Below are 72,089 nucleotides of genomic sequence, written 5' to 3'. Positions count from 1 at the left end.
ATAACCTCATTTAGAAAGTGTTTGATAATATGATTTATCATTTAAAATTAAATTAATTAGTGATAATCAATTAAGTCCGTTTGCTAATTATAATTGCTACCACTTAAAAATTTAAGTACCTTTTAAAATATAGTCTAAATTTTTTTAAAAATTTAAGTCATATAAAATACTAAACATAAGTATTAATACACATTAGACCATATTTTATAAACACTAAACATAAGTATTAATATACATTATTATAAACTCACCACCACCGCCGCCAATACAACAACCACCGCCACCATGCCACCGCTACTATTACCACCACCATTACCATTACTGCTACCACCATGCCATACTTTTACCAACACCACCAATATTACCGCTACTGTTACTACCACCATGCTACCGCCACCATTACCACTACTGTCGCCGCCACTACTAACATCACCTTCATTACCATTATCATTGTTGCGATAAACACCATCATATTTACTACTACTACCATCGCTATCATCATTACCATGCCACTACTACTATCATTACCACTACCACTACCATCACCATCACCATCACCATCACCGCTATGACTACTACCACAACCACTACTATGACAATATATAAATAAAAGTATATAATTTAAAAATAATAAATTTTAAATTTGATTTTTATACATATCAAACAACTTATTTTTAATTTAAAAAATTTAATATTCAATTTTTAAGCTTCGTTTGAGAACATGCTATTTTAGTAACTTTTTGATATTTTAACTAAAATACGAGGTAAAAAAAACTAGTATGTTTTGAATAACTTTTTGTTTTTTTACGAAAAGATGTACTCCCTCCGTCCCAAAATAATGATCCCTTTTGGGGAATCCAACTTTTTTTGGTAGTACAATTATTGCATTTGAAAAAAGTTGATTTTCCAAAATTATCCTCTTGATAGTACATTTTTTGAGAATATCAATGTCATAATTGTACTTTTTGTATTGTTTATTAATTTAAAAGAAGGGCAAAATAGAAAATTTATATTATTTTTATACTTGATTTTTGAAGAGGGACTAATATTTTGGGACAATGAAAAATGGAATAAGAGACTAATATTTTGGGACGGAAGGAGTATAAAAAGTAGAGAAAAAAAAGAATCTTTGACTTTTTAGTATAGATTCTAGGTTTTTTTGATTTTTTTAGTAATTTTTTGACTTTTAAACTAAAATAAGCACATATCAAATGAGACCTTAACACTTAATTTGTAAATTTTAATTTTAAATTTTCAACTTTATCAAATAACAACTTTAACAAAAGCATAATTGGACTAAGTTTGCCATTGCAATGGCAAAACGGTGATACTACATACATTAATTAGTATACTAACTAATGTACTAGCATTAATTATGACATTATTATTAATCTCACTCATTATATAAATTATAAATACAAAAAATATCTTAAATTATGCAATATCATCAATTAGTACATTAATTAATATACTAATAGTACGTGCATCATTTAGTATACTAACTAGTTTACTAATATTAGTTATGACCTTATTATTGACCTCACTTATTATATAGATTATAAATATAAAAAATATCTGAAATTATGTCACATCATCAATTTAGAGACTCAAAATTTTTTACTAAATATCTCACATAAATATAAGACCCATATTATGGCTTCATTTGGAAAGATGGTTTGGGTGAGTTTGGGGCTAAAATAGTCACAAAAAATAAAATAATTTTTTTAGTTTAATAAGACAAAATATCACATCCAACCCATAATCATTACATTATTTCTCTCAAAAAAAAATTAAAAAAACCAATTCACTTTCCAAACAAAGCATTTTAACCCCAAAATTAAAATAGTTTAAAAAATTAAAAAATTAAAAAATCATTTTATTTTAAACGAAACTTCACGTCCATATACCACATTATAAAATTTTTAAAATCATTAAACGACAAAATGGCATAGGATTCGAAATTTCAAAATTTCAAACCGTTGGTAGATAACGTCGCAATCAAATTGCACACCCACCCACCCCAATTTCAAACCGTTGGAAATTACTACCAGGCCAAAAAAAAAAAAAAAAAGACAAACATTGCGCACCTGGCGCACACTATACATTTCTTCGATCAACTCTACTCATCACGATCACCCATTCTCTCTCATTGACGCTCTGTCACTCTGCGTTGATTACGAGTCCACTCTTCTTGTCTCTTTCTCTCTCTAAATCTCTCTCTCTCTCTCTCTCTCTCTCTCTCTCTCTGTGTGCTTCATCTTCTTCTAAGCTCTTCGTGTTGAAGTTTCTAGGGTTTTGAACTGAGATCTGTTAGGGTTTTGAGAAGATGGCTACCATGGAGAGCTTGATCGGTTTGGTGAATCGCATCCAGAGGGCTTGTACTGCTCTCGGAGACCACGGTGGTGGCGACACCTCGTTCTCTTCTCTCTGGGACGCTCTTCCCTCTGTCGCCGTCGTTGGTGGCCAGGTATACCTTTTGCACTATCGATTCAGTTCTTTTAGATGATAGAGAAAGAGGATTTTGTTTTAGGGTTTTGACTCGATTGAAGCTGAATTTAAGCTTCTCATAATTATTATTCTACTGGCTGAGATTTTTTAGAGAAAGATTGGTAGTTTTAGGGAGAGATAGAGAAGCACGGAGAAAAATGATAGATTTATAACGAATTGAGAGATAAAGAGAGAGATTACAATTGGATTATTGGATTTGTTAGTTGAGTGATGGATTATGCTTAGGCTATCTGCAATCCTTATTTGTACTTTTACTAAAATTGAGTAGAAGTTTGGGTAAAAAGCTTCATTTGAGTAAAATTGCCAATTGTTAAGTTTTGAGTGGATGCTAGGAGTTGGGAGTAAAGGAGAATTTGGGTAAATGAAATGGGTCTCCCTCCATTTGTCTAATTTTGAGTAATGGTTGAAAATAGATTATTTCCTTATCTGAATTTTTTTGTTTTGATTTGTTTTGAGCTGAGATCAGAGTTCTGGAAAATCTTCAGTATTGGAGAGCATAGTTGGAAGAGATTTCCTTCCTCGAGGATCTGGTTAGGATTTCTTTGCTTTTGTTATAAATTTTGTGTTCTTCAGTCATATAATTATTCTACTTAATTAACTTGATATTTTTTTATTTGTGATCTCATATTTTTTAATAAAAGTTGTTTTTGGGTGTTTTCAGGGATTGTCACAAGGCGGCCATTGGTGTTGCAACTGTACAAGATAGATGACGGACAGCAGGATTATGCTGAGTTTTCTCATCTTCCTCGAAGGAAATTCAGTGATTTTGGTATGTAACTTCTGCTGCAAATGATTTTTACTGTTTATTATTTCATTTTCACTAAAAAGAGGGAGGCAAAAAACCAATATATGTTGGACACGATAGTTTTAAAAATTGGATGAATTGTAAAAGGTGAATTGAATCGTGAATTGATTGTGAATCATCCAATGCACCATAGATTCACTTTGAAAATAGGTTCATCCATAGTTCGTATTGATTTTGCATAATTTGCGAATTGAATTGCAAATTGTAAGATTCTGATAACAAATACAAGTAATGGGGTTATGAGATTAAACAAGTTGGACTTGAGTTCAGGAGTGTAATGAATTTCAATTGTATTGAAATTTTTTAGTTATATAAATTATGAGGGCCACATCTTTGTGGGGTTATCAAACTCCATACAAGTTTTCCTTGGCCCTTGGGGAGCAAAACAGTATAATTTACATGGGATTTTGGATCTTTGTAGGGGCCATCGCCAACCCTTCTCCTGTCCGCTAATGGTTGACATTGTTTTTATTCTTGTTTTCCTTGGCAACTATAGTTTATACTGATGCACTGTGACTGATCTTTTGCAATCTGATTCTCTTCTGCAGCCATGGTTCGCAAGGAAATTCAGGATGAAACTGATAGGGTGACAGGAAAGTCGAAACAGATTTCTCCTGTTCCGATTCATCTTAGTATATACTCTCCAAATGGTGGGTTACTCTTTAACTGTAATTGCTGGTTGGCATGGTAAAACAAATACATTACGAGGCTCGTTGAAAACCACCTCCTTTTTGTCCGCTTGTTATTGGTCCTTTGACACATCATGTGATTCTACATTTTTTTTTTTTTTGCTTCCATTTTTTCTTTCTTTAAGAGTTCCACAAACATTTGGTTTATATTTCAAGTTGCTTTAAACAAATTTCTTTGTTACTGAATTGAAAAAATGATACTACTTGGTTATCTTGGGATATGTTCTAAATAAAGATGCAAAGAAGAATCTTGAATTGGGTAGTCATTACCTGCGTGAAATGCCTGCATCCCCTTGTTAATATAAAAGTGACATGAGCACTCTGAATGGTACATGTGAAGCCATAATTCTAAGCTTTTGAAAAGTTCAAGTAATTGAGTCCAGTACATGTTTGACTGAGTACTATATGCCATTGAAGTTTGAAAATATTTTGGTTTTGAAGTTTGTAAATGTAAATGAACCATGTTTACTTGTTTGAACTAATTGGATAGTTTTTGTGGGAGAGAATTTTATCTAGAAATAAACTATTTCAAATGAGCATACCAAGCTGAAATTACTTTTTGTTCTTTTTTATTTGTACTTTGGATGAGTCACAATCTTGATCAACATTAGTATGCCTTAATATGGGATTGCAATGTGTAGTCCCATTTCACCTCATGATGCAGATGATACCCTCGTTCCATCTGTCCAATGCGAATTTTGACTTCACCTTGAACAAAGATGGTCTCATGTTGTTTTGTCGTTGTTGGCAGTGCATAGTATGTTATTATTATTAGTATCCTAAATTCCTAATAAATATTGCTGCAAACCGTTACTTGGATGAATTGGGTTTCTGTTTCTTCATTATATTTTAGGGATGAATGCTGTATTGAAACTTCTTGTAGATCATCTTTTTATGTTTTGTGGTAGATACATATAAGTGAGTATATTTTATTTGTTTCTTTTTAATTACATGTTACATTGAGGTTTAAGTTTTGATTGGTTCTTTTGCACTCAATAAACACAATGGAGATGTGAACATGCTGATGGTTTTCATTTAGTTAAGTATTTGGACATGTATTTGGCAGTTGTAAGAATTTGTGATCTTGGTTTGAGATAGTCAATTTCACCTTGTGGTTTCTCTTTCGTGCACTTGAACTCCTTGGAAGCCTTATACTGCTTTGTTGTTGTAAAAGTTTGCTTTTTTTATATGATTAACTTTTAGCATTATGATTCTAAAATGAGAAATAATCTTTATATTAAATATCTCACTTTTCTCATGTTGTTCTCTCTCTGTAACATATATAGGTCTATTCCTATTGTGTTTTTTTCTACTATATGACAATGCCCTCTCTTGTTTTCTCCGTATTTATATATCTATGCATCTACATAAATATTTTTATATGGGAGATTCTACAATGCTCACCCTCCAAAAGAGATGCAAGTTATGACATTTTGTAGTGTTGATACCACTTTGGGTCATAATCAAATTATATTCAGTCATAACCAAAGGGACCATAATGGATCCTAACCAAACACCACTTAAGGCATAACCAAAGACGTCTTCATTCATATCCAAATAACAAGCACAATAGGTCATAACTAAGTCAACCAACACTACAATGGGTCATAACCAAAGATGACATAAGGTCGTAACTAGGGTATATGTATTAAAGAATTTACCTTATATATATACACACAATATACTTCACTGACACCATTTTGTGGTTGCTTTTGTGTGGCAGTTGTCAACTTGACCTTAATTGATTTGCCTGGTCTGACAAAAGTTGCTGTTGGTATGTTCTACATAATTTCTATTTTCGTGTAGAACTTTGAATTGATATAAATGTCCTCCCAGTCATGAATAAAGAGGTTTGTTCTTTGCAGAGGGACAGCCTGAAAGCATTGTTCAAGACATTGAAAACATGGTGCGATCTTATGTTGAAAAGGTAATGATGAATATCTATTATTTTTTAAATAGAATGCACTTACCCTTGGGATTGTTATGGTTAACTTCATTGTCCTTATTCACTATCTTAGTGAATGAACCAATCATGATTTTAAGACTAATTAAGTTTTAATGAGTACTAATTGAGCTATAAAAAGGGTGGAAATTAAAAGAAAAGAAAGGGAAAAAAATTAGCTGAAATTTATATAAAGAATAGATCTACGAAGGTCTCATGACTGCTATGGGAAATAAGAGACCTCCAAAGTGATCAGTGTGTCAAATGTTGTTATCTTTTCACCAATGTTGTTATCTTATCACGATTCACAACTATAATCAATGAGTCTACTTATGTTCGAAGTCTTCTAGACAAATCCAATGAAGCATTCTGGTTTGTAGCATTTGTATTGTTTGGTTATTTGTTTGATTTTACCTGTTTGCTTTGCCATGAACAATTACACGTGTGGCATATGCATTGCTAGTTTCACCAATGTTGTTATCTTATCACGATTCACAACTATAATCAACAAGTCTACTTATGTGTGAAGTCTTCCAGACAAATCCAATGAAGCATTCTGGTTTGTAGCATTGGTATCGTTTGGTTATTTGTTTGATTTTACCTGTTTGCTTTGCCATGAACAATTACATGTGTGGCATATGCATTGCTAGTTTCAATTGAAACGGCCTCGGTTGCAGATTATTGTGGCACTAATTAATTAATGTATGGTTTCTGCAGCCTAACTCCATCATATTGGCAATATCTCCGGCCAATCAAGACATAGCAACATCGGATGCTATCAAACTTGCAAGGGAGGTGGATCCCTCTGGTATATTCTGCTTACTGTTGATTACAGTTAAATTATGAAATTTTTGCTTAATTTTAAATTGCTTGGATATTGTGTTATAAATTTGTTTTGCAACTTGCTCAGGTGATCGAACATTTGGTGTTTTGACAAAGTTAGATCTGATGGATAAAGGAACTAATGCATTAGAGGTAGGCTCTCTCTCTCTCTCTCTCTCTCTCTCTGTGCAATTATCTTAATAAGTTTTAGTGTTATATTGGCCCCGTGTTTATTGAGGTTTCTTTTATCTTTATGATGGTCAGGGCTATGATTGATTTTAATATTTATTTCATTTTAAGGGAAATAATTTCAAGAAATTAAGTCCATGATAAGTGATGGAATAAGACCTCATTACATGTTTCATTAAATTATCTTTTTATTATTTTCTCCTGTGCAATTTCTTTAAATGCAGACAAGGCATTATGAAAATACTTCTTGATCACCAGTTTTTTCTAGCTTCGTTCTGCTCTCTATATTTGTTGGACTGAATCAATGATATGGTTGAAGGTTCTTGAAGGGAGATCCTATCGTCTGCAACACCCCTGGGTGGGAATTGTGAATCGTTCCCAAGCTGATATAAATAAAAATATTGACATGGTTGTTGCAAGGCGGAAGGAGCGTGAATACTTTGCTACAAGTCCCGACTATGGACACTTGGCAAATAAAATGGGTTCAGAGTATCTTGCAAAACTTCTCTCCAAGGTAGGTATACATCGTGTAACCTATTCATATTTTCAGATTCCTTTGCGAATAAATATGTTATAATTTTGTTGAGACTTTTTAATTTCAGCACTTGGAGTCTGTAATTAGGGCAAGAATACCAAGTATCACATCATTGATTAACAAAAGCATTGATGAACTTGAATCTGAGTTGGACCACCTCGGTAGGCCTATTGCTGTTGATGCAGGGGTGAGTTGTTTTCACCTCGTCATTATTCCTGAATGAGACACTGTTTGTGTTGTCAATAACTGAAATATTATGTTCCAGGCTCAACTGTACACAATCTTGGAACTTTGCCGCGCTTTTGACCGTATATTTAAGGAGCATCTAGAAGGAGGGTAAACACTTTATCTTCTTCTTATTGGATATATGACCTCAAAGCTGCAATAGGGGGTGGGGAATGGTGCATAATTATTTTGTTTGAGGGGGGGGGGGGGGGGGGGGGGGGGGGAGGGGTCCACTGATTTATTTTGGGAAAAATGGAGATACTTGGTTTTTATCAATTTAAGGTGACCTAAGCCCAGCTCATTTCTAGGCCTTTAGATATAGCTGGTATAGTGTGTTTTGTGTATACCCTTTTCTTTTTAACATACTTCCATATAAAAAATAAATAAATAAAAAAAGAATAGCCCATTCATTGCCATCTAGTCCTTGGTTTCCAGGCTGAATTATTTCTTTAGTATGAACAAGCAGTAAGGCTGCAGGATATCAATGTCAAATATATGATTAGGGCCTATAACTATTTATGTGTTTTTTTTTTTTTTTCATTTTAGTCGACCTGGAGGTGATCGGATTTATGGAGTATTTGACAACCAGCTTCCCGCTGCTTTAAGGAAGCTTCCATTAGATCGGCATCTTTCTCTGCAAAATGTGAGGAAAATAGTTTCAGAGGCAGATGGTTACCAACCACACTTGATTGCACCTGAGCAAGGTTATCGACGACTGATTGATGGGGCATTAAATTATTTTAGGGGCCCTGCTGAAGCTTCAGTTGATGCTGTAAGTAGTAATGTCGCCTACTATTTTGGTGGACACAGGTTTTATTGTAACTGTATCCGCAGTTCATCCAAATATTGCCTCTGAATGCGTAACTGACCACGACTTCTCAAATGTAGGTTCACTTTGTCTTGAAGGAACTTGTTAGAAAGTCAATTGGAGAAACTAAGGTGAACCACTAGTGGAAGCTACATAGTTTTCTACTTAAAAGCAGCATTACTGCTCATTGTTGTCAATATAACTAAGCTGTATATGTGTTTTTAAAACCATGTATATCAATATAATTAATTGATCTCTTCTTTTATTTTGTGAAAACAATGTCACGTCATGCATTATGCAAACAGAACTAAATTGCAATTGAATTGTAAAATTCACTCAGTTTAAGATTCTACTGCGTGAATTGAATCGTTTTACTTGAAACTGATATCAAATTGTGAATCGTACTGCTAACTGACCTTGTTAATCAGAAAGTGTTTTTAACATTTTGTGTTTCTGATGGGATAGGAATTGAGGCGGTTTCCTACTCTGCAAGCTGAAATTGCTGCTGCTGCTGGTGAAGCCTTGGAAAGGTTCCGGGATGACAGTAAGAAGACCGTTATAAGGTTGGTGGATATGGAGTCTTCATACCTGACAGTAGATTTCTTCCGGAAACTACCTCAGGAGGTAGAGAAAGCAGGAAACCCAGCTGCTGCTGCCTCAACTGTGGATCGCTACGCTGAGGGTCACTTTAGGAGGATAGGGTCGACTGTGTCTTCTTATGTGGCCATGGTGTGTGAGACACTGAAGAACACCATTCCCAAGGCGGTTGTTTATTGTCAGGTTAAGGAGGCCAAGCAGTCATTGCTCAACCACTTCTACACGCAAATTGGCAAGAAAGAGGTACCGTCTGTGTCTCTGTTTGACTGGGTGTGTGTATATGTAGTTTGTTCAATCTTTTGGGGCACACAGCTAGTTTCACTTTTTAGTGTTTTCTCGACAGTTGTTTTTGAATTATAAAAAATTGTCTTTGCACAAAAATGATATTGAGATCAAAAGGGAAGGATGTTTCTGAACATTTTGTTGTTTCTCTATCCGAGAACAAGGAAAACGAAAACCAGTACAGAAAAAAACACAACCAAACATGAGAAATGTTTCTGGAAATTGTTTTTGGATGCAAATCCTTTTTTCCATGAAATGCTGTTGATGTTTGATAACGTCGTCATGTTTTGCTATGTTCAGGCTAAACAGCTTGCACAATTGTTAGATGAAGATCCAGCATTGATGGAGAGGAGGCAAGAATGTGCAAAAAGGCTTGAATTGTACAAGTCGGCAAGGGATGAGATTGATTCTGTATCATGGGCTCGATGAGATTGACTGTGAATATTCAGAGATGCTCTGTATCACGATATCAACTAATTCAAGAATTTTGTTGATTGTTGAATTATTGGACGGCTGAGATTCTTTTGTTTAATTTCTTCTTCATGCTGGTGGGGATTTTTGGATTGTGCTGTGGTTTGCTATGTTTTGTAAATCTGTAAAAATTTTTGCTTCCCATAATAGTACAAGTATGTTATGATTAGAGTTGAACTTGCGTTTGGATTGAAGGTTTGAGAAACAATTCTAATTACACATTTGATTTCTTTCTACATTCATGTGTAGGATACAAGATTTATAATACATGTAGTGGGTGTATGAAGAAATCAAGTGTTTAATTAGAAGTTCCCAACTTGGATGATTTTTTATAAAATGGAAGGAAATGCATAGTGGGGTTGTGAATCAGAAAATTGGAAGTTTTTATTTTTCCTATCACTGAATTTTTTTAATATTTTAAGTAATTTTTTAAAATTTTTAAATACACTTATCATAAATGTATTTAGAAAGTGTAATATTTGTAAAAAAAATTTACTAAATAAAATAAATATAAAAATTTAGTATATTTTTTGTATTCTTATATATTTATTGATTCTTAAAATTTTTTTTTTACAAATATTTTATTTTTAGAAAAATGTTTATAATTTTAAAAATATTCATTAAAAATAAAAAAAAATATGAAAAATAAAAAATTTAATTTTTAAAAAATTGATTTTAGAAAGTTGAAATAAAAAACAATGATATTTTTTTATCAAATTTTTATCGGAATTTTATTTTGTTTTGATTCCTTGTGTCGAAAATAAAATAATAGCCAACCCAATAAATAATCCGGACAATAACAATTGGACTTGCGACTTGCACTCATTGGGGTTGTTTCGTATAGTTATTATTATTAACTTTTAAAAAAAATTTAAACTATTTTTATCTCATCAAACATGAGTAGAGTTTTTTTAAAAAAAAATTTATTGGATAAATTACAATGGCTATTTCTAAAGTTTAAAAAAAAATACAGTAAATTTCATAATTTTAACATAATTATATAAATTTGTCTTTTAATAAAACTAAATCCATCGAAATTGATGTAACTTGTAAGTGTGAAAACACAAATATAAATATAATATAATATAATATAATATAATATAATCTATATACCAATCCTAATCTTAATATAATATATTAAGTAAAAATGAATTTTTAACCCCCAAGACCTATGAGAGATTTAATATACCAATCCTAATTTTTTAATTTTTTGTTTTTTTAAAAAAAAATTTACCTCAGTATTTATTAATTTTTCTCAACCCACAAGACTTTTTAACTTCTCTCATAATTACTGCAGTACCTTTTTCAAAACAAATAATTTGTATATTAAAAAAAATTTAAAATAAATATAAATATCTATATCTATATCTATCTATTTATTTATATCTATCTCTAACCCACAAATTTTGTGGGAGTTCCAATATCTAAACCTTAATTTCTTGATTTTTTTGATTTTTTTGAAAAAAAAAAACTTAACACTTATTAAATTCTTCCAAATCTTTTTAACTTTTCTAATAAATACACTCTTTTTAATTTTTCATGTACTTATTGCAAACAGTGAGTCTCCTTTTTATTTTCTCCTTCTTGACTTCTCACTTCTACACTTTTAACTTCAGTGACCACATATGCAAACAGTAAGTCTTCTTTTTGTTTTCTCCTTCTCACAGGCCTTGGGGGTTAAAAATCTCATTTTGCTTAATATATAGTATAGATATTGTAGTTAGATAGCGTATAAAAATATTTGTGATTTGTCTAGCGAATAAAAAATTATAATTTGATTTTTTAATATGATTGAAGTTAGATAAATATAAACCCTCACAAAAAGAAAAATGTAATTATAATTAGTTGAATGATTCTTTTTTTTTTTTAATGTGATTGTAGTTAGTTTAATAGTTCTTTTTTTAATTTATTTATTTTATTATGGGAAAAATGTGATGTGATTGTAGTTTGTTCAATGGTTCTTTTTTTAAATATGATTGTTGTAGTTAGTTTAATAGTTTTTTTTTAATGTTATTTAATCTTTTTATTTACTATTTTAATTTTATTTTTGATTTTTAAATATGATTGAAGTTAGATAAATATAAACCCTCACAAAGAGAAAAATGTGATTATAATTAGTTGAATGATTCTTTTTTTTTAATGTGATTGTAGTTAGTTTAATAGTTCTTTTTTTTCATTTATTTATTTTATTATGAGAAAAATGTGATGTGATTGTAATTTGTTCAATGGCTCTTTTTTTTTAATATGATTGTTGTAGTTAGTTCAATGGTTTTTTTTTTAATGTTATTTAATCTTTTTATTTACTATTTTAATTTTATTTTTAATATGATTGAAGTTAGATAAACATAAACACTCTTAAAGAAAAAAAATGTGATTGTAGTTATTTCAATGGTTCTTTTTTTTTTTTAATGTAGTTGTAGTTAGTCAATGGTTCTTTTTTTCATTTATTTATTTTTTTTATTATGGAAAAAATGTGATGTGATTGTAGTTTGTTCAATTGTTCTTTTTTTAATGTGATTTAATCTTTTATTTACAGTTTTAATGGTTTTTCTTTACAATTATTTATGAAAAAAATATTATTGTAGTTAGATAGCACAAAAATATTTGTGATTTGATTTGATTTTTTTCTGATTTGATTTTTAAAGTACCAATTATTTATAATGATTAGATTGTATTTTGAAAAAAAAAAATTGTAATTAATTTTTTTAACTCACTATGTTTTTTGAAAAAAATTTATTGTGTTTTTTTAACTATCAATTCACTTAATTTGTGATTTGATTTTTAACTCACTGTGTTTTTTAAAAACAAAATGGATTGTACTCATTAGGGTCACATAATGTACTAATTATTGATGATGATTAGATTGTATTTTGACCCCCAAAAAAAAATTGTAATTGATCTTTTTAACTGACTATATTTTTTGAAAAATAAATTATTGCGTTTTTTAATTATCAATTGACTTAATTTGTGATTATTTTTTAATTATTGATCATGATTAGATAGCATTAAAAAAATTGTGATTTGTATGATTGAAGTTATCTCATTTTGTTTATAATTTTATTTTTTTAATATAATTGAAGTTAGATAAACATAAAAACTCACAAAAAGAAAAATGTGATTGCAGTTTGTTCAATGGTTCTAAATAATCTTTTTTGTTTACTATTTTAATGGTTATTTTTTTCAATTATTTTTTTTATTATGAGAAAAATGTCATTGTAGTTAGATAGCATTAAAAAAATTGTGATTTGTATGATTGAAGTTATCTTCTTTTGTTTATAATTTGATTTTTTAATATGATTGAAATTAACTCACAAAAAAAAAATGTGATCGTAGTTTGTTCAACAACTCTAAATAATATTTTTATTTACTATTTTAATGGTTCTTTTTTTTTAATTAATTTTTTTTATTATGAGAAAAATATGATTGTAGTTAGATAGCATTAAAAAAATTGTGATTTGTATGGTTGAACTTATCTCCTTTTGTTTATAATTTGATTTTTTTAATATGACTGAAGTTAGATAAATATAAACACTCACAAAAAGAAAAATATGACTGTAGTTTGTTCAATGCTTCTAAATAATCTTTTTATTTACTATTTTAATGGTTCTTTTTTTTAATTATTATTTTTTATTATGAGAAAAATGTGATTGTAGTTAGACAGTATTAAAAAAAATGTGATTTGTATGATTGTAGTTATCTTCTTTTGTTTATAATTTGATTTTTTAATATGATTGAAATTAGATAAATATAAACACTCACAAAAAGAAAAATGTGATTGTAGTTTGTTCAATACTTCTAAATAATCTTTTTATTCACTATTTTAATGGTTCTTTTTTGGGAAAATTAGTCTAAGGTCTCTCTCCCACTTTTCGTAATGGAAGAGATCCACAAAATTATTTTTTGATGTCTAAGGTCCCTAAACATACATCAGAGAAATTTGACTCTTTCTCTCTCCTCTTCTACTGCAGAGCAGCACACACTCTCTCTCTCTCTCTCTGAAACCCTAGAGAGAAAAGATGGGCAAAGCAGCACAAGGAGCCGAGGCTGTAGAGTTGGATAGGCTCGTCTTCATAATCGAAAGCATATCAAAGACTCGGATTGTTCAACGACTTCGATCATCGGAGACGATGAGATGGGATCGAATGGTTTGAAGCAGCTCTGGCTAGTGGTTGCAAGGTCGACAGGAACAATTGCAGCCATAGCAGTCATATACTATCTACGTTGCGCGATGTGAAAGTGATTAGTGAACCTGAAGAGAGTTACAGGTTAGAAAAGTTTTGGTTTTCTAAGTATGGTTATGTTAATAATGATGAGAAGTACTTCACTTTCAGTGGTGTAAATGGAAGTTTATTGATGTGGATGTTGACTCCAAATGGAATGATTCATCATGGTGCTAATAGTCTTGCCATTGGACCTGTTGATTTTTGTTATGGGTATCATCAATCTGATAATGGGTATGTGGTTACAAAGTTGCCCGAGTGCCGAAGAAGAACTGGTCTCTTACTTCCTGGCTCAGCGATTATTTCCCGACTTCTGGGGCCTTCACAATGAATTGGGAACCCAGCAAAGAGTCAGGACAGTTGGTAATTTATCGGCGAGGAGAGCGTTACTGGACTAGTGGGGTTTTGAGAAATCAGACTCAAACTTTTGAATCTATACCTACACTGAGTGGTCCTCCGATTCGGTAAGCCTTTAAATCGATAATTACTAAGATTTGGAAGTTTTTGTGTTGTTGGCTAATGGGCTAGCTAGTAGTATTGAGGTGAACCTTTTGCTAGCAAGGTAATTGTTCTTTGATTCGGCTCACTGTTGCTTGGTAGAATATATATTTTCATGGTGCTACCTACTATAGCTACTTATTTGATGTAAAAAAAAAATGATGATAATGATGATGATGATGAAGGCTATCAAAGAATTTCTCTGGAGGAAGAATTTGAATTTGAACCCAGAGAAATTGGTCTAAGGTCCCTCTCATATTTTTGATAATGAAATAGATCCACAATATTTGAATTTGAATTTGAACACAAAGAAATTTGAATTTGAATCCAGAGAAAATTGGTTAAAATGATTTCATAAAATAATATTGTGATCCAGAGAAAATTGGTTAAAATGAATCCATATAAATTTGAATTTTCTCTGGTTTATAAATGAACCCAAAGAAATTTGAATTTGAATTTGAACCTAGAGAAATTCTTTGGGAAGTGCAAAATTTCTCTGGATGAAATTTCAGAATGATTTCACGATTCAGTACTAAATTTATTTTGTGTTTTGGATATCAAATTGGGCTTACTCCTGAAGAAGTTATTTCAAAAATTATGGCCAATCCCGAAGTCGCCATGGCATTTCAAAATCCAAGAGTTCAAGTAGCCATCATGGATGTATGCCCATGCCCTAATTAATTGATGTACTTGATTGATTCTAACTTTGCTCTCTCTTACACACTCATTTTTTTGCAGTGTTCCAGAATCCTTTGAGTTTTGCAAAATATCAGAATGACAAGGAGGTATGTATGCCTCAAAGTTTATATTTCATGTTTGGCCATCACCTCTGATTTTTTTTTTCTTTTTGGCCATGCAAAATTTCTCTGGAAAGTCCAGAGAAATTCTGAATTTCTCTAGACCAATTTTCTCTGTGACGTGAATTTTCTCTAGACCAATTTTCTCTGGATCAAGTTGAGGGACCTTAGATATTATGAAAATATTGGATGTCCTTTATGCTATAAAATCTTAATACGAGGGACCTTAAAAAAAATCCCTTCTTTTTTTCAATTATTTTTTTTATTATGAGAAAAATATGATTGTAATTAGATAGCATTAAAAAAATTGTGATTTGTATGATTGAAGTTATTATTATTTTTATTATGAGAAAAATATGATTGTAGTTAGATAGTATTAAAAAAATTGTGATTTGTTGATTGAAATTATCTCCTTTTTATAAAATCTTAAAAAACATAATTTATATATTAAAAAAAATCTAAAACAAATATAAATATTTATAATTATTCCATGCATAGCACGAGTGATAGGCTAGTATAATTATAATATAAAAGATATAAAGAGCTGATAGGTTTGGAATCAGTATCATTAATTGGCAATTTATCTATAGTAATCATGCCAAAGCCTTCTTCTATACGGAGCAATACAATAAAAGGGATGCTGGCATGGAATCCTATAAAATAGGCCTTCCGATTGCCTTAGTCCTCTTTCGTTGTTATTTGTTGAGTTGACTGGCTTTAGTTTAGACAGCTGAAACAGGATCGTAAACCGCTACCCTCTGCAAGGGTGGCGATTCAGACCAATGAGGGATGTATGAATTGCCTTTTACTGTCCGGCAGGTTGAAATAGCTTTCTCGGGAGCCTCTGGGAGGTTGGGGTATTTGATCCCAAGATACTTAATGAGTAATGCGTCAACAATATCATTTTTATCCATATGACTAATAAATTATTAATGAAAATGAGATTGCGTATGTACGAATTAAAACTTTAAAAAATTTAATATAACTATATTAAAACTATAAAAGTTAATCACTTTGCTTGGTTCTATTTTTCTAAAAATATCTTTTAGAAAATTCTACTTTTTTGTTTTCCGTGTTTTTTTTTTTTACTGAATTTTTTTTAAAATTTTAAGCAATTTTTTTTACTTTTTAAACATACCTAACATAAATATACCTAAAAAGTAAAAAATTTGTGAAAAAAATCTTTTAAAAATTCACTTGATACCAAAAATACATTAAAAAAAAATACGAGAATTCAGTACATTTTTTATATTTTTATGTATTTATTAATTTTTTAAAATATTTTTTCACAAATTTTTTACCTTTTAGATACATCTAAGCAAGGTTTATCTAAAAAAGTAAAAAAAAATGTTTAAAACTTTAAAAATATTCACTAAAAACAAAAAAACACGAAAACCAAAAAATTCAATTTTCAAAAAACTTAATCCAAAAAATTCAAACTAAACACACTGATTATATTTTCTCTAAATTTTAAAAAAGTCAGTCTAATTTATTCATGAAAAATTCCATTGTTACGTAAATTTATAATTTTTTTTTAATGAGAATGATATGACAATATGATTATTTATAAATAAATTTTAGGGGAATTTTTTTTAAGGTCTCTAATAATAGTAATTTAGAGGATAAAGGACACCAAAAAAGGGGTGATGCATCAGGTTCCTCAACTATTTCACGCACACTTTTAATTATTTCATGAACTAAAATACCCTTCACAAAATCAACAAAGAAACTAAACTGGATTTCGACGACTGAGTTTCATTCCAAACATCCAACTATCTTCACGAGCAAGAGAACAACAGAATTAAAGTTTCAATATCATCTTCACCATCGACATTAGAGTTTCATTATCTTCTACAAAAATCTTTTCCATTACTTCCTCACAAATTTCTCTGACCCCGTTTTCACTGTTCATCGTCATCTCAGTTCATCTTTATTACATTACATCTTCATCTCAAGGCATATCAGTTCATAATTAGCATTTCATCCTAACTATGGTAAGTTTTTTTACAATACAACGAGTTTTTCTATGGAAACACAGTTAATTGCATTTTATATTAACCTTCTATTAATTAGGGTTTCAATTTCGTAATAAAAAGCTACATGAATTTGAAAAAAATTATTTCTATGTATTTTGAACTTATTCTTGAACATGTTTGTGTGATTTTATCTGTAAATTTCTTTGGCATTTGAATTTCTCTGGTATTTTCTTAACGTATGTTTCTTCTTTGAATTTTCTCTGGTATGTTTATTTTGATAAAAGTTATTTCTCTGTGTTTTAATCTTATTCTTGAACATGTTTGTGTGGTTTTGTCTATAAATTTCTCTGTTCTGTAAATTTCTCCGGAATGTCTATTTTTCTCTAGAATGTGTAATTTTCTCAAGCATTTTTATTTTCTGTGCCTGTTAAATTTATGTTTCTTTTTTGAATTTTCTCTGGCTATTTTACATCTATATGTAATATTACTCTCTTGTCTGTATCTAAGTTTTTCTGGCATTTATAATTTTCTCTGGCCACATCACTTTTCTTCCTTGTGTGTCTCTATCATGTTTAATTTTCTCTGGTTGTGTATGTAAATTTCTCTGGCATTTTAATATTATGGACTAGAAATTTTCTCTGGAATGTATAATTTTCTTTGGTATTTTCATTTTCTGTGCTTCCTAGGTTTATGTTTCTTTCTTGAATTTTCTCTGACTATATTTTACATCCATATGTAATTTGTAGCAATTTTTAAAAATTTCTCTGTCATATTTATGTTGCTTTGGTTATTTTCTTTGGGAATGAAAATTAGTTGTGGCCACATGCATTCCACACGAAAACACCTATTATACTCTTATCAGTGTCTAAGGCTGTGTTTGGCACAGCTCATGAACTAACGTTCCAGAGCTTAATTAGAACACGGCGTTTGTTTACGCATTTCAAAACTTAATTCAACGCTTACTTTTGAAAACGCGGTCGAAAGCGGAAAATTCGGACTAACCGGTCGTCGCACCGGACGTCCGGCCAGTTGATCGGAACAGTGCAAATTTTTATTTTTATTTTTTTTGTTGCAATTGACATATATTAATTTTTATATATTTGAAAAAAATATTTTTCAAATTAAATTTTTTTTTATGTGTTTTAATAGAATTTTGAGTTGTATGTTTGGTTGTGAGTTATAAGTTTTGTATCAAATATCATATGTCACATCAAAAATTTTCCACTCAATTCAAAACTCTTTTACCAAACAAATTTTTCACGCTCAAATCATAATTTCAAAACTCACAAACTCAAAATACAACTCCTACTCTTAAATCATAGTTAGAAAGATCTACCAAATGCAACCTAAGTTTCTCTGGAATTTATAATTTTCTCTAGCCACATTAGTTTTCTCCCTTGTGTCTGTCTGCCATGTTCAATTTTCTCTGGTATATTTATTTTGTTCAATTCTTGCTTTCAATTACATTGCTTTGTTTATTTTATCTTGCTAATTGTGGAATGAAATTTTCTCTGGCTTGCCATGTTTACTTTTTTCTATCATATTCATTTTCTGTACTTGCTAGATATATGTTTCTTTTTTAAATTTTCTCTGGCTATATTTTACTTATATATGTAATTTTAACAATTATTGAAAATTTCTCTAGAATGTTTATGTTGCTTTATTGATTTTCTCCGGGAATAAAAATTTTCTGTGGCTAGATGTATTCCACAAGAAAACAAATAGTACTCTGACATTTAATTTTCAGTGTCTAATTTTCTTTAACATTTATAATTTTCCCTGGCCACCTTTGTTTTCTCCCTTATGTGTAATTTTTTCTGACATGTCCAATTTTCTCTGAGATTTAAAGTTGACATCTTTATGTTTTCATCATTGTCTAGAAATGGCAAAACGTAAAAGCAGCAAAACACTAGAAACATCGAACAAGAAACAAAAACTCTCTCAGTCTTCTTATGATCTAAGATCAAAAAGCAACAAAACACCACAAACTCCTTGCCAAAACACACAAGTCCAAGGTGATGAAGCAACTGGCATCAAAATGAATACCCCAACTTCAAAAGACTCAAGCTTAAGGGGGGAAAACCTGTTAAACTCCAAAGAAGAAGAGCTCATTACAGCATTCAATACCGATCCAACCTCTCGTCTGTTGTCTCATTTTTTCAAACACTTAAATTCAATTTAAACCAACTTGAAGAGCATCAAAAGACCCCATTTTGGTATTTGATCCAAACTCTAACCACTAGAAGGATGGATCCAAGGAAATCTAGGAAATCTAATGATGATGTAGTTGTAATAATCCAACGTTACAATGAAAAAATGAAAGCATTCACAGTTGGTAAAAAGAACTTGACCCTTACAACCAATGACATGACCTTGATTTTGGTTTGCAAGGAGGTAAAGGAGCCATGTCATTAAGATACTCTAAAAAGCCAAAATTTGCATTCCTAAGGAGAAGATTCCCAAAGGACACAAGGCTCAGTAGTCCTGTTCTTAAAATTGCATTGGTTAAAGCAATGAAAGGCAAAAAACCAACTGACTTCAAAGATATAACAATAATTGTTACCTTGTACTTGTGTCTCACCCTATTTTTTTACAACAAGTGGGAATTCAATAGGGTGAGTTTTTATAAAGTATGTAGAACCTTTTGAATCAATGAAGCAGTATGATTAGCTAGAAGCAATCACATCAACATTGATCGATTCTATCACAACATTGCACAAAACTCTAGAAAAAGTTACGATGTGTGTCATTGCATTGCTAGTAAGTATAATTTCCATTCAAATTTACAGTTATGATACTTACAAATTTGTGTGTTTAGTAAAATTTAATTACTTTAATTTCCATCACAGTATTGGCTATGTGAACATGCAAATATCATTGACTTGGAAGATAGTAACACAACTGACTTCCCAAGATGTGCCAAGTGGAACTTGCAAAGCTTGACCAAACAGCTACAAAAAACACCAGTCCACTCTCTTGCACCTCGATAGGTTAGATTTCTATCGCCACTGAAATCTCAGTGAAATTCCAAAATTTCTCTGACCACTGGTTTGTTTCCCTCCTTGGGCCTTGATTGATTAAGATCAATTTTCTTTGAACTTTCAATTTATGTTTCTTCTTTGATTATCACTGGTTTATTTCTGCCCTTGTAATGAATTTTCTCTGCAATCCAAATTTCTCTAACCACAATTGTAACACATTAACTTATATGCCCTGATTGATTTTCTTTGATAGCTGAATTATGTTGGTTATTTCATAATTTTCTCTGGCTCATAACTTATGTGCCTTAACTGATTGAGATCAATTTTCTCTGAAATTTCAATTTATGTTGCTTTTTTTGTTAACATTGTTTATTTTTACCCTTGTAATAAATTTTCTCTGAAATCCAAATTTCTCTGACCACAATTATGGTGACATTATTTTATCTGCCTTGATTGATTTTCTCTGATATCTAAATTATGTGCTTGTTTCATAATTTTCTCTAGCCCATAAAACTATTTGTCCTTGTGTGTAATTTTCTCTAGCCCATAAAATTTTCTCTGAAATTTGTATCCCATTAGTACGATTTAGATGAATTTTATCTGGCCCATAACTTATGTGCCTTGACTGATTGAGATCAATTTTCTTCGAAATTTCATTTTATGTTGCTTTTTGATTACTACTGTTTATTATTGCCCTTGCAATGAATTTTCTTTAGAATCCAAATTTCTCTAACACAATTACAGTAACATTAACTTATATGCCCTGATTGATTTTCTCTGATATCTAAATTATGTTGCTTGTTTCATAATTTTCTCTGACTCATAAAATTATCTCCTTGTCTGCACTTTTTTTTAGCCTATACAATTTTCTCTGAAGTTTGTTTCCTATTAGTATGTTTTAGATGAATTTTATCTACCTTAAAAGAGCCTCCTGTTATAGATAGATAACAATGAGCTAGTTAAAAACCCATCAGACGAATTTTGTCTTGGTAAAAAGAAGAAGAAAGAATAAAAAAAAGGCAATTGTCAAATTCAAGGAGACATTAGAAGATTCATCTGAAGAAGAATGAGAGAATGAAGAAGGAGAAGGCAACACAAAAGAATAAGAAGCAAGCAATGGAGAAGAAGATTAAGCAAGCAGTGCAGAAGCAGAAGCCAGAGAAGAAAGTGAAGAAGTAGAAGTAGAAGACAAAGAAGAAAATGAACAGAAAGAAGAAGAAAATGAAGAAGAATATGAAGGCACTGAATCTAAAGAGGAAGGAGAAAACAATGAGGAAAGTGATGAAGAAGAACTTAATGAGTCAATGGACCAACATCATGATAGCATTTGTGGCTCAACAATGCATCACCCTTAAGAATCTGAGGAATCAAAGGATGCTCAAATTGCTAATCTACATCAAAGACTAAAGGCACTTTCTAAATCCAAAATAAAATAAGAAAAAAATTTGAATGAATTACTTGCAGAAAAAGACATTGCAATAAGAACATTGACATCACATAACTCAGAACTTCAAGAAAGAGGCATCACAAACCAAATGAAACTAAAGATGTTGGAGGTTCAAAAACAAGATAATACAAAAACAATTCAACAGTTGAGGTATTCAATTTCAGAGCTTGAAACTGAAAATGTTAGATTGCATGAACAAATTCAAGAGCTATTTGTCCAACTAACAACACAACCTTACTGTACACCAACACAAGTTCAACCCCAAGGCCAGTGAAAATCTTGAACCACAAAAAGTTATGTCCTTGTGTCAACATAGCTCAAAGAAATTTCTATTTATTACAATTCTCTCTGTCAATGGTAATTTTCTCTGGAAGTTAAATTTCTTTGACCATATTAGTTTCCGTTACTTATTTTTATTGATTTCTACTGCTTATTTGATTTTCTCTGTCTATTTTCTTATTTGATTTTTGGGCCTTATTTGATTTTCATTGTGTATAGTTAGAATAGAAGTGGAACAACAACCAACAACCCAGTAAGAATAAGTGGCACACAAAGAATAACCAAAACAAAAGACAAAAGTCTATGGTAACTGAAAAATATTGAATCAAATAAATTTACATATTAAAATATGATCTGTTACTTCAGAAAAATTTAAGTTTTACTGATATTTTCACTGTTTACAGTGAAAAAAGATCCTACATCAATGATAAAGAATTTAAAGGCAAAAGAAAGGAAAGAAAAGCAGCAAGATCCAAAATTTCAATATCTCAAAGTTGCGAATGTGACTAGATGTTCAAAGCAAGCTGCAAAGCAAACAGAGCAAACCACCAAAGACAAAGAAGTACTTGATGCCAATGAGTATGTCTTGCCTCAACCAACAAGCATCAGAAAATCTTGGGTTTTTCTACAAACTCTACCGGTTTCAAAATTGATAAAAGAATATGTAAAAGACATCTTACAACACATATCAAATGTGTCTGGACTCGAGTAAGTACAACAAATAAAATAGAAGATAACAAATAGCAATTTACTAACTTATATTGTATTAACAACTATTAAATCCCTTCTTTGTCATCTTGTAGGGCTTTAATCTGGACAAGTGAGTTCAATCTCATTACCTTTAAAGATATTGGAAACCTAATAAAGGAAAAAAAAATTGTCAACAATGTAAGTCTTTCATCAAAATTTCTCTGCAAAGTTCCATCTGCCTTTATAAACCAATGTTACAATTATAAATGATATTTTTCAGGTCATTGATGGCTATGGAGAGATCTTATTTGCTAACCAAAGGAGAAAAGGACAACAACCAACTCCATTTTTTTTTTCCACATGCATAAGCTTAGTTTGTTACTACTCTTTTATTTGATTTTCTTTAAAATTTACTTACTACTTTCTCTTGTTAAGATACTTCTTGAAGCCAGTTGTGTCACTAGTCTAATTTTCTCCAGCTAGTTGTGTGTGTTTAAAATTACTCTGTGTGTATATTTCTTAAATTCCTATCATTTCAACTTTCTCATAACCATTTTTTGATTTTCTCTGACCGTAGAGCTTCATCAAGATGATGGAAAATCAAACTTTTCGAGTCTCATTATTTGACAAACATCTTGAAACAGCATGAAGGAACTATAGGTTCCTCCATTTCCCAACAAATACCAGGGCAATGAGAAGTCAACAGATAGAAATCACTGGACCTTGTTAGTCTTGGACAAACAAGACAATTTATGGAGGTTCTACATCTCACTAAGGCCAAAGAGGGATGATGCACAAGACAAATATATCAAAGATGCAAACAATTGGTAACGAGTGCAAATTTCTATGATCCATGATAATGTTTATGTGATGATAAATTTCATAGAATCCCATTGATTTGTGTGTAAATTTCTCTGTTATTTAAAAATTATTTTTTTGCAGCAAGATTATGTGGAGAATTTTTTGAAAGCTTGCCTTGAAAGAGAGGCACAATCACAACTCTCTTTCAAATTGATAGACTTACAAAACACAAATTATGACTTTGAATATGTCAACAATGCTCCATAACAAGACAGTGATTCATAAGTTTCATACAACATCTATATATAAGATAATCTAATTTGAATGTTTCTTAAAACACCATATATATAATGTGTATGCAGTGTGGATTGTGACCTCTTTGTATGCTACACAATGAAACAATATAGCAACCATGAACCTATCAGCTCGAAATTGTCGACACAAGACGTAAGGTTGATGAGAGCAGAAATCATAGAGAGATTTCTAATCGAAGTTGGCCGATCATGGACAGAACCAATTCAAATACCCCCAAAAGAAGAACCAAAAGTATAATAGTGAAAGTACACTAGTGAAAAGAAGACAATGCATACAATGTAATTAGGAATAACTCTTCAATTTGTTTTTTCATACATTGAAGGAATGATGATGTTTGACATATATATATATATATATATTTACTAATGTAAATTTCATAGCTATCAATGGTTAAATATATATATTTTTTATAATGCATGCCAAGTTATGATTGTCAACACAATCCACACAGAGAAAATTGTCTGCAGAAATTTCTCTAGTATGATGTTTAATAGAAATTCACAGAGAAATTTAACTCGTATCGTGCCAAGAGGGTGCTTATATGATCATGTAATATGTAATGCTATGTTTTGGTACAAAACAATCATCAAATTCAAAAAACACAAAGCGCACAGTAATTTTCTCTACTATTGGCAAATTTTTCTGGATAAATTTGAAGCTTCAAAACACAATGTACAGAGAATTTTCTCTACTAGTGGCAAATTTCTCTGGATGAATTTGGCTAGTATTATAAACACACTACCTATAGTATGTTTCAAAAAACACAATGCACAATGTAATTTTCATGTTATTGGCAAATTTCTCTGGATGAATTTGACTGGTATGAAGTTACCCGAAATTCACAGAGAAATTTAACTTGTATCGTGCCAAAAGGGTGCCTATATGATCATGTAATCTGTAATGCATTGCGTTAGAACAAAACAATCATCAAATTTAAAAAACACAATGCACACGGTAATTTTGTCTATTATTGGCAAATTTCTCTGAATGAATTTAACTTCACAAAACACAATGCATAGAGAATTTTCTTTGCTAGTGGCAAATTTCTTTAGATGAATTTGACTGGTATTATAAACACACTACTTATAGTATGTATCAATAAACACAATGCACACTATAATTTTCTCAGCCATTGGCAAATTTCTCTGGATGAATTTGACCTCACAAAACACAATGCATATTTCAACAAAAACAATGCCCATAATAAATTTCTCTATTTTTGACAAATTTCTCTGGATGAATTTGACTGGTATTATAAAGACACTCCCAAAGTATGTTTCTAAAAACACAATAGAATAAGGAATTTTCACTGCTATTGAAAAATTTCTCTAGATGAATTTGATTAGTATTATTATATACACACTGTCCAAAAAATACATTTCACAAAACAAAATATACAAAATAATCATCAAAAGTATTATTCAATCAATAAAATATATTATTCTCAACTATTTAACAAAGGTTCCTTGCATGTCCTCTTATTATGGCGACCAATATTTTCACATTGACTACACTTAATCATCATTTTAAACTCTCCAGTAGAAGCAATTCTGTTTTTCTTTGGCCTCCCAACTGGTCTCCTACTCAATAGAGGTAAAATCATAGCATCATCAATGCTATACATAGGTTTTTCAACAGTTGGAACTGGACCAATCGAAAACGAGTATGCTTGACGATACATATCAGCATGAAAAAATGGTTCAACAAATGAATTCAAATTCTTTCCACTCCTAAAAATTGCAGCAACAACGTGTTGACATGGATACCCATTTATTTTCCATTTTCGACATGAACAAGTTCTCAAGACAAGATCAACCATAACTGAAGGAAAACAATGCAATTCAAAGACATTATTAGATGATAAATTCACATTCCAAGTTCTCCCATCCATAAAAGCCTTCTCCAATACACTATCCATATAAGGACAGATAACTTTATTCGATTTACTAAAGAGCAGCCTCCTATCAGACCTCATATTCATGATTTGCAACTGTATCGTGTCCACCAAATTTGTTATTGGCAAGTGCCGAGCTTCTCGTATCAATGAATTGAATGACTCAGCAACATTTGAATACATCTCACCATAACGTTTTCCCTCAAAATATGCATATCTCCAATTTTCATATGGTAAACTTCTCAAGAAAACACTCACAATGTCTCCTCTCTCACTTTTTAATTCATTTAACTTGAAATGGAATGACGTCTTTGTTGGCGCATATGCACATTCTAAAAACTTGGACACAATCGTCTCTCTAACCAAATTTGTGTTTCCACATGACAACTTATCCCTCAAATTTTTCTTTAGATGTTCAAGACAAAATCCATGAAAGCAGTTACGGAAAAACCTAGTAATTCCTTTCACAATACCACAATGTCGATCTGATATGAAACTTATCACCCTCTCCGATCCCAATACTTCACCTAAATGTTCAAAAAACCAACACCAATTGTCTTTATTCTCAACATCAACAATAGCAAAAGTTATAGGAAAAAAAATCTACAAAACAAATAGGAACAAGCATATTAGATATACACATGCGAAGAAAATTAGAACAATAAACAATCAGAGAAATTTGACGCTGCCAACATTCAAAGAAACTTCATACAGTGGCCAAATCTAGAGAAAATTCACACAATGGCAACCTATAGAGAAAATTCACTTGATGACCAACTCCAGAGAAAATTCACACATTGACAACATCCAGAGAAAATTCACTTAGTGACTAACTACAGAGAAAATTCACACAATGATAATATCCAGAGAAAATTCACTTAGTGACCAACTACAAATAAAATTGACACGATGACAACATCCAGAGAAAATTCACACACTAACCAAAATCTAGAGAAAATTCACACAGTGGCCACAACTAGAGAAAATTCAAAGTGTTAGAGAAAAATCACATTTAGTTAATTCCCACATGTATAGAAAATTCACATACTTAGATAAAATTAGATATATTTACAATTACTTTCATTCCCATCTTTCCCCGTCGCGGCAGGCATAACTCCTTTGTATCGCTCTTTAAAAAATGTTCTATCAAGAAACAACAATAACCGGCAATATTTGAAACCAGCAATGCATGCATGAAAAGCCACAAACATTCTTTTGAAATGCTTGTTATCTTCAAAATCTAACTTAAAACGACTACCTGGATTGTTCTTCGATGCCTCATCAAAATACCACCGTAATTGATCGAATGATAAACAAGAATCCCTATATGTACTACATTTTTCTTTTTCTACCCCCAACTAACCACAGTTATAACTAATTGAGACCCCATACTTTTCTTTCATTTCTTTGACAATATCCACTGGACAAGTTAAAGGTTTTGCATTTAGCTCTTCAAGTATTAGCCCATAAACTAAGCTGGAAGTCATCCTAACATGTTCACTAGTACGAACTGTCACGCGACACGTATGTTCATTGTTCAAAGTTCTTATGTAAAAGAACCCGTTTGTTTTTTCAACTGAAGCATGTACACGCCACATACATCCCCTTGATTCTTTATATGCACATTCTGCTGTAACCCTTGTCATTTTTAACATACGTAAACTGAAAACCAACTTTAATAGCATATTTGCATAAAATAGTACGGAACTCAACCACACCACCCTCAAACTTTTGTCTAACACTCGTAATATTATTTCGCTAACCAGCTGACAATAACACTTTTTCTTGGTGAGAACAAAACTTAGAGAGTGAATTCTTTTCAATATCCACTAGCCTATCACATTCACCATGCACAACATCTACCCAATTAGACCCCATTTCATCCTCTTGATCAGAAATACTACACCTAATAATAACTGAAACATTAACTATATCAACACCACGTGCATAAACAACCCTCAACATATTCAGAAAATCAATATTATTTCGAACCATACAATTCAGATGGTCCATAATAGAATATGAAATACACATCGTCTCAGGTTTCAAATTCTCATATGTTTTACACAAAATGCCAACCGATTCCTTAAAATTCAATTCACATGAAACATTAATGACAATAGTATAATTCCTATATTTGCAAAGCAACAACACTGCACTGTCCATCGATGATAGAAAAAACAAGAAAAATAATTTGTTCAATATAAAAGCATTTCACAAGAACAACATAAAAGTCCAAAGAAATTTCTAATAATTATAATTTTTTCTAGATTATAATAACAAGCTTATAATGTTATTTGGACTCAAATAAAAGTCTAGAGACATTTACAAACTTATATTCACCTTCAAGATAATAAAAACAAAATCATAGAAAACTTAATGAATCCAGAGAGAATCACAGAGAAATTTACTGCTAACTATTAAACACAATCATGGATAAAAATCATACAGAAGATTTGTTATGAAATTATAAGTTTCTCTGTGATTTTCACTGAACTACAAGCTTACAATTTTCTCTGTGTGATTGTGCAATATTGCACTCATATCAAAATCCAGAGAAATTTACAAACTTATATACATCTTCAAGATAACAAAAAATACTGCACTGTCCATCTAAACTGAAAGAAAAAATTCAAAAAATAATTTTTGCTCAGAGAAACAAAAACTTATATTCACTTTGAACTACAAACTTATAATTTTCTCTGAACAACAAACTGAAAGTGAATAACAAACTTATAATTTTCTCTGAACTATAAATAAAAGTCCAAAGAAATTTAAGAACTTATATTCACTTTCAAGATCACAAAAGCAAAAACACATTAACATCAAATTGACAAAAATACTAACTATTCCACACAAACGTAGAGAAACTCATAGAGAAGGTCTGTTATGCTCACAAAATATTCAATTGAGAAAAATAAGAAATAAAAAATAACAAACTTATAATAACATGTCTATAACAAATTACAATTTCCTCTGTGATTTTCACTGGACTACAAACTTATAATTTTTTCTGTGATTTTCACTGAATTACAAACTTACAATTTTTTCTGAGATTCTACCTGCATTAGAAACTTCTAATCATATGTCCATATGAACTTATAACTTTTTATGTGATTTTCGTTGGATTATAATAATAAACTCACAATTTTCTCTGGACTATATCAATAAAAGTGCAGAAAAAACAGAGAACAAAACTTAGAAAACAAAAAATGATAAGAAATTTAAACTTATCTTTGGTTTAAAGAAATTTCTTTGGTTTGAAAAAATAGAGAACAAAGCTTATCATTGATAAGCATGTTGATGAAAAACAGAGCACGAAAAATAAACTCTAAACATCAAAATCAACTCCACTGTCAACTTTTTTTGAAATTGATAAAAAAACAGAGAATGAAAAATGAACTCCAAAAATCAAAATTAACTCCTCTCTCTAAAATTGATCAATAACAGATAATAAAAAATCAACTAAAAAAATCATAAACAACTTCAATGAGCTAGCCTCTCTTTTAAATTGACCAAAACTAAAAACAAAAATATAATGCAAAAATACACTCGAAAAACTAATATGAAATCGGAATCCTTGCATAAAATTCAAAACAAAAATCGAAATCTATGTGAAATCTCCATCGAAAACATACATGATTCAACTCAACTGAAAAACTTATACGATCAACACACTGTAACACCTACACGATCGTAGCAATCTCTATCGTCAAGTCCACTGCAACACTTGCAAAATCTCTACGAAATCTCCACCAAGAAGTCAGTTTCCAAAATCTCCACCGTGAAATCAGCAATAGAATATTCAGTTTGTCAAAATTCAAACAAACTTATATTATAAAGAAGGGTAAATTAGGTATTTTATAACGTAAAATAAGGTTGAGAGACCTTAGCTATCAAAACATATTATTGTGAACCTCTCCTCTTATCAAAAGTTGGTTAGGAATCTGACACTGATTTTCCTTAAATTTTAATAGTCTTTTATTTTGGGGAAAATTGGTCTAGGGTCCCTCTCCCACTTTTCATAATGGGAGAGATCCACAAAATTATTTTTTGATGTCTAAGGTCCCTAAACATATCACAGAGAAATTTGACCTTACCAAATCAAAACTCATCTCTCACTTTCTCTCTCTAAACTTCTCCATTCTCATACCTGTCCAGATCAACTCTTGTGTCCTCAGCTCTGACTTCATTCTCCAACCGATTGAACTCCACCTTCACCGGATCCGACCTTCAATGGCGTCGCCGAGCCGTCTGAGGAGCGGCGATCCAGAGGCGTTGATATTGGACACTGGTGGTGTTGTTGTTACATTGAATTTCTGTTTTAGTACTCAATCATCAACCCATTGGAGCAACCAAGAATCAGTTATTATCACTGTTTCAGAGAGAGAGAGAAAAAGAGTTTGGTTAGTTTAATCCAATGGCTGCTCGTTACTGTGGGAAGAAGAAATCTGAGTGTGTTTTCAGGTTTTTCAATCCCGGTGTGCTTTCTATTTTGATTTTTTTAAAAGTGTGCACACAAACTGATTCTTATATATACATCCAACCTAGAGAAAATTCAAATTTCTCTGGGTTCAACGCAGAGAAAATTCAGCATCATCATACAAGCCTTGAGCCTTTGTATTTTCCCATCCTGCCATAAAACATCAATATCAGTTCCAGAGAAATTCAAAATTTCTTTGGAGATAAATTCAGAACTTCTCTGGATTTCTCTACTACTCTGTTCTCTCTCCCTCTCTCTAATTTTATAAACACACTTGTGTGCTTGTTTTTATGGAATTTGTTCTGGTATTGTCATAATCAATTTAGTGGGTATGTCAGTGAATGAGAGTGAGAGTGGAGGCAATGGTTCATGGTTGATAAATTCTGAAGTCGGAGACCAAACACATACACAAGTGAAGGAGGTTAAAATAGGTTTTTTTTCTTTTTCTGTTTTTAAAAATTCTCCACCTTCTTAGTAGTAGAATTTCTCAAATTTCTCTGGATTCAACCCAGAGAAATTTGAATTTTCTCTGGATTCAAGCTTCCAAGAGTTTTTGGCAATGGAACTGAATTTTCTCTGGGTTGAGAATTTTCTCTGGATTCAACCCAGAGAAAATTCAAATTTCTCTGGGTTCAAGCTTCCAAGAGTATTTGGCAATGGAACTGAATTTTCTCTGGGTTGAGAATTTTCTCTGGATTGAGAATTTCTCTGATAATTTAGCTCACAAAACGTCTATTTCGATTATTTTTTTTCATTTGAACTGAATTTTAGGTCAAATATTCAAAGAAACTAAATGCAAATTCAAAGAAACTAAATGCAAATTCAATGTACATTCCCAACTCAGGCACAAAATAATTAACAAGTCAACTTGGTTGTTAACCACAACTTTACATTTTATTTTGGGCAGAGTACAAGAACAAGCAAAAGCATCAAACTGATAGTTTACAGAGAAACAAACTAAAGAAGAAGAAAGCTTGAGCAAGAAGTATTGATCATGGCAGAAGGTGAAGACGAAGCTCCAGATTAAAACACATTATGAAAATACATTTGATAAATTCCGAAGTCAGAGAAATTTGGTTAAAACACATTCTGAAGTCAGAGAAATTTGGTTAAAACATATTCTGAACTCATAGAAATTCCGAAGTCAGAGAAATTCAAAATTTCTCTGGAGAAAAATTTCCAGAATTTCTCTGCAGAGAAATTTCTCTGGACCAATTTTCTCTGGATCAATTTTCTCTGGATTAACTTGAGGGACCTTAGACATTATGAAAATATTGAGTGTCCTTTATGCTGTAAAATCATAATACCAGGGACCTTAAAAAAAAAACCCCATTATTTTGAAGTAAAATATTTATAATTAATACATCATTATCATTATATGTAAAAATTATATATGAATTTTTTGTTGGGGGAATTAACTAGTGGGGCCAATCCCTTACCTCGAGCAGAGGCAGGCCTCCTTGTGCTTTTTCCTCAATGAGTTGAGAAGAAAATTATAAAAATATGAAGAGTGCAAATAATTTATAATGGAGTACAAGTGAAAAAGCTATGGGTGTAAGTTTTACCTGCATCCCTTCATGTTTTGTATAATTTTTTTTTTATCTCTCCTTTTTTATTTTTTGGTTTGTTTGTAAAGAGGGTAAATTACATATACCTCTCTCGAGATTTAGTTAAATTACAGATATCTCCTGAGGTTTCGAAAATTACATCATGCCCCCTCAGGTTTGTATTTTCATAACAATTTGCCCCCAGAGGTTTATATTTCATAACAAACTACCACCTAATTTCTTATGCAAATATAGCATTTAAGGAGAATTTGTAATTTCTCAAACTTCAGGGGTATTTGTAATTTAGCCAAACCTCGAGGGGTATATGTAATTTGCCCTTGTACTATATGGATGCCGTTTGGTAATACTTACGTTTTCAGTTTTCTGTTTATATTTATAAAAATTTAAAAAACTCAAATAAAAACTTGTTTGGTAAAATTTTTGATTTATAAATCAGTGGTCTCAATTTATAAATTTGGCCAAAAAATGAAAATACAGAAAATGTGTTTTCATTTTAAGTTTTTCAGCTTTTTTTTTTTTTACCACCCAACACTAGCCACCACCCGCCACCATTTTCCACTACCGTCTTTCGCCACCACCACCCACCACCCACTTCCACTACCACTACCACTACCACCACCACCACCACTCACCACCCACCTGCCACCACCCGCCACTAGCCACCACCTACCTGCCTCCCACTCGCCACCACCACCCACCCCTCGCCGCCGCCGCCGCCACCACCACCACCACCAGCCACCTACTTGTTGCCACCACTCACCATCCACCTGCCACCACCAACCACCTACCACCACCCGCCACCTACTTGTCGCCACCACTCACCATTCACCTGCCACCACCAACCACCTACCACCACCCACCACCCACCCACCACTCATCTACTACCACCACCTACCACCTACCACCACCACCACCACCACCAACACCACCCACTCGCTACCATCTACCACCCGCCATCGTCACCCACCCACCCACCCACCCACCCACCCACCACCACCACCACCACCACTCACTCGCTACCACCCACCACCCGCCACCGTTACCCATTACCCACCCGCCACCACCCACCTACCACCACCACCACTCACTCGCTACCACCGACCACCCGCCACCGTCACCCGCCAAGCACCACCACCACCCGTCACCTACCTGCTACCACCCATCACCACCCGCCATCCGCTATCTGCTGCCCACTTGCCACCACCACCACCTACCACCCGCCACCACCACCACCACCACCCACTCGCTACCACCCGCCACCGTCACCCATCCACCCACCACCACCCACTCACCCGCCACCAGCTACCCACCACCCACCGTTACCACTTTCCACCACCGTCTTCCGCCGCCACTTGCTACCATTGTCATTTCTCACTTTTTTTTTTATATTTTTAAATTTTTTTAAACATTTTATCAATTACCAAACACGTTTGTAGTTTATATTTTTCTAAAAATAAACAAAAATTAATTTATAAAATTTTTGTAAATATAACTGAAAATGTAAATGTTACAAACACACCCATAGCATTTTTCTTTATATATGTTATAATTTTTTTTGTAATTAATTATTTATTAATTTTTTTTGTTTCTGTTTTTTGTGTCAATTTTTTTTTAGAAGGAGAGAGAAGTGACACGGATTAGGGGAAATATGAACGAGAAAAGAAAAAGGAAAAACCAAAGCCCTGCAGCGGTTCACTCGTTCTTGAGGTTGAGAGAGAGAGAGAGATTGGGGATGAGCGGGACCTCCAGTCTGTTACAATTATGGCAGATTCCTTTAACCAAACTTCTATTCACTCGCTCCAGGTTTTCCAAAGGTTCTCTTGTCTGTGTGTGTCCATATCTATATATATAGGTTCATTTTGTCTTTTGTATCCTCAAAATACACATTATGACTAAACTTATTATCATCACTAGTGTTCTGTTGTAGTTCTTTGTGGGTTTTCTTTCTAATTATATTTTATGCATATATGCCTATGCATTTTCATATATGCATAAATGCTTATCAGCTTTTTTTTTTTTTCAAATTTATATGCCCCATTAACAATTACCCTTCTAATTGCTCTGTGGGTTTTATTTATTTACTCTTTCTATTCCTGAAGCTGGATTGTTGCAAAATATTGAAAACTTGCCTCTAGTTTTATGATTGGTCATATCTTTGGTCTATTTTATTTTTCTGTTTCTTGTTTTTGTTCTATCTAGTGTCTATCATATTTTGTTTTTTTTTTAGTTTGAACTATAGTTATGCTTGTCATGGGCAATATGATTGTTCCAAACATAGCCTTAGTTGCTGACAAATGAAACTGAAACGTTCGAATCCTAATCCTGATGGTGGATTGGTGCAAATTTTTAAAAACTGGCCTTAGCTAAGCTAAGTAGTCTTTTTTGATCAGCAAGCTAAGCTAAGTATTCCATTAGCTCTCAGTCAAGTCTTTGGCCTACAGTAATGCATATACTGTTTATTTACTTTCTTTCCTCGTTTTTATTTATTTATTTTTCTTCTTTATTTTCTAACATTGTTAATTTCAAGTATATTTTGTTTTTCAATATCTGTTTGAAGTGTGATATCTACAGCCCACCTTTTTATTGACACTCTGCCTTCAGTTGCAGGTCTCTATATGGGCCATGGAACAGAAATGTATCCAGCACTATGCTTCTGTAAGAATATACAGACAGCCACATATGAAGTTGTGAATGGAAGTTATGTATTGACTTCCCAAACTAAAGAAAACAAAATAAAGGTATGAAAAGTTTATAACAAATTGAACTAGAAGAATTCCACAATTGTTGATTTACAATGTCTCTTGAATTACTCATAGAAACCAATAATTTTATCAGACAAAAAGATGACCCATGAACCACCCCTGTATTCCATTTCCATAAAATATTGAAATTAGCAATCCCGTTGACGCCGAAGGTATAAGAAAACATAAATAAAGCAGCCATAAACATATTAACCTGCAATTAGTATAAAATAAAATCAATAAAAACTTATTAGACATGGTCTAGATAGGGCCTATTGGAATTCTTAATTTGCAACTTTTCTTGTTACTTTGCATGAAGGTGTTGCGGGTGGGAAATAAGGAGTTTGTGGAAACTTTATAACACTCTTTGTATGTTTTAATGGAGAATCTTTTGTGAGAAGGCGGAATATGTTGGGGTCAGATTCTTGCAAATTGGGTGATGTGAGAGGGATTTGTTGGAGAGCTTTTTGATATGGAAGAAGTTGTGCAGAGCATGATACGAAGAACAAAAGGGAGAAAAGAAAATTCATACATAATGTGATTTTGACCTCCCCTAATCAAGTTTTTGGGTTGAATTTCAGTCGGATTATGCTTCTGAACAGATTATCAATATATTATCAAGTTTTAGCCTTTTAGGTGTCAATGGTAGTTCTATCATTGGTTGTAATATGAGTCGTGTGTTGAGTAGGGGCCATATTACATATTGGATCACTATCATATGTGGTCTTATTTTGTGAAACTTTTTATATATAATAAAAGTCTTAGTCTAAGGAGGAGGAAAGGAAAGCATGACAACCACTAGAGTTAAGTTTTAGAATTTGAGATTGTTGTATGATATAGCTCAGCCCTAGAGAGTGTAAAGCCTCTTTTTCTTTGCATGGATATCCAAGTTATTTGGTGTGGGACAATTTAGGAAAACTTAATGTTAAGCAGTCTATGGTTGGATTCATGGTGGGTTCATGGAAAGAGAAAGGGCTTTTAGTGTTAAATAGGCTTGAAGGAAGGATTTAAGGTTTATGCACAAAGAATTAGGTATGGTTTTCAAGGGGACAGCTGGCTGGATTTCAGAAATAACATGCTTGAAATCTATGGTAGCTGCCAACCAAACATAGTTGAGCTCAAGTAAATTAGTTTATTTTATAGCCCTAGGTCTTTTTTTGATTATAGGGCGTTATTGGAAAGTCATATTTTGCCTCATGTGTACCTTTGGTTGGCAAGTTTCTCTTTGCAATATAGTGACAGTAGATGGACGCGTTAGGGGAACGGGCAGGGGCAGACCTAGATTGACGTTGGCGAGTGTGATAAATAGAGATATGAATCTCCTTAATTTGACTAAGCAAATGGCCGTTGATAGAGTCTAGTGGAGAAGAAGGATTTATGTAGCCGACCCCATTTGATGAAACTTAAGGCTTGGTTTGGTTTGGTTATTGTTATCATGTGTATAATTGTTTCCTAATCTTAACCATATATTGCACAATATGGATATGGTTAAAGAGGCTATTACATGGAAGATTCTCAAAGATAGTATTCTTTTGTTTTGGCTTGGCTTTATATTTGCATTTTTCTGTTCGTTGTTTTCTCCCACATTCTAATTATGTGTCTGCCCAAATTGAAAGGCATGAGGAAATGAATATATGTGGTTCATTTGTTCCAATTCCAGGATAAAGCATTGGAAACACAAGAAAATGTTGGGGCATTTCAAAAGCTACCCATGGTGATGCCATCAGTTGATATTCTTTATTCATCCCTGAGGAAGGCAAAGAGGGTCTCAGCTACAAAAGGTAATAGGCTACCTGCAAAATTGAATTTTCTTTGGTGTCGAATGGATTCGAACTTGGTTATGAAACCAATGGCAAATCTTGATTAGTTTGTGCTCCCTTAGGCATTGCCAATATAGCAAAACGCGAGAGAAATAAAGGTGCAAAGCAACTTGATGCGCTGATGAAGGTAAATTGTTTACTAATATTTTCCATTATATCTTTAGTTTTGTACTTTTTCACTAAGATGCACATACACTTCTATGAATGTGTTCTTTTCATGTTGGACACCGTCACCCATTGGACATGCCTTGTAATGTGTCCAACACATATCTACATGTGTCATATTATTATTTTGAAAATATTCCTAAAACCGGACACATAAGGGAGGCACTTCAGACACATAGGGAACACATCTCTATTGCCTGGATACAAATGCAACATGTGGTTTGTGGCACAAGAGTGAAGAAAATAACTTAGGGGGCCGATGATTTAAATCGTAACAGTATGGATTTATTCCTATTAATCCTTCCTTTAGCCATTTTTTTTAAATAATCGAAGAAACCTAATACTTCAGATTTATGTGGGAATCAAGCTTCTTAAAGATACTAATATTTTCCCATTTCTTTTCCGACATATAAAGTGTTAAAATAAATATATTTTTTTACTATTTTTGATAAAATAAAGTATAACTTCTTTTGTTACACAAAGATTGAATAAATCTTCATTATTTTCATTCATATATATAAAAATGTATATTTATTTGTCAAACTGTCCCTGCCACGTTCGTGTTTTGATTTTTTAAAAATTGCTGTATCGGTGTGTTTGTATCATGTTGTGTGCGTTCTCATGTCCATGTCATGCTTCTTAGCTTTCCTGTGTGAGTGCTCACAGTTTATGACACAACTTTCTGTTTCCTTCTTCAGGAACTGGCTGTTCCTTTAAGGATGTACAAGGACAACTTTCCAAACAAGAAATATTTGCACCCTTATGAACGCTCTCTTATCGAGTTGACTCTTGGAGATGGAAGTTATGAAGAGGTAAAAAGTGTAGTTTGCTTCCATTTATGTACTTTCCTTGTGACCTTTGGCAATGTTGTTCGTCCTTCAAGGTACCCAGATTTCTTTTAACCTTTTTGGAGGGTTAATAATGTTGCAGCACTAAAACTAGTACAAATTATTTCTGATTATTGTATTATGGTATATGAGAGTATAGATACCTTCCAGTTTACTAAAAGAGTAGCCTGGCAAACAGTGGTATAAATAGTAGTACTACGTGCTCTCTTCATCATCATCATCATCATCATTACTAGCATCACACAGTCTTCTTTTATGTGTCCGAGTGTGTGCTAGGATGTTGGACTTGCTTTCAGAAAGTGGAAGTTTGTTTTGTATAATTTTGTATGACTATTGTGACTTTACTGTTGCACGTGATGTTTGGATACTTGAAGCCTTCAATTTAACCAGATTTTCTATGTATGTTTGATCATGTGCAAAGATTCTTAACCTGCATATATGACATGTTTTTATGTCAACTGGGGATCTCCTTATGGTTTGACAGGTTTTGGGAAAGGTTGATGCTTTGAGGAAGAAGGTGATATCGGTTGGAAAGGAACATGCATCACTCTGTGCTAAGGTTGGATTTTTTTTTGGGTGAATGCTAAGGATGGATTTTGGATCTTCTAAAATCTTAAACTATGGTAGTCCTAAATCTTAATTGCCTAATATGAATCACTAGCAATCAGATGAAATCTAGATTGATTCAAGCTTCTTGAAAACTTACAAGTTCTGATTTTGCTTAAATTTTTATTCTTTACCTTCCTGTGCACCTTTGAAGTCTCCTATGAGCCTCCCTACATATTTGCTCTTCGTGATTGCCTCGTGCATCCAGATAATTTTTTATCATAGTATCACCTGGTCAATTCGTGCAAACTTGTAAGGATATAAACAGTATTCACTTCATTTTCCATTATATTTTGCTATTTCAATTAAAAAAAGAAAATTGATTTTCTAATTATAACAGGTCATCTTACTTTCTAGACAATTGATCGATAAATGTTGGTTTTCCATTGGCCTTAAAATATTTGTGAATAAAAGTTTAGGTAGCGTTTGGTAACGTTTACGTTTTTGGTTTATATTTACAAAAATTTTATAAACTGGTTTTTGTTTATTTTTAGAAAAACATAAACTACAAACACGTTTGGTTTGAACAAAATATTTGAAATTTTTTAAAAACATAAACTAAAAAATATGTTTGTTCAGGTCTAAAATATTTATTTTTATTTTTTATTATTTATGACAATGAGATCGTACACATTATAATTGAATAAAAAAATTAATTGATTTTTTTTTTTAAAATTTCTGTTTAAAAACCAATGTAAACTCATTTTTTGAGTTTATGTTTTGTCCTCAAATTTATAAACTGAGACAACAATTTATAAACCTAAAAAATTATCAAACAAATTTTTATGACAGTTTTTAAAATTTTTGTAAATATAAACTGAAAACTGAAAACAAAGTGATTACCAAACGGGTACAGTCTAGGAAATTGGGCATTTTTGCAGATAAAAAAGGGCATTTCTGCACTTCGGAATCTTTTGTTGATAATAATGTTTTTTCTTTTAATGTCTTAGTAGAGGCTGATGTGTAGTTTTTTTTTTTTTTTGGATCGTTTTGCTTTTCTTATCATTTTTTCCCTTCCATGCTAGAAGGCTGACTAGTTAGCACTTTTTATGCTCTCTGTCTCTGTCTATCTCGTGTAAAATTTGGCAGTCGACAACAAAGCGAGAAGCAGAGGAACGATTAAATGAGGTCAATTATTTTCTGCATGCAGATTACATTCATCGATGCCTCAGTTGATTGTCCGTTCAATACAGCATCTGATGTCTTTCATGTCGGTCATTTTATTTGCTCATTATTTTATCTGCAGGGAATGGAGAAGCTTGAACAGATTTTTAGCCATGATGGAAAAGCTGTTGACGATCTATTGAACGTTGCCAAGGTAATTTTCCATTTGAGATACAAGTCTTTAATGGGAACCAGCTAAGTTAAATGTCATTACCTCGGTAGAAATCTCATTTTTTCATTTTGTTTGCCATTTGGAAACACGTCTTTAAAGCAAAGCAAACTAAAAGAAAGGTCATCTTGGTATAGATCCTTTTTTTGTTCATTTTGCTATCTCTTCCAATCCAAAGAAAGTATGTTTATAATGTGTCATTATTGTTTTTTTGTATCTACTATACTGTGTGAATTGTACCAGCATGCATATATTTTTTATTGTGAACCCTTGTATGGCCTAACAGATACATTTTTCTAATTAATGAATCTCCTTGCTTGGTGCAATTCCCCTTGAGAAAATCACTTGAACACAATATTTTTAACTTGCGTAGCAGGTTGAATTTTGGTCACATTGGGTTAATCAACTTTAAAAAAGGTGCATACTGGGCTTTAAATTTAGGCTCCCAGTTAAAGTGCAAACAACATGCTAGTGTAAAGTCATTCTTGAACCAACAGAATCTGAATCTATGTTTCTTTAGCAGTTTAGGTTCAGTTTTGTGTTTTCTATGCATCCACTAGTAGTCAAATGCACAGGTTAAAATATTTTTTAGAAATAGCTTTATATTATTATATACATTTGAACAATTTATTTTTCGTAACTTAGGCTACTAATCAAAAGTGCGTTTTTTTAAGACTTAAACTGGGTGTAATGGGGTTGCTAAACATGTTTTTAAAAACGTGGTTAACAACCACACTTTTGGCTTGGGATCATGTTTTCTCTAGACTTCAAATATTAGCATACTTCTATTTGAAATCTAGTAGATGAAGCATAGACATGGGTAAGGACACAGGTATGGACATTGGATATGACTATTTAACCCACCCCCCCCCCCCCCCCAAAAAAAAAAAAAAAAAACAAGGATATAGACATGGTGGGAATATGGGAAAAAAATTCTTTTATTTTTCTATTTGTAAATTTTTATCCACAAACAACAAAAATAATAAAAAAACTAACATATTACATCAACATGAAAAAACCACTTTCCACATAGAAAATACTATTTCATCTATTATAAACCACACCAATGTTAGAAGTATGAAGTTTAATATAAAAATATGGCATTTTTTATATTTTTAATTTATTATGTGAGATAAAATGGTGTCACCTATAACATCATTTTGCTAAGTCCGCATACCTTTAAATTTAAGGGTGAATGGGTATGACCTCTATGTACCTGAGTCCGTGTAACATAGATGATTTGGTGTTATCATTGACAAAAAGCTAAGAAGCATGGACATGCCGACATGGAAATTTTTAAAAAATGTAGGACACGACACATGGGGAACACGCGTAAAATATATAATTTTATATATTTATTACATGTCATATAAGCCGACCCCATTTAATGGGACTTAAGGCTTGGTTTGGTTTGGTTGGGTTTATTACATGTCATATAAGGATTAATAATTATTATCTATCAAATATATGAATATTTAAGTCAAAGATAATAATTTTTAAAGTCTAAAGGAGGAAAATAGATATAAATCTACATTATTTTTGTTTTGTCATTGGATTCGGTTATTTTATTTATACTTGTACGATATTTCATATGTTTTGGAAAGTGTCCGATGAGTGTTGTGTCATGTCAGTGTCAAACACAACACATTACCTTCTTAGTAGTATCCATGCTTCTTAGACCAAAAGTTTGCTCCAAAATTATGTTTTAAAAGTCCGCTCCAAAATTCCACATCTTGGCGAATTTATAAGATTTGTCTCTCCCAAAAACCTTGTAAAAGATTGTCAAAGAACTCACAATCCAAGAAAACATGAGAATAACAACTTTTTTGAAATGTATAAGATGTTCAAATGAATGAATGATGTATTCTTTTGAATGGTTTGAACTTTGAATTTATTTTTTAAATGTTATGTCTTGTTGTAAAGGTGGCATAGCAAAAATATGAAGAATTGTCACGAGGTAGTATTCATGAAATCATTAATGTTTTGAAGAATTAAAAAATGTCTAGTATGGTTCCTGAAATTCTAAATGTGTGAAGTACAAGTTTTGAACTTTCTACACTTGGATAAGGATCTGAGATATATGTCAAAGATTACTAGTTGACCATTTTTCTTTCGTTCTTTCTGTGGATAAGTATGTCTAGTTGACGACCATATAGTCACTAAGCATGTGTAGTAATTGAATTTACTATGTAACTCCTAGATTATGCATAAATACTCTTTCTTTGTTAACTCCATTTTTTATTACTCTAAAAAGTAAAAGAATAACATTAAGAAATAAGAAAATCTTTTATAAGAATTTGACGCTTAGACACAAACATGCACTCGACACCCATACCCGAGTCAACGTAATATACATACTCTATGAATCAGTCAGTATATGTAGGTGAGTCACTATGAAAGTATTGAGGTTTTTTAGGGATTCATGTAACAAAGTATATAAAGACTATAAGGAAACTATCATGAAATTTATGGATTAATGTGAGATTTGATTGATGTATAGCTGTAAAATTAGAATTAAGAAGCCATTTTTGAACATATGAAAATATGTCTGTCTTTAATCACATTAAAGTGTCTAGTTGATATTCTCTTCTTTACTTACACCATCCATCTTGTCTCCCTAGGGACCCTATCTTATGTTTTTATTAGTCTACCATATGGAAATTCAGTATTGTGTTTTGTGCTCACTAAATTTTGCTGTTGGTTGTATATATCGTCACTTCCGTATGCATTCTCAACTTGTTTGCATTGCATTGATACCCTACGATCTTTAAAATAAACATATTGGTTGTCTAATTTTAAAGAGTCCTATTATGATAATATATTTTTCTGAAAGTATATATTTGAGCTTTAACACGGATACAGACTTTAAGGGCAATGCCAGTGGTAGATTTGGAAACACCAACCCTTTGTCTTGTTGGAGCTCCTAATGTGGGGAAGTCATCTTTGGTCCGCATACTTTCAACAGGGAAGCCTGAGGTATGCACACATAGACAATTGTTCTGGTATTTATATATTTATTGATTTTTCTTTTTTTTTGTTAAATGTTCATAGAAGATAATGTGCTTCTCAGAGAGGTGTCTTTTCCGTAAACTCATAATATGCCCTCTTCTTACCTTGAGCATTAAATCCCAAGTCTGTGCTACTTCTAGTTGGGGACTCACCAAATCTAGTTGAGCACTTCTCATGTTTTCTATGGTTTTAGCCATAGAATTCTCAAGAGTTGTAATACTGCTCAGTACGATATCTGGAGCCTGGGCTGGCAAGCTTGGGCGGTCACTTCATACAAATAAAAGTTGAAATTTCTATCCATGCCTAGTCCTTCCATGCCAAAGTCTTAGTGACTTCTAATCCTAACAAATTCTTCCAAGTCCTTGCAAAGCCTCTGCCCCCCGCAAACTCAAGGGGGATAGGAACTAACCAACTTGAGTTTGGAGAGAGTAACAAAACAAGAAAATACATAAAAATAAAAAAGGATAGGAGACACTGTATGGTCGTGCAGACCATTGGTGAAGACACTGGATGGTGGTGTCATAACGTTGTAGAGGATACTGTATGGGGGTGTCATAACGTTGTAGAGGACACTGTATGGTGGTGTCATAACGGTGTAGAGGACACTGGATGGCGGTGTCAGACCGATGTAGAAGACAGTTTATGGGGTCATGTCGGACCGTTGTAGCAGACACTGTGTGGTCGTGTCAGACCGATGTAGAAGACAGTTTATGGGGTCATGTCGGACCGATGTAGAAGACAGTTTACGGGGTCATGTCGGACCGTTGTAACAGACACTGTTGTGACAGTTGTTGTGACAGTTTACGGAGTCTTGCTGGACCCTTGTAGAAACTAACCGGAATCAATGTCGGGACAGTTTACAGAGTCTTGTCGGACCCTTGTAGAAACTAACCGGAATCAATGTCGGGACAGTTTACAGAGTCTTGTAGGACCCATAAAGGAGCTAACCGGAATAAATGTCGGGACAGTTTACAGAGTCTTGTCGGACCCTTGTAGAAACTAACCGGAATCTATGTCGGGACAGTTTACAGAGTCTTGTCGGACCCATAAAGGAGCTAACCGGAATTAATGTCGGGATAGTTTATAGGGTCATGTCGGACCGTTGTAGAAAGCTGCACCCTCAAAAGGTGTGCCCGCACCCTCAAAAGGCGTGCCATCAAAAGGCGTGCCCGAGTCATCAAAAGGCGTGCCATGAAAAGGCGTGCCAGGTTGTCGGCGAGCGTCGAGTGGCGCGCGATGCGCGTGGCTGCCTCTGTGTCATAGTCTTTATAAACCGAAGCGGAGGAGGCAGAAACTGAGACAGAAAAACTGAGAGAAACCTCTGAAAAATTCTTCGTTTTGCTGAGAAAGATAGTCTGTAACACTCTGTTGTGAGAGATATTCTGTAACACTCTGTTGCCCAGAAAATGGCCTCGTCTTCCCGTGGGCTGCTCACTCTCTTTCCCGATCTCAACGAGGCCACAGGAGAGAGAACTGGTGCGGTGTCCCGTGAACCTCAACCAAACACCACTGGGTTTGCTCCGTTGAACTTTCCGATGCAGTCGGTGGAGCAAAAAATGGCAGTGCAAACGGATGTGGAGGCTAATCAGTATACTTTGAAGGCATGTGTGGAGTCCATGATGGCGGTCACAAACTTGTCGCACCGGCTGCAGAGTAGGACAAATGAGGTGCAGCAATTAAACTCCCAGCTGGCTCTGCTCCAACGCATGTATAAGGATGCGCGAGCAGAGATAAGCGTGCTAAGGGCAGAAAACAAGGAGCTGAAGCGGAAGGCCACCGTGATGTTCCGATTTGGAGGGCCGCCATATGCTGCAGTGGAGGAGCAGGGAGTAGGCAACTTGCTTGGTGGTCTAGGAAGTACAGAGGGAGCACCGTCAAGAGCCGCCCAGGACGGAGGCAAGAAAAAGAGACCAGCGGTAGAGTAGAGAAGAAAAAAAAAAAAATCCCGCCGGTGGATGTGGTTGTTTTGTTTGGTTTTTTTTTTTTTTTGTGTGTGTGTGTGTAAAAGTGTGATCGGGGTTGTTCCCTGAGATAAATAAAATATGATTGGTTGTGCAAATTTGTAAATGGTTTGCAATGGTGTTTGGTGTTTTTTTTTTTTTTTTTTTTTTTTTTTTTGTTTTAATAAGAATAATAATAATAATAATAAAAAATAGGTATCATGGAGTGGGCGGTGATAAAAATATGATTTAGAAAAAAAGAGGAAGGTGGTGGAATGATGGGTCAAAAAGTAGAATAAAAGAGAGAAAAAAAAAAAAAGGTGCACATGAGTTGGTATGTCAAAAAGTAGAATAAAAACAAAAGTGCACATGGGTTGGAAAGTAACATGACCTCGTCAATTATTTGTCCATAACTAGTTCCTTTCTCCTTAAACCAGTATGGGATTTTTCTCTTGGAAAATATGATGTTATCATCGGGGAGACCCGGCAAAGCAAATGTCTCTGTAACATAGAACAAGAACCTGGGAATGCCGAGGCGACCACCAAGGTCGGCAGTCCAGGGATGGAACATGTCGCTGACGATGCAATCAGGGCGGCGTCGTTTGAAATGATCGCCGATGACCTGCGATTTTGGACGCCGATCACGAGGTTGAGATTTTCCGGCGAGGAAAAGAAGCAGAAGCTTCCGAGATCGCAGGATTCGCCTCTGATGGTGACGACGTAGGCGAATCGGACGGCGATGATGAGAACACCGAAGACAAAGAGTCGAACCAGAATGTTCCTCAGTAAGCTTGGCTTAGACTCCATAGCTCTCTGTATATACTAAATCTAGAGAGAGGGAGAGAGAGCCGTGGGTCTCCTTGGTTTGATGCCAGGAGAGTGTAAAAGAAATTGAGAGAGAGATGTGGAATTTGTGGCAGCGGAGTGAAGGAATGTGTGGAGGTCCGGCGGGCGGCCAAGGCGAGACTGCCGCCCGCCGGTGAAGCAGAATTACTAGCTTCTTAACCTTGCTCTGATACCATGTAGAGATTTAATGTATAAAGAGAAATGATTGTATTATTGATTGTTGTATTGATCTAAATTACAATGATTCATGATTCCTATATATAGAAGAGGGTGAGTGTGTAGTAGGTAAAGAGTAGGTGAAGTGGAGGTGGTAGTGGTGTAGTGGGTTAGGTTTAGTGGAGTAGGTGAGGTGGTAGTGGTGTAGTGGGTTAGGTTTAGTGGAGTAGGTGAGGTGGTAGTGGTGTAGTGGGTGGATTTTAACAGCCTCATTAATTTTGTTCGAAGAAATTATAAATGGTGTTAGGTGACAGAGTTTATGGTTGGTTCTTTAATGTTATCTCATGAAAATAAGTAGCGGTGTTTTTATATGAGAACAATGCTCTCAGTAGATGAGTGGCGAACAAAAACAGAGTGATCAAAGGTGGAACGGTGAAAACCATTGGCAAACACAACAACACTGAAGTGATCAAACCAGGTACGAGGGGACTGCTTAAGACCATATAAGGCCTTCTGTAATCGACAAACATGATGCTCTTGGCCGGGAACAATATAGCCAAGGGACTGATCCATATAGACCTCCTCTTGGAGATCACCATGAAGAAAGACATTCTTGATATCAAGTTGATATAAAGGCCAAGATTGATTAACTGCAACAGAGAGAAGAATCCGAACAGAGTTAAGATGAGCCACATGAGAGACATTCTTGATATCAAGTTCATGTGAAGGCCAAGACTGATTAACTGCAACAGAGAAAAGAATCCGAACAGAGTTAAGACGAGCCACACGAAAGAAGGTCTCCAAGTAATTGGCACCATAGGTCTAGGTGTAGCCTTTAGCTACCAGGCAAGCCTTAAGTCGCTCAACAGGTCCATCAGGAAGATACTTAACAGTATAAATCCAACGACAACTCACAATAGATTTGCTAGACGGCAGAGAAGTAAGTTCCCACGTCTGATTCTGATGAAGAGCATGCATTTCCTCATCCATGGCATGCTTCCAACTAGAAATGGACATAGCCTGCTGATAGGTGCGGGGGATGGAAATACTAGACAAGTTACAAGCAAAAGAGTGAAGACCAAGAGAAAGTCGATCATAAGAAACAAAATGAGCAATAGGATGTTAAGTGCAAGTTCGTTTACCTTTGCAGAGTGCAATAGAAAGGGCATCAGATGACATATCAGCAGGTGGAATAGGGGCCTCAGATGAAGGAGATGAACTGGTCGGGCCATAAGACACAATGTGACGAGCTTGAGACCGTTGATAAACCTGCAAAGGAGGGGTAGAAGCTAGAGGAGATGGAGAGGATGTAGGAGTGGATGTGGAAGGAGCATAAGAGAGAAGAGCAAGAGTGAGAGAGGCTGGCTCCCCCGCACGAGAAGAGAGAAGATCAATAGATAACTGTTGCCAAAAGGAAGAAAAAAACGGAGTAGACTCAAAAAAGGTAGCATCAGCATTGACAAAGTAGCGACGTGACTCAAGATGATGATACCGATACCCTTTCTGAGTGCGAGAATAACCTAAGAACACACACTTGCGTGCTCAAGGAGATAACTTATCCAAACCAATGTCAAGAACATGGACAAAGGCCACATAACCAAAAATGCGAGGAGGCAAGGGAAAAGGAGATGTTGTGGGATATAACAGAGAATAGGGAGATGTGTGTACAACACTAGAGGGCATGCAGTTGATAAGCAAACAAGAGGTGAGAATTGCATCGCTCCAAAACTGTTTGGGAACATGCATATTAAACATCAGTGTGCGAGCAACATCTAACAAATGGCGGTGTTTCCGCTCTGCAACACCATTTTGAGGGGATGTATGAGAACAACTAGTTTGATGGATAATACCATGAGTATCACAAAAGGTAGTTACAATAGATTGTACATATTCTAAGGCATTATCAGACCGAAATATCTTAATACGTTTGCCAAATTGAGTAAAGATTTCATTATAAAACTTAAAGATGATGGAAGGCAAATCAGATCTTTGTTTCATTAAAAACAACCAAGTCATCTGAGAATAATCATCTACAAAAATAACAAATAAAAGAAACCATTAACAGTGAGAGTTCTAGAAGGACCCCAAATATTTGTATGGACAAAAGCAAACGACTCAAGACACACTACTAATACTACGACTAGGAAAAGAACTACAGTGATGTTTCCCAAATTGACAGGCTTAATACTCAATCTGAGAAACATGACTCAAATCCAGAACAGCTAACTTGGGCTGGGCCAAGGAGGGATGACCCAAGCGAAAATGCCACTGAAGAGGAGATACACTAGCACTCAATATAGCAGATGGAGGATGATGAGAGGTCTCAGTGTCCAAAAAGTATAAGCCATCCTTCTCATGCCCCGAACCAATCATCCTTTTGGTCTGGAGGTCCTGCAAAACACATGAAGTAAGAGAAAAGGTTATCGAACAATGGAGAGCTTGAGTCAATTGGCTAACAGAAAGCAAATTAAATGGAAATTTAGGAACATAAAGACCAGAAGGTAAAGAAAGGGATAGAGTGGGATGAAGAGGACCTTGACCACAGACAGGTCGAGAAGATCCATCAGCAAGTATAATGGTATGATCAACAGGTCTAAGAGTATCAAAAAGAAAGGAATTACCAGAGACATGGGAACTAGCACCAGAGTCTAGGAGTCAAGGCTAAGGGGACTTAGCCACACATGCAATATTTACCTGAACTAGCCATGGTAGCAGTAGAGGATGAAGGTAGACTAGGCTGGAGAGACTGGACAAGAGCAGTAAGCTCAATAATCTGAGTAGTGAGTGTCTCATAAGAATTAATCGGAAAAGCATCCGAGCCAGTGGACAACAAGGAAGACTGTGAGGATGGGACATCCATAACCTGATGGACATGATTAGGTTTGCCATATTTTGCCTACACCAAGATTCAGTATGACCCTGGGAATCACAATGAGTACACTTGTGATCACCACGTGTACGAGAACTAGGTCCACTACTACCTCCACCACAGAAACCACCACGCGAGCCACCACTACGAGAGCCCCGTGAACAAGAATAAGAGCCCCGGGAACCAGATGAACCATGAAAACCCCCGCAAGTAGACCCATGATTACTTCTACTAGAAACCAATGCAGAAGATGATAAAGTGGATTGTGCTTGTCCCAATGAAGAGCGTAACAACCTAGAATAGGCATTGGCAGCAGAAGGTAGAGTCTCACTAGTAAGAATCTGATCCTTGAACCCTTTCAACTCAGGATTTAAGCCAGAAAGTGAAGAAGCCATCATAAACTCCTTCCAATGTTGCTTCTGCTTGTTCACATCAGTAGTGAAAGGTCGATGCTGCAGTAATTGATCCCACAAAGTCTTGAGACTACTATAATAATCAGGGAGAGACCGGCCAGATTGACGCATAGCAAAAATCTGTTCATATAACTCATAGATCCGAGAGACATTACTTTGATTTGAAAAAGACTTGGCAAGGGAGTCCCAAATGTCCTTAGAGGTATCACAAAATTTCACGGTAATAGCAACATGTGGTTCCAGACTATGCCAAATTCAACCCATAACACAGGAATCCTCACTATACCAATCATCATAAGCTTTATCATTAGTATGAGGGAATTCGCTAATGAAGCAGGACTTCTTCTTACCACGTAAGAAAATTTTGACGGCGTGGGCCCAAGCCAAATAATTGGCACCATTCAATTTCTTAGTAGTGATAGATTTAGGCGTGTCATCATCCTTACCCATAGGTATAGCCTTAGCCTCAATCTCAACCATAATGATCAATCACACAAAATTCTCAACACGAGCATGAAAGGGGCAAAATACTTGCAAATAGCCAATACCCACAACCAGCACCAACAATCACCAATATAGACACAGAACTACCTCAGAAAAACAAAAATCCACAGCAAAAATAGGCAAGAGTGAGGAGAACACTAGTCTGCCAACCAAATTTGGACCCAAATTAGACCAACACGCCAACTCAACAGCAGAAATCAATAAATACAGAACAAATATCCCTTGCTAGAAGGATCTCAGCCCTTATATAGTAACTTTCAATAGGTAGAAATGAAGAAAATAGTGCTGCTGGACCAGAAATAGGCAATAATCAAACAAAACATCAACCCAACAGTAGTAAAACCACAAATTAAGATCAAGGACCCCTAGGGTTGGTATTTTCGGCTCCTAGGGTAGAGATTCCAGCAAGAAAAAACAACAAAAAGCAATCCCAATAGCAGATTTGAAAAATAGCCCCAAAAAACATGAAATACTTTCAAAAATAAAAAAATTTCACAAAAATCACCATAAATCTCAGGAGGCAATTTCGAGTCTAGGGATGAAGGACCCGTCCATAGAGTGCTTACGTCACGCTGACGTCATCGTACGGCTGATGACATCAGCACGTCTCGGTCACCTCAGATCGATCTCTTGAGTCTGTAGAAACCTTTCTGATGAAGAATAGATTGCTCTGATACCAAGTTAGAATGTAAAATAAAGGAATTTAGGGTTGGGATTTAGGAGGAAGAAGAAGAAGAGGAAAGATAAATTTTATATATATTGAATAATCATTGTGCCTCAACTTTACATCAGTCAAATATATATACAAATTCTAACATAGCAATATGACCATCGTACCCTTAACTTAAGTAAATATTAACAAGACAACAAAAGAATAAAATAAAGTATTCTAACAATACACATTTGTTTTTTCTTGGTTCCAACTACTTGCAGCCATTTAGAAATACAACCTTGCTTCATACACCCAATGGGGGTCGCGCCCCCAGTGACGTGGTGCGCCCCCACTGGTCGGAAATCAAAAAAAAAAAAGAAAAAAGAAAAACTGTTTTTCCCGGACCAACCCCCAGCTGACACCTCACTGGGTGTCACCCCCAGCTGGGGGTAGGAAGCATTTTTCTTAGAAATATCCCTGTAAGAGCATTTATTATAAATTTGTCAGGGCTCTTAATTATAGGGTTAAGGATTGAAGTCCTTAGATGTTTTATTTGATTTTGCATGCGTGTTGAACTACATACAAATGACTGTAGTTTTGCTGTCATAAATTATTGTTAGTATTTTTTTTATTTTTATATGGGTTTTTCCCTGCCTTAGATCTGCAACTACCCATTTACGACTCGTGGAATTCTAATGGGACATATTGCTTTCGGCTATCAGAATTTTCAGGTCAGTCATGTTCTATGAGGTAAATTTTTCTGGTATCATTCTTTTATGATTTGGTTTGCGCTTAGTAAAACAACATCCAATTAGTACACATTAATGTGTGTTTGGGAGGGGAAAGATTGGTTTGAACTCAGTAAATACAAAAAATTAAAAATTGATTTGGTTTACACTTGGATGATTGACTGCAGGTGACAGACACACCTGGTCTACTAAGGAGACATGATGGTAAGACACGTGTGATACTACGTTTTTCTTGTATTTGTATAGACGTATGTAGCATGTCTCTACGTTCTACTTCACACTTGATTGTAAGATACTTAATAGTATTTTTTTCTCTAGTATTTGTAAATAAGCATGTGGCATAAAATGTCTCTTTGCATTTTAAAGTACATAGGATGAATTTATATGTAGCATTTGTTTTGCAGTTTAAATTTCTACTGAGAAATTTTATTTGGTGACTTGAAAGAACTAGCTTCATGTTGACATAATGGAACTTGCTAAAGCAAGTTGTCTTCACAAGAAATAAAAATGAAAAAATATATATTATATTGCAACATTGTAGGTGCATGGATTTGGGTTTCTTATGTGGCAAGCCATCATAAGGCATGAGCTAAACTAGATTTTCTTGGCCAGATTTGCTTTGTTGCACAACTCTGCTCTACCAGTTCCACTTGGCTAGATTTGCTCGGATAGCTCACTTTTGCTTCACTAGATCTAGTTGGCTAGATCCGCTCACGCTGTGTAACTATCGAGTCATGATTGTTTTGAATAGCTTGATATACATTGTTGGGTCTATTTCCTAATAACTTAGGTTTTTGGAAAAATTGGTAACTTAACATAATATCATAACAGAGCTCTGATTGACAGAGGTCTTGAGTTCAAGTCTCTCTATTGACATTTGGTATTCGGTCCCCGTTTGATTTCTTCTTCTTGGTTTGGTTGTCTGCTTCTCTTTCTGTTTGGTTCTTTGTTTGTCTCTCTAAGTGCAAGACGAGTTGCACGTGAGGGAGGGTGTTAAGTAGTTTAATATACATTGTTGGGCTCATTTCCTAATAGCTTAGGCTTTTGGAAAAATTCATAACGTAACAGATTGGAACGAAAACCTGAATCTATCATGCATGCCTTGGTTGAGAACAGGGCCAAGGAACCCTGGGGTTGGTGCCTCAGTCATAGGACACCCGAGTGACTCGTGATCTTGCGTAGGATCACTAAAGGACTTGTGGATTGACGGTCAGAGCTTAGGGATCCTCAAAGTTGCTTGGCCTACTCCCTCGGGAGTCGGGATGGCTCCACTTCGGCCAACTTTAGGCAAGAAGAGAGAGAGGCTTCCACAAGAAGACAAGACCAGATGTTGACCAAGGCATCTGACACCTCGTAAGATGTAACACACCTATTCACTGAGCCACCTCAAAGAGTGTATCATGCCTACTCACACCTACTCATTCTCTCTCTCTCTCTCTCTCTCTCTCTCTTTCTCTCCACTTTAAGGGTAGCTCAACTTTCTCCCTCTCCACTTCTGGTGGTCTGACGCCATCTCAATGCCTACCATGATTCTTAGAGGGCACATGGTTTACCCACATTATCAACAATCATCAACAATTGTTTTTCAAGGTGACTTTGTAGTATCTTGAGAACAATGTTAACAAACTAAAAAAATGCAACTAGTTTCAAATGCATTCCTAATTGGATCGGGTTACTATAGCATAACAAAAAATACCAACATGGAGTCAAGTTTGTTCTTGAGTTAAAAACTTTTGGCCAACGTTTGGGTTGAATTTTGAATTCATGCTTCATCAGATATCATCGCCTACTAAGTTTTATTTGTGCTACTTGTACAAACGTTACTGATATGATAAAAGACATGTATAATGGAGTTGTGACAACAATTAGATCACCTACAGGATAAAGCATTGAATTTCCAATCATTGTAAAGTTGTATTTAAGGTTAACTTTGAGTTTGTATCTATTTTCTTGTCATGGATGAATTAATTAAACATATGCAAGATGATGTCTCATGGTATATGTTGTTCGCAAATGACATTTGCTCCAGTGGATGAAATTAATGAAGGAATTAATGATATGATAAAAGACATCTATAATGGAGTTGTGACAACAATTAGATCACCTGCAGGATAAAGTATTGAATTTCCAGTCATTGTAAAGTTGTATTAGAAGAGAGTTATAAAATATTGGCTTACCCTAATTTGGGTGAGACCATGTCTATATATAATCAATACAAGATACATGGAAAAAGGAATTAAATAATTGCACAATCAAACCCTAAAATTAAATTCCTAAATTAAATATACAATATTCCATATTCCAACACTCCCCCTCAAGCTGGATCAAAGATGTCAACCAACCCTAGGTTGCTAATGGAAGATCGAAGTAGGGATGGTTCTACAGATTTGGTGAAGATGTCGGCAGTCTGATCAGAAGATGGAACAAATGAAGGAGATACAATGCTAGCTCGAACCTTTTTCCGGATAAAATGAATATCAACCTCAATATGCTTAGTACGCTCATGAAGCACAGAGTTAGAGGCAAGTAAGATGGCAGACTTATTGTCACAAAATAACTTAGAGGAATTATTCTCCTCAAAGCCTAACTCAGTAAGAATGGACCGAAGCCATAGTAACTCACATGTCCCATGAGCCATGACGCGGTATTCAGCTTCAACAGATGATCGAGAAACAACCGCCTGTTTTTTGCTTTTCCATGACTGAAGATGGGTACCAAGGAAGGTGCATACCCCAGAAGTGGAACGTCTATCAATCAATAAACTGGTATAGTCTGCAACAGTAAAACAAGACAATCCTGTCTGAATCCCACCATTAAAGAATAAACCTAAACCTGGACATGACTTGAGATATCTTAAGATGTGGTGAACAGCATCAAGGTGAGCAGTACGAGGTGAATGCATAAATTGACTAACCACACTTGCAACAAATGTTAAATCTGGTCGTGTATTAATCAAATAGATCAAAGGTCCTACCAATCTCTGGTAGCGAGTTGGATCAGAAAGCAACTCACCAGACTCAGCCGAAAGTTTCAAATTTGGATCCATAGGAGTAGAGGCAGGCTTGCACCCCATCATACCGGTGTCCCGAAGAAGATCCAAAGTATACTTCCGTTGGGACAATGATATCCCACTGCGAGAACGAGCTACTTCAATCTCCAAGAAATATTTGAGAGGACCCAAGTCGTTGATGTCAAAAACTCGACTAAGCTCCTGTTTTACCTTAGCAATACCAATGGTGTCATTTTCTATAAGGATGATATCATCCACATCGACTAGTGGGCTGACGACGAATGAAGCATGAATGGTCGGAGTGACACTGAGTAAAATCCATGGATAGGATACTTAGAAAATATGAAGAAGAAGAACTCCGAAAAATATGAGGAAGAAGGAATATATTTCAGTTATATTCAAAACTTCTTATCTTACAAGACTAAATGACACTCCTTATATAGGAGATATTACAAACATCATCATAACCCATTATATGCCACTTACATATTATATATTACCACTATCTACCACTATCATATTATATACATGCCACTATCTACCACCAACACCACTATCATATTCTATACATGCCACTATCTACAACCAACACCACTATCATATTCTATACATACCACTATCTACCACCAACACCACTATCATATTCTATACATGCCACTATCTACCACCAACACCACTATCATATTATATGCATGAAAACAATTTCCAGCACTCCCCCTCAAGCTGGTTTGAAGATATCTTCCATAGCCAGCTTGCTAGTCAGCTTATCAAATTGCTTCTTGTGTAGTCCCTTCGTTAGCACATCAGCTAATTGTTCACCTGTTGGAAGGTAGGTCATACAGATTATGCCAGCATTGATTTTCTCCTTGATGAAATGTTTATCCACTTCTATATGTTTGGTGCGATCATGTAGAACTGGATTATGAGCTATAGATATAGCTGCTTTGTTGTCACAATAGACCTTCATAGGTGTCGGGTGAGAAAGCTTTAATTCTTCAAGAATTCTTTTAATCCACATTACTTCACAGATTCCATGGGCAACAGCTCTGAACTCTGCTTCTGCACTACTTCTAGCTACCACATTCTGTTTTTTACTCCGCCAAGTAACTAGGTTCCCACCTACAAAGGAGCAGTATCCGGATGTTGATCTCCTGTCTGTAACACTTCCTGCCCAGTCTGCATCTGTGTATACTTCAACTTGAAGATGTCCATGTTTCTTGAATAGTAAGCCTCTCCCTGGAGTTCCTTTCAAATATTTTAAGATCTTATAAACGGCCTCAAAGTGCTCTGCCCCTGGTGAGTGCATGAACTGACTTACCATGCTGACTGCAAAGGCAATATCAGGCCGCGTATGAGACAAGTAAATCAATTTCCCTACAAGTCGCTGATATTGTTCTCTCTCTTTGACTTCTTCAGCCTTAGCAGCTTGTAGCTTCAAGTTAGGCTCGATCGGAGTCTCCGCCATCTTACAACCAAGCATACCTGTTTCTCCAAGGAGATCAAGAACATATTTTCTCTGATTAACGAATATACCTTCCTTGGATCTTGCAAATTCCATTCCGAGGAAATACTTGAGGGCTCCCAGATCCTTAATGTGAAATTCTTTTGCGAGTTTCTCTTTGAGGGCTGCTAACTCTGCTTCATCATTACCAGTTAAAATGATGTCATCAACATAAACAATCAAAATTGCAATTTTACTGTTTTTTGAATGTTTATAAAATATTGTGTGATCTGCTTGACTCTGCGAGAAGCCACAACTGATAACTGCCTTCCCAAAGCGTTCAAACCACGCTCTTGGTGATTGTTTGAGTCCGTATAATGACTTGTTCAATCTGCATACTCTGTCACTTCCAAGTCTCTGCTCAAATCCCGGCGGTAGGCTCATGAACACCTCCTCTTCAAGATCACCATTGAGAAATGCATTTTTAATGTCAAGTTGATGTAGAGGCCAATCTGAATTTACTGCAAGAGATAACAGTACTCTGATGGAATTTATTTTAGCAACAGGAGCAAACGTCTCCTGATAGTCGATCCCATAAGTTTGAGTGAAGCCTTTAGCTACCAGTCTCGCCTTGTATCTCTCAACGCTTCCATCTGCGTTACATTTTATCGTAAACACCCATTTACACCCAACTGTTTTCTTGTCTTTGGGTAGATCAACTATCTCCCAAGTACCACTTCTCCTTAAAGCATTCATCTCCTCCATGACTGCTAATTTCCAATTCGGATCATCCAATGCTTCCTGTATATTCCTTGGAACAAACAAGTGTGAAATCCTAGATGTGAAAGCTCTATGGTTTTTAGACAGTCTTTGATAGGAGAGGTAATTTGCAATAGGATGTTTAATGCAATTTCGGACACCTTTCCTAATTGCTATAGGTACATCAAGGTCGGAAATAGAAGGAATAGGATTACCTAAAATTTCGATGCCAGAACTCGGGTGGACATTCGGGTCATTAGGATGGACATTCGGGTCATTATTCCTCAGATGAAATCGCTTCCTAGTATAAACCTGAAGCTCAGGATTTAGATCATTTTGTAGTACTTCTCCCCCTAAACAAGAATCTTCTTGACTAGGCACCATAGAACTTGGTTCTCCTAAGTGATCATTATCAGACAGATGTGGTTTTTGTGTAGGATAAATGACATTGGGGAGCGGGATAGAAATATCCCAAAAACGGTCTTCTACTCCACTTGTCTCCCCCTGAAGAGAAGTGTTGGGGAAATAGGATTTTGTTTCCACAAATGACACATCCATACTCACATGAAATTTCTTGTTTTGAGGATCGAAGCACTTATACCCCTTTTTGTTTGAGGAATAACCCAAAAAAACACATTTTATAGCACGGGGGTCAAGTTTTGAACGAAATTGACTGGGAACATGAACATAGGCAGTACATCCAAAAACTTTGGCGGGTAAATCAGAAAACAACCTCGTGTCAGGAAAAAAAGTTTTGAGACAATCAAAAGGTGTTTTGTATCTTAACACCTTTGTAGGCATCCTGTTTATCAAATAAGAGGCTGTTAAAATTGCTTCACCCCATAAATATTTAGGAACATGCATGTAAAACATTATAGCACGTGCTACTTCAAGTAGATGTTTATTTTTTCGTTCTGCAATGCCATTTTGTTGAGGGGTATCCCGACATGTAGATTGATGAAAAATCCCATTTTTTTCCAAAAACTCACCCAACTGCTCATTGAAATATTCTGTTCCATTATCAGAATGTAAAATACCAATTTTGGTGTGAAATTGGTTTTCAATCATATTGTAAAAATTTGTGAATAAATTTTTCACGTCAGATTTTTTATTCATCAAATAAATCCAACATAAGCGGGTATGGTCATCAATAAATGTAACAAACCATCTTTTACCAGAAAGAGTAGTGATTTTAGAAGGGCCCCAAACATCACTATGAATCAAATAAAAAGGTTGTGAAGCCTGGTAAGGTTTTGGCAAATAAGTAGAGCGATGAAATTTTGCAAAAATGCAACTTTCACAATGAAAAGAAGAACAATCAATCCCTTTAAATAATTCTGGAAATAAATGTTTCAGATAAAGAAAACTAGGATGTCCTAGCCTATAGTGCCATAGCATTATTTTTTCTCGAACAGAGATTGAACTGGTACTATTAAAGCTCTGAGCTTTTTTATTACTAACAGGTACTTCATCAAAGTAGTAAAGACCTTCAAGCATCCTAGCACGCCCAATCATCATCCCCGAGTTCTGGTCCTGAAATTCACAATGGGATTCAAAAAATGTAACACGACAATTAGAATCCTTAGATAGTTTACTGACAGACAAAAGGTTACAGGCTAAGTTGGGGACGTGAAGAACAGCATTGAGATTAATTTTCTCAGTTAGTTTAATAAATCCTTTTCCTGCAATAGGTGAAAAACTACCATCGGCTATTCTGATTTTGTCATGACCAGAACAAGGGAAGTAGGTACTAAATAAATGGGAAAAACTAGTCATGTGATCGGAGGCACCGGAATCTATGATCCATGGAGAGAAGTTTAGGCAAGAGAAGGCTTTAGGATTTCTACCTGTTTGTGCCAACAAAACACTAGGAGTACCGGTTGAGGAGTTGGATTTTATCAGCTTTAAGAGTTGATCAATCTGCTCTTTGTTGAAGGGACCTGAATCGGCTTCATTAGCGGTAGGAAAGCCACGATTCTTCTCTCCTTGTTTGCTGCTTTTCCAGTTGACAGGTTTGCCATGAATCTTCCAACACGTTTCGCGTGTATGGCGAGGCTTGTTGCAAAAATCACACCAGACCCGTGGCTTATCATCAAACCTGCGCTGGTAATTTGCAGCCTTGTTGGCCGCAGCATCGCTAATTAAAGCAGAAATTTCAATTGATTCACCATTACCTTTTTTCTTAAGCATGACGCTCCTTCGGCTCTCTTCCCTTCTGACTTCAGCAAATACTTCGCCAATGGATGGGAGAGGAGGTCTGCCAATAATTCTTCCTCGCACTTCATCGAACTCAATGTTGAGGCCGGCAAGAAACTTGTAAATACGGCTGTCTTCCACAGTTTTCTTGTGGTGGTTGCAGTCGTCAACCGATTTCCATTCGTATGTGTTGAAGATGTCAAGATCCTGCCACAACCTTTTCAACGAATTGAAATATTTGGTGACGGAATCATCTCCTTGACGAATCTCTCCCAACTTCAAAGTTAATTCGAAAACTTGAGATTGATTTCCTAGGTCAGAATACATCTGACTAACATTATCCCACAATTCTTGTGCAGTAGTATAGCACATGTAATTAGAGCTTATATCCTCCTCCATGGAATTGACCAACCATGTCATAACCATGGAGTTTTCAGCGTCCCAATTGTCGAACAACGGATCATTAACAGCAGGAGCCTTCTTGTCACCAGTGATGTAACCGATCTTTCCTTGCCCACGGATATACATCCGGACAGATTGTGACCAGCGGAGAAAATTATCACCATTTAGGCGGATGGTGGTGATTTGGACAGAGTGAGAGTTGGACGTTTTCACCGGAATGGCAGCGGCAGGGGTTGAAGTGGTTCCGGACGTGACTTCCGACATGGCTATGACGGTTTTAGGGCTGCTGTGTTTTTTGTTGCTCTGATACCAACTTAGAAAATATGAAGAAGAAGAACTCCGAAAAATATGAGGAAGAAGGAATATATTTCAGTTATATTCAAAACTTCTTATCTTACAAGACTAAATGACACTCCTTATATAGGAGATATTACAAACATCATCATAACCCATTATATGCCACTTACATATTATATATTACCACTATCTACCACTATCATATTATATACATGCCACTATCTACCACCAACACCACTATCATATTCTATACATGCCACTATCTACAACCAACACCACTATCATATTCTATACATACCACTATCTACCACCAACACCACTATCATATTCTATACATGCCACTATCTACCACCAACACCACTATCATATTATATGCATGAAAACAATTTCCAGCAAGGATAACAGAGCTGAAATAATGGAACCATGCATGAGGAGATTGCTTCAAGCCATAGAGAGACTTATGCAGACGACAAACCTTGCCAGCATACTCCTCCTCAGCCCGAAACCCGGGTGGAGGATCCATGTAGATCGTCTCAAGTAAGTCCCTATGGAGAAAGGCATTATTGACATCAAGTTGATGAAGGTGCCAAGAAGAGGCAGCCAAGGAAATAAATAAACGAACAGTGGTCAATTTAGCAACCGGCACAAACATAGCCCCAAAGTCCTTGCCAGGAACTTGTGTAAAGCCCTTAGCAACAAGATGAGCCTTATAGCGGTCCACTGTACCATCAACCAAGTATTTGATAGTAAAACCCACTTGCACCCAACAGTTGTCTCAACAGAAGGTAAAGAGACAAGATCCCAAGTGTGATTATGCTCCAAAGCAGCCATTTCAGTTTGCAGAGCGGCAACCCATTGGGGATTCTGGAGAACCTTAGACACAGACCGCGAGATAGAGACCGACTCAAGTTGGCCAAGAAAAGACCGATGAGAAGCTAAAGGGCGTCATAACATAAAAACTGGGAAATAGGGTGATTAGTACTACTAAACCAACGAAACCGATTAGGGGCACGGTGTTCACGGGTTGGATACCGGAAAGGAGCTGGAGAGGGAATAGTAGAGGGTGTACCTTAGCTTGAGGACGAAGAAGATGCTGGAGGGGGCAGAGCACGAGGGTGACGAGAGTATGTCTGTAATGGCAAAGGACTAGCAGGTGCAGATATAGGTGGTGATGAGGAAGGAGCAAAGGAATCAATGATAGGAACAGGGCGAGCACTCGGTGACACAGCAAGAGGCGGTGCACGCGAGGTGGAATCCTGAAACACAGGGTTACAACCCAAAAATGATATAGCTTCGCAAAATGTGACATCCATAGAATGATAAAAACTACGAGACAATGGATCATAGCACCTATAGCCTTTCGAGAGAGCGGAATAGCCCAAGAAGATGCATTTAAGAGACTTGTTATCTAACTTGGTCCGAGTTGGACTACGATCCTGAACAAAACAAGTACAACCAAACACACGAGGCACAAGAGGAAATAACACAGTATCTAGTCGAAGTAATTGAAAAAGGGCCAACCCATGAACAATCCGACTAGGTGTCCGATTAATGAGGTAAACAGCAGTAAGCATAGCCATATGCCAGTAGGACTTAGGGACATTCATCCCACAAAGAACACACCAGACAATAGACATAATATGACGGTTTTTACGTTCAACAATCCCATTTTGTTCAGGGGTGTAAGTACAAGTGAGTTGCTGCAAAATTCCCTGCTGATTAAGTTGTGAGCGAAATGAATCAGAGATGTACTCCCCCCCATTATCAGAATGAACATTGCATACAACGGTGTGGAATTGGGTTTTGACCATTTGGAGAAATTGAATAAAAAGTGGAAGCACATCAGACTTCTTTTTAAGTAAATAAACCCAAGTACATGTAGAATGGTCATTTATGAAAGTTACATAATAGCGATGCCCAGAAAAAGCCAAAAGAGGAGAAGGACCTCAGATATCAGAGTGAATAAGGTCAAACATACAGGAGACACGATACATGCGAGGAATATAAGAAGTACGAGTATGTTTAGACAGTTCACAAACAACACAATGAAACTGATGATCCTTGTAAGCTTTATTAAGTGACGGAAAAACTAAACATAAATAATTAAAGTTTGCATGTCCTAAACGAGCATGCCACAAGGCAAAAGTTTGAAAAGAAAACACATAGGAAGACGACTCAGATAACACAACTGCTTGCAGGCTAGAAGTGGTAGGATGAGAAGGGGGTGGGTCTCCGAAGTAGTATAGCCCGTCGAGTTCAAACCCCCTGTCAAAATCTTCTTCGAAGTCAGGTCTTGTAATAAACAATGAGTAGGTAAGAAAATAACATCACAATGAAGGTTTTTAGCAAGGTGACTCACAGAGAGAAGATTATAAGCAAAATGGGGGCACATCTAAGACAGAAGTAAGTGTAATATTAGACGACAAAGAAACATTACCCTTATGTTGGACATGTGAAATAGACCCATTAACAAGACATACAGTCTGAGCAGTAGTAGAAACAGGAGAGGATAAATAAGAAAACTCACCGTTCATATGATTATTGGCCCCAGAATCCAATACCCAAGTAGGTGCAGTGCGAACATGATGGGCTGTAGGAGTACCTGCAGCGAGTGTAGCAGTGGAAGGAACACTTGGAGACATGGTAGTGAATGAACCAAGTTGCTCTTGAAGGCCACCAATCTGAGATTGAAGCTGATGAAGATCAATAGGATGAGTTGGATGAGGAGTACTAGAGGTGTCTGCAATAACAACAGTATGGGGAGAGCTTGAAGGGCGTGTCCTTGCAAAGCGTTGCTTCAACTCAGGATGAAGCTTGAAGCACCGTGCTTGGACATGACCAGCTGCACCACAATGGTGACAAATAACCTTGTTACTAGAAGCACGAGAACTAAACTTGGCAACAAGAGCCTTCTGATCTGAAATGGAAGATGAGGCAGGAACAGAGGAAGGAAGCGGAGCCACCGGTTAAATCAATCGACGACGCTCCTCCTCACTGTCAATAGTAGCAAAAGCCTCGTATAAGGATGGCATAGGTGATGTGTTCAAAATCTGAATACGAAGAGACTCGAATTCAGGTTTTAAACCCATCAGATATTGTTAAGTGTGCTGGCGAGCAAGACGAGCAGACACAATAGAAGCGGCAACAGCTGGAAAATCGCTCAATGACTTATACTGTGTTGACTCCTCCCAGCGAGACTGAAGATACCCAAAAAATTCAGCAACGGTAAAACCCAAAACTTCCTGAGAGGCATGAGAAATATCTTGATAGAGCTCGAAAATCCTAGTATCATTGTGGGCATGTGCGTACATCTGGGTAAGAGCACTCCACAACCGAGGAACTGTATCACAGTACATAAACATGTTGTAGATGCGTTCTTCCATAGAGTTGAACATCTAACCAAGTAAGGTGCAATTGTCAATATCCCATTGAACCCACTTAGGATCATCAGCGGGAGGTTGTATCTCGGTTTCCAGAAGCCATCCAGATTTGCCTCTACCCCCAAGGTAGAGACGTATAGACTGACTCCAAGCCGCAAAGTTGCGACCATTGAGCAACACACTAGTAATCCGATGAACCGGAACATGGGAGGCCAAGGAAACATCTGAACGAGGCATAATGCTCTGAGTTTGTGTAACAAAGTCAGACATGCTGAAACACCACGAAGTCGAAGTAGCGGCGCCACATAAAAGAGATGCTACCGAACACACCGGTAGCCTAACACAACAGAAAATCAAACTAGAAAGTGTTTACCACATTAGCACATGAAGCCTAGAAGGGTAAAGAGAGAAGAACAACACCCAGGACGGGAAGCCGCACTAGACCCAAGGCAGGGAGGGCCTAGTCAGCACCTAAGGAAGCTGCGGCAGTGAGGAAAAGGGATTGCTGAGGGGCTGAGAAGGAAGAGGAAAACTTTTGGCTGGGTGGAGGGAAGAAGAAGGGTTGTCGGGTGGCTGGGTAGGTGGTTTAGGACTGCCGACAATAGAAGACAAGGGTGATGGGTGGCTAGGGTTTGGCTCTGATACCAAGAAGAGAGTTATAAAATATTAGCTTACGTTAATTTGGGTGAGACCATGTCTATATATAATCAATATAAGATACATGGAAAAAGGAATTAAATAATTACACAATCAAACTCTAAAATTAAATTCCTAAATTAAATATACAATATTCCATATTCAAACAATATTTGAGGTTAACTTTGACTCTGTATCTATTTTCTTGTCATGGATGAATTAATTAAACATATTCAAGATGATGTCTCATGGTATATGTTGTTCGCAAATGATATTTGCTCCCGTGGATGAAATTAATGAAGGAATTAACATTAAAATTAGAAAACTGGAGAGAAGTAATACAGTCAAAAGAATTTTAAATTAGTAGAAATAAACCTGAATATATGGCATGTAATTTTAGTGACATTAGAAGTAGAAATAATGGAGAAGTGAAGATTGAAAATAAGTAGATAACAAATAGTGAACATTTTTGTTACCTAGGATTGTTTGTTAAGGCACTGAAGTTTTTTAAATTAATTTTGTGACACAGTCGCACAACGTTTCAAAGGTGCATATAAGTTGCTGGATAGGAAGGCAATTAGCTCCTATTTATGAGTTCGTTGAACGGTGCCATTTTAAATCCGTATCAAGATTTTTGCCTAATCTGTTATAGCTCCATTCCTAATGATAATTTGGGTCTTCAAAATTGTACTGTAATTATGGACCACTGATAAAATGTCAGTGCCATAGTTGTTAGGTTGCATGTAAGTTACTGTTATACATTGAGGCTGTGTTGGTTTTTTCACTTTTTGGTCTGCATATTTTTTCACTTTTTGGTCTGCATATTTCTCTCTCTTTGCCATGATATCAATATAGCACTCTCTTTCTTGTTTGAATATACAGATGACAGGAACAATTTGGAAAAGTTGACGCTTGCTGTCCTCTCACATTTGCCAACTGCTGTACTATATGTTCATGACCTTTCTGGTGAATGTGGGACCTCAGCTTCTGATCAGGTATTGTTCGCGTGTGTAACTTTTGAGTGAGTCAATGTAACTCATTAAACATCATGTGGTGTGGTTTAAGTAATCCTTTGGATGTTGGTTCACTCTTAGTGGGTTAACAATCATAGATAGGTGGTGGTTTGGATGAAGAATGGTATAAGCTAAGAAGCATGGATATGGATATGGATGAGGATGCGGATACAGATACGGATGCAAATACGAGACATGGCGATTTCAAATAAATGGGGACATGAGAATAAAATATGTTTTCATATATTTTTATTTGCTATCTAGATTAATATTACACCAACAAACAATCAATATTAATATAAACTAACACTAATTCTATTTTTTTTATATAAAAAAAATACTTTTAAATTAACACTTATAGTTTATATATTTTCTTATGGAGGATTCATTAAGTATTTAAATCTAAGAAACGAAATAATAAACATTCAATATTCATCAAAAGCACTGGATAAAATGAGAAAAAAGACAACTAGGCATGTCCTTAGTGTGTTCCCGAAGTGTCTCCAGCGTGTCCCCTAAAAATAAATTAATTAAATAAGGGGACATGCCATGTGTGTCCCATACGTGTCCCCGAAGTGTCCATGTGTCCCTGAAGTGTCCATGTGTCTGACACGGATACGGCACTTGTTTTGAAGTGTCGGTGCTTCATAGGGTATAAGTGCTTTGCTTCATGCCAGGACTGTCCAAAATAATGTCTTGTTTAGGTTTCATTGTGTACACATCACCTGCAACCACATGCATGACACTAAGGCTGTGTTTGTATCATGGATTTGGATAGGGAAAGGAAAATGTGAGGGAAATGTAAATGAAATATAAGCTAAATTTTCTCTCCATTGCCCTTGCCTTTTCCTTTCCCTTCCAAATCTCTACCAAAATCCACGATCAACCTAAAGGAAATGAAGGACAACACATGTAGATGTGAACATAAACATTTTGTTTTCTTTTCTGCACATTAGGCTATGCTTGGATTTTGTTTCATTTCATATTTTTCTTATATGTACATTGAATGCTTAATTTCTTATTTTTTTCTACTCTTTAGAAAGAACACTAAGTAAAGGGAAAAGAATAGTTGAATCACTTTGGATTGCTATAAATGTTGCATTTTAGAATGAAAGTGATCATGTTTCAGAACTTACATTCCAAAATCTTGTTAAGAATATTTGGTTTTTTTTGATAACTTTGTGCAAACTCTTATGTTATGTCATTGCTGGGAAGATTGATGAAATGAAATGAAAACATGGAATCTTTTAACAGGTTGAGGTGGGTATGGAAGCCTAATGATTCCAAGTTCTGTTTCGTATGTATAAAATTCTTAATGAAATAGTTAAAAGGATTGGTTGTCCTAATTTCATCTCTGATCATTTTCTTTAAGCTGGAAAATTCTCATTTAACTTGTCGCATTTTTTTTTTCTTCCTTTCCCCGCATTATTTTTGGAAGTATCATTGATGGGTCTCTGATAATGGATGATGCAGTTTGTCATATACAAGGAAATAAGAGAGAGGTTCAGTAGCCATCTTTGGATTGATGTTGTTTCGAAGTGTGACTTGCTTCAAGAATCACCTGTCATTTTCATCACAGAAGATAGCAATGCTGATCATCTTGAGCTGGCAAGGTATCGGAAAATGGGACCTGATGGAGCCATTCATGTGTCAGTAAAGAGTGAAGCAGGGCTCAATGAGGTTGCCATTCTATAACCCTTTTTTCTCTGAACTTGAATTATGTATTTGTTGTTTTATGGTAAACGGGACCTTGCTTGCCTGCGTTTATCATGCATTGGATCTAACTGGCCATACTAATTTTAGTGTGTTCCATAATAACACATTTAAGGGAAAACAATTGTAGTGTACCATCACAACACAACAAATCTAAGGGAAATGGCTCAGCTGTCCTATCTTGTCAGGATCTGGAATGAGTCTGTAGAGGGAATACCAAGTTGGGTTGTTCATATTCCTCCAAATATGTGCCACCTGTTACATCATATATGCATGTGAAAATTTCTAACATATTATTCATTAATTATTCATTATCTAACATATTAGTCATTTTAATTATTCATTATTCATTATCTAACATATTATACCAAGTTGGGTTTTTCAAATGAATCACTAATTATTCATTATCTTACATATTAGTCATTTTAATTGTTCAATAAGTCACTAATTATTCAGGGTCATTTTGGTGCTATGAACCTCAAAAAAAATAAAATAAAAATTCTCTTTTTGACCTATGAACTTCTAGGTGTATAAAATTCTTAAATCATGTATCTTTATTTAAATGACAAATAATATAAATATTAAAACATCAGGAAATAGAAGGCATTAATTTCAAAAAATTTAACAGAAAAATAGGACAAAGGCTGAAAGAAAGAATAGATAAACGAAATATGAAGCAAATAATGGTTGTTTTTATCAAATAAGAAACATAACTCTGATACACATCCAAAATAAATTAAAAAATAAAAATAAATTTCTTTGTACTTTTAATAGTCCCTAGTGTAGGTAGTAGTTGACCCGTGGTCAAACGGTCACTAGGGAGTGGAATCACAGACACTGAGAGCAAAGAGAATGTTCGGGTGAGAGACAAAGCAGTCTATTAGAGAGAGAGAGACACGAACATCGTAAACACAGAATGGAGTGTGGAGTTTAGAGATGACCTCTCTAACCTTCTGTGCCAAAAAGTTCTTATGATGTATGGGATACTACCTCCTATTTATAGGAGGATCACATGATCCATAACAAATTTTGTGGATATTTTGGAATACTATTAGCATATGCCTGCTTGTGTCTCAGTGTATCAATCTATTTGGATTTACCTTGATCCTGAGCAACCGTATAGGAGGCTTTATGGTGCAGTCTCTCTCTCTCTCTCAAATGGACCAGCCAAGAGCAGTGTCACCTGTAGGGTGACATACTACTGAGCGACACCTCCGTCTCTAGTCACCAAGCCACATGATCCCATAGTGATGTGGCACTACCTTGAAGAGCTCAGCATACACCATAGTCCCCCCTTTGACTTGGGTATTGAGAGATTGGTGTGGGCAACCTACCGCTGCGGGTATGGAAGTCATGCATGACATAGATTCCTTTATGGGATGAGCCCACTTTCCCGAGTAGATTACTCAGACACTGTTGTGGGGGTCCCAATGTATGTCGTTGGTCTTGTTAGGATTAGTCTACCCACGTGATAAAGATGGGTCCCATTCAATTATTAGGTTGGTTTATACATATATTTGGGTTAGAATAGTAGAGTCCAAAATCCTATGAAGCACGGGTACTCCAAAAATGGTGCCGTACTCGTACCGGGTACTTACCGGGTGCTGGTACGCGTACCGGTACGGCTGCACGCGTACCGGATACGGCAAACAGTGTCTCGGTACGTTTGGGAGAACTGGTACGGCTTGGGTACGCCGTGGGTACGCCGGGGTACGGCAGAACTCAGCTGTTCCGAACACAGAAGAGAAGAAACAGAGAAGAGAGGAGAGAAGAGAGGAGTACCTGGTTTGAAGCTCCGACGGCTCCGACGACCTTCGATCGACCTCGACGACCTTCGATTGACCTTTGACGACCTCCGACGACCTTCGCCTTCTCTTTCTCTCTCTCTCTCTCACTTCGCCTCTTTCTCTCCTCTCTCTTCGACTCTGTTTCTCTCTTCGACTCTGTTTGAAACCTAGATATAGATATTATATATAGATATATATATATATATAGTATAAATTATAATTTATATTATATTATTATAACTTTTTATTTTTTTATTATATATTTTTATTTATGTTTTTATAAATTATACTTATATATGTGTATGATATGTTTTTATTTATATATTATATATATAGCCTTTATAAATTATTTAAAAAAATAGATCAAAAAAATTAATAAATTAGAACACAAAAATTAATAATCAATCATACTTATATAATGTTAATAATCAAAAAAATTAATTAGAACAAAATTATAAAAATTAATTAGAACAAAATTAATAATCAATCATACTTTTTAGTTTTGATATTTAATTTTAATTTGTAGGTTGGATCTTTTAACCATAATTATAAAAAAAAAAAAAAAAAAAAAAAAAAAAAAAAAAAATCGGCGTACTGCAGCCGTACCCGTATCCTACTTTTTTGAGGTTTTGCCGTATCGACGTACCCGCACTCGTACCCGTACCGTACTCGTATCCGCACCCGTGCTTCTTTGCCAAAATCTATTAGGAATGTGTAAGATTTGGTTTACCTAATTGAATGGAACTAAGATTCTTATGAGTAAACTATTATAAATAGTCATGTGGACTACAAGATTTCTTTGAGAGATATTGAGAGATTGAGGTGAGGGAAAAAACAGAGATGTAAGGGGTGAGAAAAAATACCGTGCGTGGGCACAGGGTGAGCTACGGCTTGACTACCCTTGAGCATGGGGTTTGGATAGTGGTGTGAGTTTTGAGTATTTTGGCTATTTCACATGTATTCTCTAGTTTATACATAGTGAAAACTCGCTCTCCCGTAGATGTAGGCAATTTGGGCTGAACTACGTAAATCTATGTGATTCTTTTTTTTTTTGGTGTGTGCGTGGATGTGCTTTCGTTTGTGTTGGTGAGATGTGGAATAAATCCCTATAGGTCTGACATGTACAGGACACATCATGCAGCTCATGTGGAGTCAGGGATATCCACCCTGAGAATGGCTTATGCTTCATTTCTTGATGACATTCCTTGATGTTTTGATCACTAAAATAAATTTTGAATTTTCACTCCATGTTCATTGTTGTAAAATTTTCATGACCGGTGGCTTCCCAATTCATCTAACATCTAACGTGGAACAATTGTTTATACTTTGCAGCTGAAGGATAGAGTGCATGAGCTGCTGGTTTTGCAGTCAGCGCTGATCAAAAGTGAAAACAGCAACCAAGAAAACCAAGAAAATCAAGTTGTTCCTAAAAAATCGTTTGTTTAATGATGAAAATACCAACTTTTGGCTAAAAATTGTTACAAAAAGTGGAAAATTATCATTGCAAACAGACTATCCAAGAACATGGCAACTTGGTTGAAACTCGGACGCAGGCTAATGAACTGGTTCAACCTCTGCTCGGTAATGCCAATACTTGCATGATGGTTCGAGTTCTCCTTATGCAGCAGAATCGATGACAGGGCATTGAGGTAAGGTTTATACATATCTTAGCATGTCAGAAGTTTTGGTTTGTCTGGGGATCTTATTTTATTTTTAGCACAATTATACAGAAAGGGTGTCAGGTTATGCAGCATTTTAGTGGCCTTATTTTGGCATTGTGGAGGATTAAAAGAATGATTTATGATTATGTCAAATATTTAGACATTAAGAGTACTTCAAGGTAAGTTGAAAATTTGTTTCTAGCATCAATGATTCAGTGGAATTAACAACATTGCTGGTTGTGGTAGGATGTGAGTATTATAGGCTGATTTTGTGGAAATAATGCCATTTGATCTGTCTTCCTCCCATGTTTGATTGGCTGATTAGGTTGGCTGGAGTTATGAGTATAGAGTGGATTAAGTGATGAGATAACTATTGTGGTGGTATTAATTGGTTGAAATTAAATCTATGAAATTATGTAAAATTCTCATTATATAAAAGTGACTTTACCCACTAATAAAGTTTGATTATTTATCAAAAAAAAAAAAATAAATAAATAAAATAAAAGTGACTTTTAAGTTTTTGTAAAGTAGAGGTGATAAAATCTTTTCGCCTCAAATCCCGTGGGATTGAATTAGCAATCACACCCCTCATGGGAATGCTATTTCCACCCTTGGAGGTGTGATTCATGGATTCATAGTCCCAACGACTGTTAAATATCAAGTCAATTCTTTCCAACCAAACATAGATCAATTTATTTAGTTTTGATTCCTTGCATTTGTCATTTTTTAATCATATTATTCTTAGATTGTGATCATTTGCTGTTGCATATTGTGGCTCTGTATTGAATCTTGTATAAATAATGTATGTGCTTAAGTTTCGTTTGACATTGGCTATGGTAGTCAACTTTTTTGTGTTGAGACTTTTTTAGTCTTGTTTGGTTTTTGTTTTTTGACTTTTTTGACTTTTGTGAGAGAAAAAATGTAATGATTATGGTTTGAATATGACATTTTGTCTTATTGACAATATAGCCTATTTTGTCTTTTTATACTTTTTTTAGTCCCAAAATGTTTACCAAATGAGGACTTAGTTGACTTGCACTAATGTTTGGAATTTTTATCTTATCACATAGGCCCTTGTAACTCTACATGATTTGTGCCTAGTGTTATAATAAATATATATATATATATATATATTCATGCTAGTCCTAAGCTTGGCAAAAGAGGGTAGGGGAGGTGGAGAATTAATGAAATTTATAGTTACTCTTCATAAATATGGATCTTAGGGCATGTTTGATTGGGTGGATTAGAGCATGGGATTGGAATTATTAATCCGTAGGCTCAATTATCCTATGTTTGTTTTAACATTTTGATTTAGGATTATTAATCCAATGGATAATTAATCCAACAAATTTGTAGGATTATTAGTAATGGGGTAAGAGTGGGATTATTAATCCAATGGATATTAATCCAATTGGATAGTGAATATTACACTAATTTAATAGGATTATTAATACTTCATTATTAGTCTTGTGAATCAAACATGACTTTAATGTTGTGATTGGATCTTGAATTTGTGGAGAGATTCATAAGGGGAAAAAAAAGAAAGAAAGGAAATGAATGAAATTTAATTTAATTTTATTTTTCCACTTTTTTTGTTTTTTTGGCCTATATAAATTCAAGATCCAAACATATTTTAGTTGGGACAAAACAGAGACATTGAGAGGTGTGATTAACCCACAAAAATTGGGACAAAAGCTTGTAAAATTGAGTTGAGTAAGAAATATTAGACCAGTGATGGCAATTATGATGATTCAAGTATTATTAGTGCAATAAATTTCCATTGGTTATTTGTTATTGATTTTAAAGCCAAATGTTTGAGTGTCAGGAGATTACAAGGGTATAACCTGAGCGAGCCTAAAATTGGACAAATTTGAAGCTGAGACTGAATTATTTTAAGATTTGGATAAAATATTTTTGAATTCAGAAATCTGAATTGAATTTGGGTCTGACTTGGGTAAATACATTGATCAACTCAAAACTTGAATTATATGTATAAATATATAATATAAAAATATTAAATGTACTTGTAAAATGTTTGTCTTTGGTAGGGTTGTAATCTGTGTGGGACGGTCGGTGTTTAGGTGAAATTTTGCACCGAACCGATAATGTCGGTTTTATTATATTGAAAATCAATGCAAACTAAATTTTTTATCAAACCGTACTAAATCGTATCAATTCAAACGGTTCGGTTCAATGCGGTTTAATCGGTTTAAGTACTTTTAAAATTAAATCATTTCTTAAATTTGTCGTATAATAAATAATTTATATAAAAATATTGAATTAGCCATTTGTACACAATTTTAACCATATCTAATCTAATCATTCACAAAAATACAAATAAAAAAATTAATAAATATTAAGGCTTGAAACTTTTATTGAATTAGAATTAGAAACAAAATATAATCTCAGAACCAAAGTCTTGACATCAAAACAAAATCAAAACTTAAAACAATCATTCCATAAGTCTAAATCACAAGTCTATCAAATAGAGTCAAAATATTCGTTATATATTTAATATATATTATATGTAAATATATTCGGTCGGTTTCGGTGCAAATCGGTGTATAATATATCAAAATCGGCACCAAATCGAAAATTGAAAAAAATTAATTTCCAAAACCGAACAGACTAATTCATATTAAAAAACTGAGCAAATATGACCGGTTTGATCCAGTTCAATCGATTTAGTCGATTTTTTTTAATTTTTCTTACATCTCTAGTCTTTGGTTTACACAAAATTATCTAATCCTTTAAATTAGCTTCTAGTCTATTATCTTATGTCAAATATACACAAGACCTAATCCCCTCTTTTCATTCGTAGTGCAACCCTCTCGACTATTTGTCTCTACTCAGCACTGAGTTTGGATTATATCATTTTGTGTATTGCAATAGTAGGTTATTTTGATAAAATATTTATTTGTTATGTTATTCCTGTAACTTATTTATTTTGATACTAAATAATGTTAATTGCGTCCAATTTTAAAAAATTAATCATCTTAGCGGAAAGAAGGATAAAATAAAATAAATAAGAGCCCAAAATTGTGCACAATTGGGGCTAGTTCAAATTCAATTTATTAAGCTCGGGTCGGGTTAGATGTTAGATTTGGAGAATTTCTCAATCCAAGTAATCCTATTAAATAGAGTAATGTTAGGTTTCATTGCATAACATACAATAAAACATTACGAACTAAATTTATGAAGGTTTTTCATGATGTCTAACATTATTGATTAATAGCACCCTAGGTGGAGAGAAGCCTCAAGTTTTGGACCTTAGGGGAGTAATGTCTTTTGAAAATGTTTGGTGGAGTTTATATGAGTTGC

General features: G+C 34.8%; 2 protein-coding genes across 9 annotated transcripts; both read left to right on the top strand.

Moving 5' to 3' along the window:
* Nucleotides 1-1,948: 1,948 nt before the first annotated feature.
* LOC114262833 (phragmoplastin DRP1E-like) lies at nucleotides 1,949-10,050 on the top strand. The gene is made up of 15 exons (XM_028203250.2): nucleotides 1,949-2,467; nucleotides 2,975-3,038; nucleotides 3,170-3,277; nucleotides 3,862-3,963; nucleotides 5,726-5,776; nucleotides 5,868-5,929; nucleotides 6,662-6,752; nucleotides 6,855-6,919; nucleotides 7,275-7,469; nucleotides 7,558-7,677; nucleotides 7,756-7,826; nucleotides 8,262-8,487; nucleotides 8,604-8,654; nucleotides 8,989-9,363; nucleotides 9,703-10,050. The coding sequence occupies exons 1-15, from the start codon at nucleotides 2,327-2,329 to the stop codon at nucleotides 9,829-9,831; spliced, it is 1,851 nt and encodes a 616-aa protein (XP_028059051.2). The 5' UTR covers nucleotides 1,949-2,326; the 3' UTR covers nucleotides 9,832-10,050.
* A 23,297-nt stretch (nucleotides 10,051-33,347) lies between these two features.
* PDE318 (P-loop containing nucleoside triphosphate hydrolases superfamily protein) lies at nucleotides 33,348-68,998 on the top strand. Of its 8 annotated transcripts, none has more exons than XM_082916358.1 (14): nucleotides 33,348-33,625; nucleotides 34,424-34,560; nucleotides 36,224-36,344; nucleotides 36,446-36,510; nucleotides 37,247-37,360; nucleotides 37,881-37,955; nucleotides 39,092-39,130; nucleotides 39,249-39,320; nucleotides 42,198-42,311; nucleotides 50,384-50,455; nucleotides 50,641-50,677; nucleotides 63,477-63,589; nucleotides 65,081-65,287; nucleotides 68,440-68,998. In XM_082916358.1, exons 2-14 carry the CDS (start codon nucleotides 34,438-34,440, stop codon nucleotides 68,551-68,553), a joined length of 1,266 nt encoding a protein of 421 aa, XP_082772484.1. In that variant the 5' UTR covers nucleotides 33,348-33,625; nucleotides 34,424-34,437; the 3' UTR covers nucleotides 68,554-68,998. The 8 variants fall into 8 exon arrangements, with proteins under 8 accessions (XP_082772484.1, XP_028125397.2, XP_028125396.2 ...); XM_028269596.2 differs by having other exon boundaries at nucleotides 33,348-33,636; nucleotides 34,430-34,560; XM_028269595.2 differs by having other exon boundaries at nucleotides 33,348-33,636.
* The last annotated feature ends 3,091 nt before the right edge of the window (nucleotides 68,999-72,089 follow it).

Source organism: Camellia sinensis, chromosome 2, assembly GCF_055761805.1.
Source record: "Camellia sinensis isolate YWXY chromosome 2, ASM5576180v1, whole genome shotgun sequence".
Taxonomy (NCBI): domain Eukaryota; kingdom Viridiplantae; phylum Streptophyta; class Magnoliopsida; order Ericales; family Theaceae; genus Camellia; species Camellia sinensis.
This window is presented reverse-complemented; position numbering and strand designations above follow the sequence as displayed.

Bases quoted from the DNA above. Each gene is read 5' to 3' on its own strand.
- LOC114262833 (XM_028203250.2), top strand. From the start codon at position 2,327: ATGGCTACCATGGAGAGCTTGATCGGTTTGGTGAATCGCATCCAGAGG. The intron at 3,964-5,725 runs GTGGGTTACTCT...TTTGTGTGGCAG, and splicing joins TAGTATATACTCTCCAAATG to TTGTCAACTTGACCTTAATT. The intron at 7,678-7,755 runs GTGAGTTGTTTT...ATTATGTTCCAG, and splicing joins CTATTGCTGTTGATGCAGGG to GCTCAACTGTACACAATCTT.
- PDE318 (XM_028269595.2), top strand. From the start codon at position 33,471: ATGAACGAGAAAAGAAAAAGGAAAAACCAAAGCCCTGCAGCGGTTCAC. The intron at 34,561-36,223 runs GTATGAAAAGTT...TTCCAATTCCAG, and splicing joins CTAAAGAAAACAAAATAAAG to GATAAAGCATTGGAAACACA. The intron at 37,361-37,880 runs GTAAAAAGTGTA...ATGGTTTGACAG, and splicing joins GAGATGGAAGTTATGAAGAG to GTTTTGGGAAAGGTTGATGC.